Source organism: Lissotriton vulgaris, chromosome 11, assembly GCF_964263255.1.
Source record: "Lissotriton vulgaris chromosome 11, aLisVul1.2, whole genome shotgun sequence".
In the NCBI taxonomy this organism is placed as follows: Eukaryota; Metazoa; Chordata; class Amphibia; order Caudata; family Salamandridae; genus Lissotriton; species Lissotriton vulgaris.
The window spans coordinates 885,939,411-886,011,499 of record NC_141699.1 but is presented as its reverse complement, the minus strand read 5'-3'; positions in this window follow the sequence as shown (position 1 = coordinate 886,011,499).

Below are 72,089 nucleotides of genomic sequence, written 5' to 3'. Positions count from 1 at the left end.
AGGCAGGTATTCTGGATCAAGCGTCTAGATACACAAGATCCGAAAGGGATCAATGACAGAGTGGATTTAGCATGTTACCTGTGACTACTGTCCCACAGTTGTATGCATGAAGACATGAACAGTGTTTATTCGTATCTTTGAATAATGAATAAGGTTACATTCAGGCTCTATGGTAACAGGTTTATTATTGCATAATGACCGTTATATACATTCATTGAAAAGCTCCCATCCATTTTATTTGTCATTTTAGTTTTCAACAGAACGCACTTGGACGCGGACGTGTTTTCTATCGGCATGCATACGTTCCAATATGGCGCTCATACATTGTTGTCGTTGAGTTCGTTTTTTTGATCACCACACTAATTTTCATATACGCATGCGCATCTTCGTGTTTGTTGAGCACATTGGGCGTAACATCGTACCAAGAGCTATGGCGTGCGGCTGCTCCTTGCACCGCTGGCGATTTTGTTTGTAAGGTATGGCGGACTATTATGATTGTGTTGATTAGCACACCGTCAAAACGTGTTGTATTATTCTTAAACTCATGGGTTGCAATGTTGTTAAATTTTCAGAAACACTTTTGAAAATTAAAGTTGTTTCTAAGATACGGGGAGGAAGGCGGTATTGGACAGAGGCCACGAGTCTACTTGCATGGTAAAGGATATCACGAAAGGTCAGTTTGTAGAATTTGATCAGTGAGAGCCTTTTTTTGATTACTGGTTTGCACCTCCAAGGGGTTCACAAAGTTTATGTACTTTACAGGCAATCGACGAGACGTGGTACTTTCATTGATTACACATACGCCATTTTTTACTCAGGTTAGTGCCGAGATCTTTCCGACCCACTGAAGTTGGTTTATGCGACGTGCAGTATAGTCAGTCATTCTTTTCTTGTTTACAGAAAATTGCCACGCTACGGTGTGATCATTCCGGTACATACTAGGACCCCCATCCATTTTTCTCTACCACAACGACTAGCGTCTATTTAACATAAGCAAGTGAGTAGATTACTTCAGATAATGAACAAATTATGAAATACATAATAGGAAGATAGAACTTCTTGGAGCTTATGTGTTTTTTTACATCATTTAACAGAGATAATGTGTATCTTTGGAATATGTGAAATGTATATATACAGGTTGACATTATGTTTCTTACAAGCTAATGTGGTTAAGCACTGTAACCTATGACGTTGAAGATCTTTCAATATTGTGAATGTATACATCTTTTTATGTTTTGCAGGTACAGCCCCTGATGAAGGGCCGTGTGGCCCGAAATGCATTGGGCATGGGCATATTTTGAAAGAGAAAAGGAATGTAACAAAAGCATTGTATTATATAATGTTTATTGAATGTTATGAAGCATAATATTGTTCTGATGGACTAAACATTACAGTAAAAAAGTTTTTGAATCAATTCAATAGTTGACGATTTTATATGAGATCATTGAGTACAGTTGATGAAATTTGTTTATGATTTCCAATAAGGATTGCAACAGTGCACAGAGGGCAAGCGGTTTCGCTTGGTTATATTATTCTATATCAGCAGGCGCAATTTGGACATTGCTCTAACCTCAGTGGCACGCTTTGAATAGTTAGTACTATATATTGATTTAGATTGGATCCAATCTAGGTGTGCCTCTCCCACTAACAATTTTTGAACTAGGACGATGCCACAACCATGTTGGATTTTAAGTTGTCCCAAGGTTATTTGTGAGAACTCGTCTTGCACTGTTGAGTGATTGTACGATTGGAGTGATTGTACGAGTGGAGTGATTGTACGATTGTAGACAATGGATAAGCGGCTAGGCTATTCGAGGGCCCGAGATGTAATACATCCCCTCCGTAAAGGAGAGACTGGACACCCTCCATACTGTATGCTGGAAAAAAAGCTGGAAATACATTTGATCTCTTAGCTTCAACTGTTTTGACAAATAAGGACAAAAATAAAATTAAAAAATAATGTAAATAAATACAATTCTGCCTAATGCCAATTTAGGCACCCTTGCACCAAGGTGTCCCTTCCTGCACATAAACAATCCATAATGGCGATTTGTACCTACTGTGTGTGCTGAAGAATGCAGCACACATAGAAGTAGAAAATATCCAATATTATTATTTTTTTCTATAGAAAAAAGCAACAATGCAGAGAAATTAAAGTATTTCTCCTCGTATTGCCATTGCAGCACCTGCTCGTGCATGATGTTAGTTTTTGGCGCTGCACGTCCTTGTAAATCTGGCGCAGCATCAGTGCATGCTTAACGCCACTTTGTAAATATTGAGCAGGGCATTGCACCACAGGAACATTGTTAAAAGTGACATTTCTGTGGCGCAATGCCCTTGTAAATATTCCCCACAATATCTCAAGTTAGGACAAATCTGAAGGAATACCACTCAAAACATGGTGTAGCACATACATTCTTGGTTACACTTATAGTTAATTTGTGGAAGAATTAACCTTCCTTTCATAACACACTAGAATGTATGGAATACTCTAACAAAATTGGCATAGGATTTTCATGGCATATTTATAAGCGAGACACATATTTGAAATGAATTTGAATATCACATCAAGAAATATTGCTTTGTGTATGTTGTGTGGTATTTGTGCGATTGTAATTGTATTTACATTGTTTGTCCATGTGTTCCTGAATCTTTCTGTTGCTTTGTCTGAACAATGGTTAAATTACACCTTGTGATGTTGATGTTTAATTTTAACATAAGGTATGGTGGTATATGATTTACAAATGTACCCATACTGTTAGTATTTTTAATTACTTTAACTTGAAAAAAAAAAGTTTCATACAGCCATAAAACAAAATGCTTTTTTTAGGAAGATTAGCTTTTTATTGTTTTATTGTTGACAACAAAAACGTATTTAGATGTCAGCAGATCATTTAACATTCTTGGGTGATCAAAAACACAACGCAAGGACAAATCAAAAATGACATTGCTCTGATGATTTTGCACTCATGTAGTCACAGACTTATGAGTTCATTTAAATATGTTTTTTAGATTTCCTGTACACTTTAGAGACAACCACAGCCACATGGGGATTGCAGTACTGATGTTTCTGTTATTGTCTGATTATGTTAGATTGATTCAACCTCAAAAGAACATCTGATCATACTTTATAATAATAATTACCAACTATTCCATTCCTTCTAATATGCCCTTCCTGTGAATAGATTTCGACCAACAACCATATTTGACATGGTGGATAGATTGTCAACAGTACATGGTTCTTCTAGAATATCAATTGTACCTCTAATCGCAATGTTGTGCAAGATGCAACATATCTCAATCATGTTCCACGCTGTTGTTGTCCTAATCAAAATGTTCACCAGAAAGACTTTAACATCAGAACCTTGGGGCATATTACCAAGCAATAGCGATAATTATCGCTATTGCTTGGTTAGAGACAAAATGTTACCGCTGAGCTGCGGCGATTTCTACCGCTAATAACCCTTGGTATTACCAAGGTTTATCGCAAATGCGATAAAAATCGCCGCAATGCATGAATATCGCTGAAAAGTCAGCGATATTCATGCATTACCGAGCTAATGCTCTTAGCCATGTTATCCACCTCCCATTGGATAACATGGCTAAGAACTGCTCAGGGCAGGTGTTAGCTTTTGGAGACGTTCGCGCTTAGCGCAAATATCTCTAAAAGTTGGTAATAGGAGATAGCGATGTTAGCGACTGTTTTCAGTCGCTAACATCTTGGCACGCCCACTTTGCATGTCATTAGTGATAAATATCACTGACATGCAAAGTGGGGCCCAAGATGGTCGCTATCTCCTACTAGCTGTCGCTAACTGGTGTTAGCGAGAGCTAGGTAATAGGGAGATAATTTTATCTCCCCTTTCTTGGCTTTTAAAGCCAAAAAAGCGAAGATAAACCCCTTGATAATATGCCCCCTTGACTTTAATATACCAAAGCTATGCTCAATTATTGGTCTGGTCCTACAGTGGGCATTGTTATGTGCTTTCTCTGCAGACTTTCTTGGATAAGAAAATGCCCCTAGAGTATATATACCTCTGAAAACAAAAAGTATTAAAACATTGTAAACTGTTTACTGTTCTGATAAGAAAGCATAAACACTTAAAAACAAATTCAGCTTTATTGAGACCATAGTTATGACATAGTGCAATAAGTATAGCTACTTTTCCTACAGCAAAACAGAGTAAATGTGTTCCACTTTATTACATATATAACACATAAACACCAAATTCAAATCACAGACTGTAGCATGCTAAAACTAAAAGTAAACATTTATGGAACATCGTTGTAAATACACAACACTCGATAGTAATTTAACTATGCATTTATGCATTTAAACATAGGTGACAGAATCCACATGGATGGAATAAAGAAAATCTTTTTTTTTCCTTTCAACAACTTTATCCCTAACTTAAGACACACATATCCACCAAGCAGTATGCCTTGCCCATACATTCCACTTCAAAGTGTTAATTGGTTTTGGAGTGGCGAAAAATGAAGGCGTCATGTGCTACATTAGTAAAACAGTAATGGTCATCACAAATGACCTGTACGCTGGTAGAGTATGCAGGGAGGACATTGGAGGTGGTGGACTCTTTTTGTTCCTCAGGGATATTTTTTGATTCCAAAAACAGATGGAAAAAAATGGTGGCCAATACGGGGTTATCGATAAAAAGAAGAATAGGGGACTTATTTAGATTCAAAAAAAGGCTTGGGTCGAAGCCAATTGACGCAATAAAAAAGATTTATGAAGCAAAAACATCTGGTGCTACCTATGGGGGTGCTACTTGGGGAACCACGAGCATAACTGCTTCACAACAAACTGAAGATTGCTTTTGGAAGTGCTTGTTAAGCCTTTCTAAAACCTGTTCCTCCTAAAATTGTCACCTTGAACTGGACGTTTCTTTTATCTCGGACCAGATCAGTACCGCGCCACCCTTTTTGTGGCTTTCAGTGAGGAGAAGGGGTGACCTGAAGCTCACACAAATAATTCTGTGAGATTCCTTAAACCTTGATGGCTTATCTAAGATAAAGTGGCTCCCATTTGTTAAGAATATTTTTTATACAATTGGTCACGCTAAACTATTTGACGATCCATCCTCGTGTAGGTCCATCTCAAGGTCTGAACTGAAAGAACTACTGCTGGCAAAGGAGAGGAGAGTGAGATGAGAGTCAAATTGTACAAAGTTTAGGGTTAAACTATATCTTTTAGCACCGACAATAAACTTTATTGACCACACGTACCTTTATTGACTAATTCTAAACCAGATATTTACTAGCAAGGTTTCGGTTGAATTACCCCTTATTCTGGGTTATCCTTCTAATACATATTCCATGGAGGCCCTTACTGTTTGTCCATGTGATTCCTGTTCTTCCCAATGCGACTTACGCCCCCTATTTTTTGTAGCTTGCACAGGGAGTAAAGGAAGATGTATATTTCTTCTCTAATGCATACAGAATCTGTACTGTGGGCCAATATGAGCAAGATTTAAAAAAAATGTTATACGTCTCATCACTTGATTTTAAAAGTATGTGCATCTCATTATGAAATTCAAACTGGCACCATTTTATTTACAACTATACCTTTATGTAATCTTATGATAGGTATTCTTAATCTGTAGTTATACAGCATACTTTTTATGCTGAGTTTTTTTTAATTTTCAAAATAAAGTGATTATGACTGAATGACTGAGAAAGTAAAATCTAGTAAAGATGGGCCGTTGTCTCACTCACACACTCGCCTAAAAATGTGTTTCTTTCTTATTTTTTGTCCATTTCATGCAGCGCGAACTGGACCCGAAGGTATTGAAGAGCTTTACATTACACAAGATCACATATTTTTCTTTAGGCGCAGGGAGATTAAGTGGTTTGTGAATGAGCGGACACCAAGATTCGCATCTTTGGGCATATTTACACGGGCACTGGCCCACTGGAGTGTCACTTTTATGTTGCTTTGGTCGGGCAATGCCCTTCTCCATATTTATAAGGCAGTGCTATGACACTTTGCATTACTTAACGCCGCCTTGTAAATATCATTCCCTTTGACGCAGTTTTCTGTGTGAAAGGGTGTGTGATGGATGTTGCTGTGGGTGTTCCCAAGCAACACCCATTGCTTTTTGACACTGCCCTAGATTTACAAGAAATGGTAAATCTGACGCAGCGCCAAAAACGAACGCCATTGAAATGATGGCGTTAGAATGGTGCAACAAGGATAAATACTTATTTTTCCCTTCTGTGCCCCTTTATGCAGAGAAAGAATCATCCCTGAATGACAAACAGACACCCTTGCACCATGGTGCAAGGGTGTCTGCGCTGGCGCTAAGCAGCTTTTTCAGCCCCAGAGCAAGGGGCCACACAGGGGTGCATCATATTTTTGTAAATGCAGCACATCCCTGCATTTTTTAAATGACACAGTGCAGCGAAGCTGAATTTCTTGCAGCGCTGCACTGTGTCATTTCTTTTTTAAATATGCCCTCTGGTTCCTCAGTTTTAGAGTTGGCAGCTCTTGCCCTAATGCCACATCTTTTCCGCTTTCACTCCCATATTCATTTCTTAGTTTGTTCCATTTGCATTTTGTTTCCACTCTCCTTTGCCTTGTTCAGAATCTGACCCTGTCGTCAATAAGGAGGTGCTTGGTAAGGCGGTCAGCAGTTTATCTGTGCATATACATTTGGCAAAATCAGATTACTAAATGTTTACCCTTTCTTAAGGCAAATGTCTAAAAAATATTCCCCAAATACACGTGGTTAAAAATAGCTCCTCTCTGTGTGGAACAATAATTACATAGCTGCGGTCAACAGAAGGAGCAAGGGATGTTTGTAATTAGTGCCTCCATTTAAAACATTATAAAACTTAAAAGAACACAATTAGCAGCTTATCGTTTCCCTTACACACTTGGGGGCTATTATGTCAACAAATATCTCAATATGGAACGCATTAGACCCATTAGGAATGTTTAGAAATTAAGAAAATTCGCCTCTTAGAATTCAAGGAGGCACATTTTCTTTCCTGCCAGGGCCTCAGTGCTGCATAATGTTTCTGTTGAATTGCTGAACGGTATTGAGCTGTTTTGGATCATGTTAATAACTAAAAAAGCCCCAAAAATTAACTAATCCGAAAAACACCACACCATCCGGTGACAAACAATATGCTAAAATGCTTTGTTGGCTTCTATGAGTCCTGATGTTCCAACAAAACACTTCTTTGATTGGTGGGATTTGTAACTCAATAATGAATTGGTCTCCGAGTACCAGATTAACAAGGGATGACTGACCCCCAGTGCCACTGTGTGTATTTGAACGGGGTTTGCTTACTAATGACAAAAAATGTGTGCCTCATTTGTTTAGAAAAATCTTCTTGTCTTACTTTATAAGTAAAGGCGCCAGTTAACACTAACGCAGAACAGGGTGCAACAGGAAAAGCACAGAGTGATAATTCACTGCTACCACTTTTTAAGCAGTGACCTCTCAATACTTTAGAGGGGTCCTACTGGCTTTAAGGTTTATATTCACCCTGCACCCACCTTCATTTAAATCTACAAGGGGACTGGGGCCAGATGTACGACCATTCCATTTTCCAGGTCGCAAATTGAGATTTTTTGCGACTCGCAAAACTGAATGTACTACTGTATCTCAGACACATTTAGCGATTCCCAATGAGGTCGCCAATGACCTACCTCATCAATATTCATGTAACATGCCGCAATTTGCAACCCATTGGGAATGGCCAGCACTCACAGGAAAGGTGGCCAGACTACCATGGCTTTGACTGCTTTTTAAATAAAGTAGTTTTTTTTTTCTTTTAAATGCAGCCCGTTTTCCATAAAAAAGGAAAACAAGATACATTTCAAAAAAGAAAAATGAAACGTCTCTGTTTTATTTTTTGAGAGTAGGTAGTGGTTCGTGGGACCACTGCCTGGTCTTAAAAAACTAATTTCCCTGCCTAACAAAGGTGAAGGGGTCCCCTGGAAAACCCATCCTGTTTGCGACTGGATTACTGCCTACTTGGAGTAGGTGGTAAATGCGATTGTTTTGCAACCGCAATGCGGGCTCAAAACCATTGCACATACCAGTGCGACTTGCTATTAGGAAAGGACGACCTTGGCACACCCCTTCCTAATAACCACTCACAAACCATATTTTGTGAGTTGGTAATAGATCACCGAATCGCAAAATAGAGTCTTTACATACCACAACCCATTTGAGTGGTCGCAAACGTGCCGATTTTCCTTTACCGACTACTAAAATTAGTCGTACATCTGGCCCTTGGTACTGTGTGCCCTTACACAGATAGTATAGTATAAAAGGAGAGGGTTAACCCAATAAAGCCACTGGGACCTGGGTGTATAGCGTTAAGAGGAAGGGGTCCCAGTAGGAATTGCTATTAGTTAAGAACAATTTAAACAAACTCAATAGAAACACAAATTACCAACTATAATGTTTAATTCACATTATAGGGAAAAGTTATCAATAACACAAATTACAGTTGTAACAGTGCCCCTGGGGGTAAGGGGGACGTGCAGTCGTGAGGGTAGTGCAGGAAGGGATAGTGACAGTAAAAACGCGTATTATTCACACATGTATATGAGATTCACATGTCTAGAGATAGACAATAAAGAGAAAATAAATCGACTCAAAGTTCAAGGTACACATGCCCCACAGTTCATACAATGGAAGAATATAGGTAGATGGGAGCTGTGTATTGGCGTGGGGTAGTCGACGTTTCGACCCAGGGGAGCAGGAATTAGTGAAGTCCTTGCATGTGGGTCTTCATCAGGACGAAAATGGGGTAAAAGGGGCGGACAACCTAAATTAAATAAATATAATATAATCAGTCAGAGTGTCATATTCAGAGCTGACCGAATCAAGATCCGTATAAGGGTATAGTGTACTTTATAGAAACATACCTGAGATAGATCAGTATTGTATAATGCTCGTATCAATAGTAAAGGTATTGTAAATTCTGTGGGAAAATCAATGAGAAGTCTATCAAAATAAGAATGTTAAACTAATTAACATGTCACGAGATAAGGGACAAAAGAATTGGACTTACTTGAAAAATAATATCCCCAATGGGGGTATGGTGAAACGATCCGGGTGCTGGACTGGGGGGGACCACTCTGTGATTACGAATAAAGGGAACATTAGGATGGAATTAGGCAGAGATGCAGATAAATAAGGGAAACTCGACACAGCAATGTTGGATAAAGCTTACCGGTTGATCGGTAAAATGTATCTAGTCCCCAGTCACAGGAGAAGACTACAGTCCGTGTTATTCAAGATCCGTGTCCTGTTAAGGAAGAGGACACGAGAGGGCGTCATGATCGGCTCGTGGTCCGATAAAAGGATTGGAAAATCGTTGATGTCAAGGGGCTGCAAATGCGGGGCGGTGAGGCTTACCGGTAAACTGCACACTTAATGCGTACTCGGCGTCTCTCTCGGCATCCTCGAGGAGAACGCCGGGCTTACACAGATAGTGGCAATGTGATCCCTGCCATTGTCTGTTTATGGTCACCTTCAGCCTAATTTTTGATGGAGGTCAAGAAGCGTCCGGTTCCTAGACATTCTTGACCCCTCCCAGAGCCACTCTTGAGCTCCAACTTCCACTTTTAATGCAGACATTTACTGAGGGGAAATAGTCTCAATGATATCAAACTTCAATGGGACAAATTATTACTTTATATTAAAAGTTAACACTCCCATGGAACTCGGGCAGCAACAAATTGTCAACACAAAAGCTAAAATTTTACATGCATGCAATAACTATTAGAGAAAGACCTGTGGGACCTTTAGTACAACAAAATTGTGTTGCGACACAAAAGCATTCACAAATTCAGTTTTCTGCTCGGCAGCCAATTTTGGCAGTATGGTTTCAGGTCTGCTGGAGTGGTCAAGGAACTGTTTCAGTGAAACGACAAAGAGCGGATTTACATTCAAACTTTTAATCTGAAATGTGCCTGCATAACCCACCAGGCAACAATTTTGAGGAGACAAGCTTGACCAGAAAATGACTGCTACTTAGGATGTGTTTCATTATCACCTCTCGTTTGGTTTTTTGAAATGTGTACCTCACTTCTTTTCCTGAAACTTATGGGATTTCTGGATGATGTCCTCATACTACACATGTGTAATCCAATCACATTCTGCCCCATACATAAAATATTGAAAGTGCCTTCATGCTGGTGCCCACACAACTCAGAGGTCCAATGTCATCTAGCTGCTCTATGATGCTACAACAAAAAGTTCCAGATTGCAACAGAAGTCATTGACTTTTTTGGAAATCGCATGTGTTGTAGTATCACCCAGAACAATGCTCTGGGTCATACTGGTACAACTTTGTTCCCAGTACATGCAATGGGAATGCAAGTCCATATGTGGAAATTGGTGCAGTCACATCAAATATCCTGTTGGAAAATGGCATTCGCTGAAGGGTCACCCCGAACGTTTTGTCTACCACCTCCTTTTTCTCAGACCTTCTTTTTGTTGACATTAGGGCTCTGAGCACTTTACCACTGCTGACCAGTGCTAAAGTGCATATGCTTCTCCCCTAAACATGACACCATTTGTGAATACACAATTGGCATATTTAATTCACTTGTAAGTCCCTTGTATGGTGTTGCTGGGAGTGAGCTCAAGGAGAGGGGAATGAATGTGGTCAGGAAAGCTTCCAAAGTAGGCCTACAGATAGCCCTCAGAGTCTATCAGAAAGTGAGAAGATTGCAAGCAACAACAGAGGAGGGTATCCCTGAACTGAGGGAGGACCCTCCCTCCCATGGGGCAGGGTGCAGTGTATCTACCAAGGGCCTTCACATATAGAGTTGGATATCAATGTCCAGCATGAAATTGTGCAGAGAAAGTGGACTGAAAATCCCTGACGGTGATCCCAAGTTTGAGTATCGGTTTGCCCATAAAGCCAGAGAGGAAATCCCTAGAAGGAAATCTGCACCACAAGATGAGAGTGAGGAGTATGACTTCACTACTCTAGAAAATGCAGCAACCTGGTTATACCTGATATCAGCATGGGGGCCCCCAGAGGACACTGTCCACGAGAAGAAGGAAAAGGAGCAGAAAAATGACTGCTACACTCTATGCAGGAAGCAGTGTCTCCTCCCAAACCCTATCTCCTGAGAATGTAAGACGGACAGGCTGAGCGGGACCGGGAGCTACAGCAGGTCCAAATGAATACGAGGAGAGAAAGGCTGAGAGATCCTTGTAGGAGAAAAATATCTTGTGGAGTCATGAACTAAGTCTCAATGAGCTAGACAAAAAGGCCAAACAGGTGGCAAAGTCTAGCAGAAATGGTGGTAGCAAAACTACTCTGTCCAGTGTGTAAGAAAAAGTCCACATACCCAGAGACGTGGTGCCTGACTTCAAGGACGGGAGCGACATAGGTGGTTTCAGGCATTTGAGGTAGCTCCAGAGGTGCGCAGGATCCCCGAGGAGGATTGGGGTGGTGGTATATGCAGTCACATTCCTGGTGAAGGGAGGGATGGTCTAATGGCTGAAGAAATGGAATAACCCACTTACTGGGTCTCGTCAGCGGGGGAATCGCCCAAGTCTTCCATACCCTTCGTACGTAGTAAAAGGAGACACAGGAGCCTTCGTCTGCAGGAGGAACCCATTTTTATTCAAATAGCCCGGGCTATGGAACAGAGCCCCAAGCTCGTCAGAAACAAGACAGAGGAGGCTGCTGCTTTACTCCGCAGCTTACAAGCCTTTTATACTTTTTCATTACAGTCTTTTGGCTGTTAGTTCATTGTTCAATTAGGGCAGTGTTTGCAGTTGATAGCTAGATCCAGACGACTTTTGTAGATGGTGACCTGGTCAAGGCTTGGAACACAAATCATTGTTTACTCTGCTTGATCAAGGCTCAGTCTTTCAGGTCATTGTTTAATCACCTTGATCAAAGCCCGGTCTTTCAGGTCATTGTTTAATCAACCTGATCATGGCCCAGCAGTCAGACCATTGTCCATATAACCTGATCACGGTGTCAAGGATGTTTACCAGGCTGGGAGCAGGAGATGGAAAACAAATCATTTACACAGGGTGCGAGTGTCTCGTGGCTTTCTGGTAAACTGCAAAGAACAGGGGGGGTTGGGTGTGTGACAGTTCCTGGGCAGAAGTGCAGGCTGCAAGATGGTTTTTGTTGTGTCAGTTAGAATTTCCTCAGGCATCAGTAGAAACAACCAGGTGGGTCGTGAGGAAGTGTTTGACATGAGATGGCAATGAAAAAGCAATGGAGTCGCGGTACAAATGATGCCGATCAGAAGAACACTTTTCCTCAGACCCTCCTTTTGCCATTGAGTGGCAAATACTTTAAGAAATGTAGACTAAGATATTGTTTCTGGATTTGGGTGTTTGGACGGCAGCCATTGTGCTAAGCCAGGGACCTCAAGTGGCTGTCTGTGATTGGTGGTTGCTTCACTGGGCGCAGGTGCCAAGGAGCCCTATGGTGTACTTTAGTCTGACACACCAGCACTACTCTCAGCCAGGAAGATCACAGCCCTACAGCCTATAGGCACTTGGCGAAGTCAAGGGCAAGCCTTCCCTCTGGGGCGCAAGTAGTATCAGTCGGAAGTAGGGACAGTATGGTCGGGAAACAATTGTTCTTGGTGTTGAGCAGAGTTAAGGGAGGGTTCCACCCTTCCTTTCAGTATGCTGACACTCTCTGCTTCCGTAGATGTAGAATGCAGTCTGGCATCGCTGAATGGGACAAACGTCGGGACTGTTTCTGTTTCTGAGTCTCCTTGTCCTTCCCTCACCCACTGATCATAGATCATAGGGGAGTGGCATAAGCACACGCCTGCAGTGCGACAAATGCACCCAATTCTTCCAACCTTCTACTTTCACTGCAGTGCGGGTGGCCAGCGACACCTGACAGGGCTGTGTCCAGCGGGGCTCGAGGTTCTTAGTCCATTGAAAGTTCCAGATCAGGACCCAGTCACCAGGTTGGATAACGTGTCCTGGGCCCTCGCTTTTGTCAGGTATGGCCTCATGCACCTGGTGATAAAGAGTACGAAAGGTATTAGACAGACTGTATAGATAATCAGTTAATACAGGGTATTCAACATCAGACAGTTTCTTAGGCCGCAGGACACCCCATACATTGGCAGGCCTTCCGAAGACAATTTCATGGGGGGATAGCCCTATTCTGGTGTGGGTCTTTGTTCTTGTGGACAGTAGGGCTAAGGGCAGAGCATCAACCCAAGTGACACCTGTCTCGGCTACTATTTTGGCCATTTTAGTATTTAGGATGCCATTGTACACCTCCACTAGAGCTGCTGACTGGGGGTGGTTAGCTGCATGAAATTTTTGTTTCATGCCAATGTTGTACAGACATATTCCATAATTTGAGACGTAAAGTGTGTCCCGTTGTCAATCCAGACCAAGCGAGGCAAAACGAATCGTGGGAGGTACTCTTTTAATAGCACTTTGGCGGTAGTGATAGGGGTGCAGTCTTTGACAGGGTAGGCCTCCACCCATCGGCTGAAGGTACAGACCACCACTAGGACATATTTCAAATTGTTACATCGGTCCATCTGGATGTAATCCATTTGGAGGACTTCAAAAGGGAATGTTGGATGAGAGAATCCTCCCTTAGGAGTAACTGTGCCTTTTCCTGGGTTATACATTAGGCAAGTCATGCATGTTTTAACCAGCTTGTCAGCATATGCTGGTATCTTAGAGTTGTACCATGTAGGTTCCAACAGTTTACATATCCCTTTTGCACTGATGTGAGCAGGACCATCGGCCATCGTAACTACTGTTAGCACGTGACTGTCAGGTAACATCCATTGTCTTTCCATAGTCGTACAGACTCAACAACCATCAATTCCCTCCTTTGCTAATTGCTCCTTCCACACCCTTAGTTCCTCAGGAGTAGCATGGTACTAAATATCAATCACACTCTGTACTGTGTTTTGAACCATGCCCTCGTCTGCCACCCACCTAGCGGGACCTCCTACATACACTCCTGTCCTTTTCCTAAGAGCTGTTTGTCTAGCCGTCTGGTCAGCCAGTGCATTGCCTTTACCAACATTATCTGTCACTTTCCTATGGGCCTTACATTTTATAATGGTCACCTTTCTGGGGAGTGTCTGGGAGTCTAACAATCGGTGAATTAGGGGGCCATGTTGAATCTTGGTCCCATGGGAAGTAAGGAATTCCTTTCTTTCCATAACCTCCCGAAGTTGTGGGCCACCCCGAAGGAATATTGGCTGTCAGTATAAATATTTACCGTCATCCCTTAGCTTAACACACAGAGTCTACTGAGGGCTACTAATTCTGCTGCTTGAGCAGAGCACTGCAAAATCTGAGCTGTTTCTACTATTCGCCCTAATGTCGTGAGGTTGTAGGCGGCTGAGGTGTTACCATCTGACCTTCTGAGACATGATCCGTCCACATACAGTGTACCTTCTGGTTCTTCTATCGGGGTGTCCTGTAAGTCAACCCATCCCTTCATCTCCTCCTCTGTCCTTAATATGCAGTCATGTGGGTCTAAGCGGGCATCCTGACTATCCAGTGGGAGTAATATGGCGGGGTTTAGTACAGTGCATTTGTTTATGTTAATGTGGCTGGCAAAGAGTGTCAGTTCATATCCTGTGAGTCGTGCACTAGTGAGGTACTGTGTCTTGGTGTTATTAAGGAGGGAATCTACAGAATGGGGGACCATCAGAGTCAGGGGGGAGTTCATGACGATCCCCGCACTCTGACGGACCATGAGGGCGGCTGCAGGGGTCGCCCGTAGGCATCCTGGGAGAGCCCTTGCAACAAAATTTAAGGTTGCTGAAAAATAGGCACATGGCCGATGGTGACCTCAGAACATCTTGGTCAAGACAGCGCATGATCTCAACAAGAAACCATTACAAGAAGGTCCAAGGGATTCAAAGTTTTAGAGACCCACACCTGGTTATTATCCCCAGCTCCTTCTACATATATAACACAGAAACACAGGGGGTCTAACAGCTTATTTCATTAACTGAGCTGTCAATCCGACTTACCAGAAACTCAGAGTGTTTGAATCACATGGAAAACAGCCTATTATGAACAAAGGTGGAAACTATGATAATGGAAGACACAGTTACTTTGAAGATCATTCAGAGATGGTTTTAATAATCCAAAACATTATAGCAATGGGTTTCCATCAAATTGACTTGATGATCAGTCCTATCATCTGGCCAAACCCAGGTGTGAGTAAGGCTAGTCCCCTGATCATTGGGACTTTATGAGCCACACCATTTGTTGCTGGTTAAGGATTTGGTCCACCAACACAAACGAACCGTCAATGATGGCTGATCTTTGATGGTAAAGTGAATAATAGTGCAACAAAAAACAAATTGGTGAATTTAAAATAGGATGATGTGTACTCCTATTACAAATTTTATTCTACGGACGAACAACACCTCCTAATTAAAAAACCTAGAACAGTGCAAAAGAGACAGTCAACAAATATCTGTCTAGTAATGGGCCAACATGTTTCTGCCTACCGGGCTTATCGTCCCATGGCTTTCATCAGGGTCTCTGTTCTTACAATAGTTGCACTTGGTGATTGTACACTCAAAAGACACCATCAACACCAAAGTGAGAAAATATATTAAGAAAAATATTCAAAAAACAACACGGTTGAATACGATACAACCTGTATCAACCGGAAACATTAGCCCTCCATGTCAAATGAGAAGTAAGATTTCTATGGAAGGAAATGTACAATGATTAATTATCAACTAACTGTGTCCTATTCCTCAAACATGTATTCCACCAAAAACTTTTGTATGAGAAATGATAATTTGCTCATGCTCACCCTTTATGGTAGGGGACTAGACCCCACCTCACCTGGACCTTGCTCAGGTTCTAGGAGGCCCCGCACTAAAAAGATATAAGAGGTAAAACAGACAAGGGAGACATCATGAAGCTTGATTAACAGCCTTCTAAAAATGCCCCAATCATGTACCTGTTTCGCAACTCTGCTATATCTATAGTTACACATGTGTAGAGGCTCTGGCACACCGACTATGTAGACCCAGTCTCAAAGAACCTCAGATATCTCAAATTTCTCCAACAAGTATCTCATAGTGAATACCTACTCAACATGAGTGTCTAAATCTGCTAACTTCACCCCAAATGGGTGACATACTCTGTGTGGTGGTAGTATCAAACCTACACACTCTCCCATGTACATAGCTACATAGACTGCCACTGTTGTGAAATGTTCCTTTTCTATGCAGCATTACTCAAGAAGATGTAAGACAAAAAGTCTCCTCAGGCTTACCTCTCTGTCGGTACCTCAAGCTCCCATCTGAGTCTTGGGGGGGGTACCGAACGAGAGAGGAGCCAACAATTTTACACAGTCTCGGAAGGGCACTGGTATCGTACCCCTCTGCCTCTCTTGTTTCATCAGTGACATAGGCAAGTTTATGATACACCCTTATGTCTCCATACCTCATTGCAGCTGTAGAGCGCCAATAATCCATGCCTAAAACTCCACTTCTCCCTAGATTCAGAACGCACTACTTTGCGTTCGAAATCCCGCGTGAGCTCTCGTGAGAGGGACTAGGGGATGACATCATCCCGCCCATGATTGTAGTTCCTAGTTCGAAAATAACATCATTCATCCACATGATGCAGCGTTTACAGTGAATCCACAAGCTCTTTGAACCCTGCACTCTTTTTTGTTGGTATTGAATGTTACTAATGTTCTATGTTTCACTCGTTGGTACACCACTGCACCCATCGGCAGAAGCGGTCACGTCCACCACTGACCTCGTCCACCACTGACCTCGTCAGAAGCGGTCGCTCCCCCGGCCCCTGGTGTGTTGTGGTTTACTCTGTGCTCCTCCGCTGCCTAACCTACGCTGTGCTGCTCTGTTGACTACTCTGCTGCCTTGGGTATTGTAGCGCTGCTCTGCTGTTATATTGCACTGTGCCTGCTTGCATTGTCTGACAATATTACCCCACATGTAGAATTTGCCCGCTTTGCCAAATTGCCAGACTAGCGCTCACATTGCCAAACTGTATAACTTAATTTGCGCTCCATTTCGCTAGTGCCTCCCTGCCCACAGCGCTATCTACTTTAAATCCCCAACCGGTTTCCGGTTTCGCTTCTGCCGCCATTTTTGTTGTTGTTGTGCCTCGGAGCCCGCCCTATCCGCCGCGCACCCGCCTCCCAGCTGCTCCTCCCTCCCACGGAGTGGTAAGGCTCTCCCTGCCGACTGAAGCGCTGTGACCGTCCTGACCTCGTCAGAAGCGGTGCTCCCCACAGCTCCTGGTGTGTTGTGGTTTACTCTGTGCTCCTCCGCTGCCTAACCTACGCTGTGCTGCTCTGTTGACTACTCTGCTGCCTTGGGTATCGTAGCGCTGCTCTGCTGTTATATTGCACTGTGCCTGCTTGCATTGTCTGACGATATTAGCCCGCATGTAGAATTTGCCCACTTTGCCAAATTGCTAGACTAGCGCTCACATTGCCAAAATGTATAACTTAATTTGCGCTCCATTTCGCTAGTGCCTCCCTGCCCACAGCGCTATCTACTTTAAATCCCCAACCGGTTTCCGGTATCGCTTCTGCCGCCATTTTTGTTGTTGTTGTGCCGCGGAGCCCGCCCTCTCCGCCGCGCACCCGCCTTCCAGCTGCTCCTCCCTCGCCCCTCCACTTTCCACATATGACAAATGCCTTTACGTGCAGCGTTCACGCGCAGCGGGCGCGCCCCATGCGCGCCAAAGGTGCGCCAAATGTAAGCCAGTCTACGCCCATCCGCGCCTGGACCGCGCCCAGCGCCAGACCCCCTGGTCCTCGCAAAACCCACTCCACCCGCATAACATATGACGCCTCTACTCTCCTTGCCCTTAACCCCGGACGCACCCCACAATGCCGCGTAGCCACCCCAGGACACACCCACGGACCATTCACCTGCCACTCCTGCAAGTTCGCCTGCATCAGGACCCATGCCAAATCCTCCCATCCCAAACATCACTCCGAATCAAACCGCCTGAAGTGCATCCTGCTGAACACCCGCTCGGTCCACTGAACTCTGGGACCTTCTCGACACTGCATCGCCGGACGTCGCCTTCCTCACAGAAACCTGGATGAACGCCTCATCAGCGCCCGATATCGCCATAGCCATCCCGGACGCTTACAAGATCATCCCAAAAGACCGCACCAACCAAACAGGAGGAGGCATCGCCATCGTCCATAAGAACACCATCCGATTCACGACCAGCTCCGACGATAACCTAGCGACCGCAGAACACCTTCATTTCCAGATCCACACCGACCCCAGGACCACACTTAGAGGCACCCTCATCTACAGACCACCAGGAACCCGCACACAATTCAACAAAGACATCACCGACTTCATCAGCCCACATGCCCTCACTTCCGAGAACTACATTCTACTGGGAGACCTCAACTTCCACCTAGAAAAGACAAACGACAGCAACACCACCACCCTTCTTGACAACCTGGCCAATCTCGGACTCAAACAACTTGTTGACACCCCCACCCACCTTGCCGGTCACACGCTCGACCCTATCTTCACCTCCAGCAAAGACATCTCCTTCGATCACACCACAGCTCTCCATTGGACAGACCACAACTGCGTGCACTTCAGCTACAAAAAGACCACGACCCACAACCCCCCACAATCTATTCCTCGAAGGAACTGGAACAAAATCACCACCGACCAACTCCTCACATCGCTCAACCAAAACCCCCCTGCCATACCATCGGACCCAAACCAAGCCGCCACCAAACTCACACAATGGATCACCCACAGCGCTGACGTATTAGCACCCCTGAAACACCATCAGATCTAACAAGGTAGCAAAAAGGCCCCCTGGTTCAACGATGCTCTCAAGAAATCCAAGAAGTTACGTTGTACCCTCGAGAAAACCTGGAGAAAAAACCCAACCTCTGACAACCTGACCACCTTCAAGGACGCCACCCGCAAACACCACCAATTGATCCGTTCCACCAAGAAATCAGCATTCAAGGATTGACTCGACAACAACGCCCACAACAGCAAGGAACTATTCAACATCGTCAAAGAATTTACCAACCCCACCGCCGGCACCAACGACATCACTCCCTCCCAGGACCTCTGCGACTCTTTATCCTCTTTCTTCCACAACAAAATCGCCGACATACATAACAGCTTTAAAAACCAGTCCGATGAACAGCCCACCCAACTCACCTCCAAACCTAAACAGCTCCCTCACAACCTTTTCGCCTGGAACCCAATCACCACTGAAGACACCATCCGCCTGATGAACTCCATTCACTCAGGATCGCCAACCGACCCATGTCCCCACCACATCTTCAACAAAGCAGACTCCATCATTGCACCCCATCTCCGAGACGTCATCAACTGTTCCTTCAACTCCGCCACCTTCCCGGAAAGCTGGAAACATGCCGAACTCAGCGCCCTTCTGAAGAAACCCACAGCAGACCCCTCTGAACTTAAGAACTACCGACCCATCTCATCCTAGACTCCTCCCTCTCGATGACCAGACAAGTCAACGCCGTCTGATCTTCATGCTTCAACATCCTACGCATACTCAAAAAAATATTCTGCTGGATCCCCACTGAAACCAGAAAGACAGTCACCCACGCATTGGTCACCAGCCGACTGGATTATTGAAATACCCTTTACGCCGGGACCACAGCCAAACTACAGAAGAAACTCCAACGCATCCAAAACGCCTCAGCTAGAATCATACTGGACATTCCCCGTCATGCTCACATTTCCGACCACCTGAAGGATCTCCACTGGCTCCCCGTCAACAAGAGAATAACGTTCCGTCTCCTCACCCATGCACACAAGGCCCTCTACGACCTAGGACCCGAATGCCTCAACACACGACTGTCCTTCTACACACCCACCCGACAACTACGATCATCCAATCTAGCCCTCGCCGCAATTCCGCGCATCCAAAGATCCGCCATGGGAGGACGATCCTTCTCCTACTTAGCGGCCAAAACCTGGAATTCTCTCCCCACTCACCTTCGACTTACACAGAACCACCTCTCCTTCCGAAAGCAACTTAAAACCTGGTTATTCGATAAGTAATGCACCACCCTCCCTCAAGCGCCTTAAGACCCTCTGGGTGAGTAGTGCGCTATACAAATTTCGGAACTTGAACTTGAACTTGAACATCGGCTAACAAAGTGAAGATGAACTACAGGATGATGTCATATCATCCATATTTGTAGTTCCATCAGCCGAGGCAGTGTACTTATTAGTGTTGGCACCTGCTGGGCCAAATCATGCGATAAAAGTGCCCTCATAGGACCTTGGCTATATTAGAGGGGTCACAAATTCAATTAAATCTCCTTAAAAAATTAATTTGTGGGCTAAGCTGATGTTAGGCATTATCATACCCATTAATTCTTAGGATGACCGCGGGAACAATCGCAGGATAAAATGTAGCAACCCGCCTCTATTCCGAATAGGTGGCTCATATTGTACACATCCCTATATTGCCTAAACCCATATTAGTTCAATACCTGTTTAATAAGGTTATCGACGAGTTGGCAACAGTTGCTCACTCTCTGTTCTATAAGGCTATCAGTAGGTTGGCTCACTCCCACATGTGGTGTATTATATTGTGCTGTGCTATGTGGTAGTTATTAAGTGCCCTATATGTGATAGAGTATGTGAGGTGATGGACAATGGATTGGGTTGTCTATATTGGAGGGTAGTCAATAGCTTAAACTGATTCCTTTCAGGGTCCTCCATTCCAATGAGCGCCAGGTTACACAGTCCCTCAACCTGGGTTTCTATAACAGGGTCCAGGGAATGTCATCGTTCAATCCCTCTGTGTCTGACCGAAGCTTGTAAATCCATTTCTGTTCTTTCAGAAAAAGATACTTGGATATGTCACTTTTATGTCAAGGTATGAAAGGTTTTTCCAAAACAGTCTATTGGAAGTCAGTTTCATGGTGCTGTTTCTCCAAGAAATGTTTAGTGAGTTTGGTCACGGACGTTTTGCAGCGAAAAGAGCTCTTATGCTCTAACATTCTTGTGCGGACCTTACGGGTAGTCATTCCCACATATCGAATGGAGCAAGTGCATGTCAGCATGTAAATAAGATTGTTGCTATTGCAGTTGATGAAATTACACTGTACCTATGGTCTATTTGTACCTATATCTATTTCCCTAGAATTGCTGCCGGCCAGTAGTATATTGTTTTGTAGGATTTCGTTTTGATAGCATTTCTTATCTGTGACAGGCCTGTGAAACGCTCCGATTCACAGTGCACTGCTGATGCACTTAAGAGTGCGCGTTCAGTAGTGTGTGAACTCGCGTTTCCCTACTTTATTTTTCCTTGCAATATTATATAGCGCGAACTCGACAACATGGCATGAGCACAATTTCCATTACAGAAGAACACATTCATTTGTAGTAGGCACGGGGACACAAAGCGATTTGGCCGGAATCACAGGATGTTGAGCTGATGCCGAGATTCGAACGCAGCTCCCCAGCTCTAAAGTTCGCAATTCTAGAAATTGTGGCGGGAGGTGTGTCTAAAAGTGTATGTCGGTGCTGGCCATCAATGAGAGAGACCTGTGCATTTTTCAAATGGGTGCTGAAAAAATATGAGTATGTTGCTGGAGATGTGGGCCGCCGTGCCACCAATGTACTTACCGGGGGAGGGTAAACACCCATTATTCCGCAACTTTCTTTCCGCATACCATCACTCCGCATACTTTCATTACGAAAGTACCAAGACTCCGCAATGCCATTATAACGTATGGCATTACATTTTATATGCTTTTACCACGCATACATTTACAACGAAATTCGTTGTAAATGCATGAATCGTAAAAGCATGTTTTTTTTAATGTTTGGATAAGGTAAGTTTGGGTATAGGGGTATATGTTTTGGGGTACTGAGGTATATGTTTTGGGGTGTTTGGTATTTTAAGGGTTCAGATATAATTTTGGGTTATGGGGTACAGGGGTAGTTTTAGGGTTTAGGGATAGGTATGGGTTTTGGGGTATAGGGGTATTTTTAGGGTTCAGGGATAGGTTTGGGTTTTGGGATAGAGGGGTATTTTAAGGGTTCAGGGCTAGGTTTGGGTTTTGGGGTACAGGGGTATTTATAGGGTTCAGGGCTAAGTTTGGGATTTGGAGTACAGGGGTATTTTTAGGGTTTAGGGATAGGTTTGGGTTTTGGGTTACAGGGTATATTTATAGGGTTAAGATGGGTTAGTGTTTAAGGGTGCTGGGTTATTTTAAGGAGTAAGGGTGGGTTATGATTAGGGGGTGTAGGGGTATTTAAAGGGAGCAGGGTGGGATTAGCACACGATATGAGACATAGCATGAAGGGCAAAACGTACCACATGCCCCCAGCGTTTGTCACGCCCCCAGCACACTTCCACAGCACAACGCAGACACACCCACAAGGGACTACTTTGCTGGCACGGTTCTTTTACCTTTTAAATGTATATGGTGGGCACCTGCAAAGCCTATGTCCTTCTGCTGCAAATGCCCTTTCCAACGCTGTATTGGGTGTTGTGATTGGTGCTGTATTTCCTGAGATTACCCGCCTCAAAGGTTTTTGCTCTCTCTTCATTATATTAGTATGGATTAATGGGGCGGTGTTTTGCATGGTGTTATTTAAATGTGTGATGACCTTGCGGGGTGAAGCGGTCTTACTAATGTGTTCAAGGGCTGGCAGTGCAGGCGAGGGGGTTGGGAAGGATTCATGTATTTGCCTGCATGTTTCCCAGAGTTTCTAATATCAAAAGAGTTCAGAGAAGGCCTTTGTGTTCTCAGCTGCCATTTCTGGACGGGTCTGAAATTGCCATCGGGATACAGGTCCGTAACATGTTCAAGCCTAAATTTCTTGCTATTGACCTGCTTGCGCCATCAGCTATTGCAGAGATCATAGGGTTATATGCTAGTGGAATAGAGGTGGCGTAAATCGTCTTCAGGTGAGCCCTATCCCGAAGTTTGTCCTACACCCACCTTAAGGTTTCCACCATGTCAATTCCATTTCGGGGTCACCTATAGGGCTGGTATAGCGCCACCTGAAGGGGAACCGGCGCCACCACATCTGTCTCAACCACCGTGTGAGGCTGAATGGAACAGGGTGCAGCCAGTTCTGCAGGTGCTGGGCCTGTACACAGTTGCCATAAAGTTGGATATTCGGGCCCCCAGTCCTCCCTGCGTTAATGGAAGCATCCGTATCTCCCAGGAGACACGTGGCTGTCGGCCTTCCCATACCATGGATATTAATAAACAGCGCATTGTTTTGAAGAAGGCTTGAGTAAGGGGGATTAGAATATTGACAAACAGATATAGGAATTTGGGCAGGATAACAATCTTGGCTATCGCGATTCTCCCAGCCAAGGAGAGGGGGAGCTTGGCCCACACGCTTACCTTCCCCTTTAGCCATGAAATGGCTTCACTGAAATTCATGCTCCACAATTCATGGTCATCACGGCTGAACCAGATGCCTAAGTTTTTGACGGACCATCTGCTGGAACTAAATTGTTAATCCTGTTCCGGATCTGTTTGCTTCAACTTCTTGCCACCTGTGTCTGGAAACCATGTCAAATTACTTATGTTGTTACCCGATTCTGAAGAGAAATATCTGCTGACGGGTTCCTCCTGTTCACAGCAGGTTGCATATGTTAGCCAATAGTGCAGTGGTGGTCAGAGAAAGGTTCAGGAGGCCAGGACAGGGTAGGCTTAGGCTGAATGGAGCTTATATGTTTCCCTCTTCATGCTGTGGGGGACAGGCAAGGGCTGGACTGTAGTCCTGCCTAAAGCCTCCCGCAACAGCCATACCACCAGATATAGATCTGCAATCAGGTAAACTGACAGTTATGAATCTAAACCTAGGAACACATTTATCATTGAGTTGCGTCTCTCTAGCACCATGCAAGGTGGCGTAAGGGGTGATGCAACTACTTTGTCAGATTTCTCAAAACACGGAAGGCCACCTTGGACGGCTCTGCATGGCTTGAAAAATCTAGGAGAATGCAAGGCAGCTCAAATTGCTCCTTTACATTACTCCGCACCAGGGAGGAGTTCCATGGGTGGAGTGTGGGTGTTCTCATGCATCCACCTATGGATTTTGATGCATCCCCAGATTTACTATTACTAGCAGACCTGGGAATGTGTCAAAATGCTACGCCTCTCCAGGTGAGGCATAACAAGGCGAAGCATCTTTATTTCTGCTTGTTTTTTCCTCTGTGTGCACAGATAGAAAGCAGAAAATGCCTCAGAGGTTTGTTTTTGTGAAGGAAGGTATAGCTTCCTGCACAAAAACAACTCTGTTTGCAATGCAGGCACCATTGCAACACGGTGAAAGGGTGTCTGCATTGGCACTAGGCAGCACATTGTGCATCAGCACAAGGAAAGGATAGGAATGCTCTGCTTGTTGGTAAATACAGTGCCCTCCTACCTTTTTTCATGCAGCACAGCAAGGTTGCTTTCTGCATCGCGTGAAATCATGACAAATCTGCCCCCTAGAGTTATTGGGTCTGGGGTGACCAGGCTACTTGTAATGACCCAGGGCAGCATTTCAACAGGCGGCAATGCAAAGATAGCAAATACTTAATGAGGGCTTTAGAACGTCTTTTGTCAATGAGATTGCAACTTTTACTGTCCATGAAGGTGTCTCAATGGTTGTTTGAGATACTCCTGCACATTAAATGTCATGCGTTATTACAAATCAACACTTTAGAAAGGTATTGTTGCTGCAGCACTCACTCCCAGCACCAAATTATGCCCCATATACAAAGCAGTGAACACAAAGAACATAACACATAGCATGTAGACTGTAAGAAATGCCTGAGAAATGTAACTGAGAAACAGGGGGTTCAGTAAAAAATGTTTTGATGCTCAGTGCCTAGATGCAACCTTGAGGGCGTCCTTGCTTTAACAGAACTTGATTCTCTTACAGAAATGTCTGCGACGAAACTGAGAAAACATTTAAGGAGGAGATACTATCCACAATTTCGAAGCTATATATCTGAAAATTTACAGAAGAAACTGCAAAGAAAAATGCTCTGTTTTCATGATAGGATAGGATGCTGGCCATCTCAAAGAGTTTGTTTTACTTTTGAACTTTTATCATTATACGTTGAGAACATTAGAGTCAGTCACTGTAACTAAAAAAGGTAACATGTGATTGAGTAACGGAGTCAGATAAGTCATAGTCATCCCACATTTTACATTCTTCTTTGATGAATGTCATGGTATGGTATAAGTATTTATATAACGTACTACCCCTAAGGAGTCACTGAGGTGCTTTTAAAGAAAGGTTGCACACTACTCAATTGGCACCAAGTGTAAGTAATTGGTTCCTGCCAAAATGTTTGCAATTCGTCAAGATATTTACTAGGTAGTTGTCATGGAGATTGTTAGTCTTCTCGTTCAGGTTTAACATGCAATTCAATATAGAAGTCATGTATTTCATCATGCATAAAATGGTAGCAATTATTATGCTGTTGATTACCAAGGAGACATATCGTCGGCTGAAAGATTCTCTTTCTTTATCAACTGTGACAGGCATATTATCATTTAGTCGGTTGTTTATAGAGTGATGTAGACCTTCGTGGCTATGCCTGGCATGGACAAAGAAAGTAGAAAGAGTTATCAAGCTGTTGTTATGTGTATGAAATGCACTTATAGTACATTGGGTTCTGTAATCCCTGAATAAACAACAGTCTCTAATGTCTTTATATTCAGCGACTAGTGAGGCACCCAGCCGCTGGTTCTTAAGAAAAGACATCAGAACTAGTAAGGTACCCTGTCACTGGTTATAAAGAAAAGACATTCGAAATCGACTATTACAATTTATTACTGTTGAATTTTGACATCAAAATGCCTGCTGCCAGAGCCAGCAGCCCAGGTGAAAGGCAAGTCAGGTCACAGAGTGTAATTGCGGCAGATGTTTAAAGCGAGAATAACAGAACTTCCTTTTCTTTCTTCTTCTCTATTTTAATAACTTTAAAAGGCAAGCAGAGAGAATATTTTTCTTTTTTGCACTCCTCAGCTAGGGAAAAGCTAGAATCGTTCTGCATGTTTCTACATATTCTGAGCCAATGAAGCATTCTTCTTAAAAAAAAAACGACTTGCATTGAACAGTTTCAAACATATGTTTGCAACATATATTCAACAGGTATTGCATGTGCTTAGTTTTGCGCTTGAGGTATTATTTATATTCTTAATGTTTGAAAACATGCCCACCCTCTTATATGAAAGAGCATTACACAAAGGTTTTAAGTGGATTGTGGGAAAGGTGATGGTGTGACCATGTATTATATGGGATAAAGTATTCCCTGCCGTATATGATAAGGAAATTGCAAGTCACCTATGAGCCCCATAACATTAGAAAGAAACTCAGCCTTTGGCCTCATTACTCATATGGTACTCCTTGGTTATTAGAAATATCCTTAGAATGTACAGCAGGGGGTAATTTAACCCTTTTAAAATGCTGTTATAATCTTTTTATAAAACTGTTAAGATGCATAGTTGTCATGTTAATAATGAGCATGAATTAAAACATTAGTTCTGGAAGAGATATTCAGGCCAAAGGCCATGAACTGTGGGCGGGTTGTGCACTCAACCCCATGCCGCTCAAGGCAATGAACATCTACTTTAAATTAACAAATATTAAAATTCATTGAAAAATCAAAGGCCAAAGCAATGTTATAGTTAGGAATGGTAATAATATCTTACCTTACATTAACAAAAAACCTAGAAATTCACAAAAAAACAAAGGATTAAGGCAAATTATGGTTAGATGAACAAAATCACTGAAATTCAACAGTTATAGATATCTTAAGTAGTATAAGCCGTGACCTCATGTAACTGTAACTCACAACCTCACCATGCACTGCTAATTACTTCACTTATTACATCACTCATGACATGTTCTATTACATCATTGATAACATCACTACAACATCTGAAATGACATTGATGACAACACTATGCATGGCATTATATTTTATTAGTTCTATGCTGAAAATAAAAACTTAAAATTAATTTACATTTATATTGTACACTAAAATATTGTTAATTTGTTTAAAATAAATGATAAACATTAATAATGTTCCCATAGAGAGAGTTTCATCGTTGTGATAGAGGATACCACCTACCTGTGCACAGTTAGTAATAGTAGCTTTACACTCATAAATCCTGTTCTAGGAGGCTTCACCCACGAGTTTAAAGAATGGAGACACCAAGGTGTAAATCTACACTCAGAAATGGGGAGTATCAAAAATGTGCAGATAACACATGACATGAAGAGTTATAAAATTAGAATAAAGTTGGTTTCCCCCTCTTGCCAGCACCGTCTCACCGATTGTGAAGTTGTGTTGGAGAGAGGGACTGCACCTCATGAACAAGTCAGTGTTCAGCCACCTAACTTGTTTCCATGTGTGCTGCTTGATGCAGCACAAATGTACGTGTAAGTAGGGCTGTTCCAGGATAGCTCCTGTGCAGGAAGGGTAACTTTCATACACATAAATAGGCCTCCCATGCACACAGACACCCTTGCACTCTTGCCTGTGTTGGAGCTGAGTTGATGAACTTCACGCCGTCTCTGGCAGATACCCAGGGCTGCACCTGATTATAGTCCCTTTAATGCAGCAGTGTGTTACAGAAGAGGATGAGTGAGGCACTACACCTAGAGGGCCAATGCCTCACTCATCAAATTTTTTGTACACGTCACCCTCAGACAGGGTATGTCACAACACAATTATTTTTGTGACTCTGGCCCACAGTTCTGCTGCACGAAGGAGGGGGAATGTAGCATTGCTCCCTGTAGTGCCAGTGTCATAGCCACTTCTCCCAGATGCTACTATTGGCAGTGGCTCATAGTGATGCCACCCTTGAAATGGAGGTACAGTGTCTGACTCAATGCTAATTGCGGTGCACTACACATCCCTAGACACATCGCCCCATCTGCTCACAGTGGTCAAAGCATGAGAGGGTTCCTTATTGGCAATAAGGCAGTGTTAGGCCACAGGAAGGGGCTGACTGAGGACTTGCAATTTGGGAGAAGTCCAAATGGCCAACACCACTTCACTGAAGCAGACATTGTGGTTCCAATAGCGGCTGGTAGGCATATGCCCTAACGATTTTTTATCTATTGTGAATATGGTCTACTCCATATTGGAATGTGACATGCAATGAGCCCCATCACAACAAGCTTTGTCCACCCCATAGAGTGTGAGTAGATATGCAAAGTGAGACTTTGTAGCAATGGTAAAGGGAGACACTACTTGTGGCATGCGACTGACTGGGACATATTTGCACACATGCCTATTTCCATCATGTACGTAGGGTGAAGTTGGAATCTTGCTAGTATGTTGTATTTGAGCAATGACAGAACGGCTAGTTCACACACACACGGTCATCTCACTGCCTATCTGGGACACAGTTAAACATGGACATTTCTCATATTTCCCTTGGTGTATGTTTTGCAGGATTCACTGAGACACTACTTGTACAGACGTCTATGCTTGAATGGTCATAGACAACACATACATGTGTAACTGAAATATTTTATTATTATTTAATGCTCATAGTCTCTTATGGAGACTAGCCCAGTATTTGGCTCCAACAAGACCCACATTCCAGAGATGTCCAGTGGAGGGCCTGACAGAGTACTTCAGGGGTGATATGTCCAGCGAAAGAGGTTGAGTTCAGTCAGTAGTCTGATTGTAGCGTCATTGGGAACCACACAAATCATGGCAGTCCATACTGAGGTCCAAGGTGAGTGTTGAAGAGTGGATCTGGGGACAGTGGAAGCTGATGTTCCAGGGCATTATGGTAAGCACTGATCCAAGGCAAAACAGTCAATTTGGGACAGATGGATGCTACCTCTTTCTTCTTCGTAATAATGCCAAATCATCCACATCTTTGTCCTCTGATGTGTCATGTACCTCACATGTGTGTGGTGAAAGATTGGCGGCAGCACTGTGAGGCACTGACACATCAGGGTTGGAGTTGTGGATGTAAAATCAGCAGCAGCATTCATCTGTACCAAATCCTGGCTGACATCACTGGAACCACTCTGACTGGATAGTTTTTCTTGTCTCTAAGTCATGACTCCAGCGATGTCAGCCATGGAATGTCGAAGAGAATGGAGCGGACTGTGGGTGTCTGTGATGTTCTGTAGGTGGTCCCGAATGGCACTCAGACAACCACATATGGCATCAAGTTTGGCCACCAGGCAGTCAAACCCTACCCGCACCTGATCAGCTATCTCCTGCTGGACCTCTACCACACGGCATTCAAATTCCAGAAGTGGGTCCTCATGGTCCTGGGAGACAGCTGTGGTGGTAGGTGCTTGCTGGTGGGTGGTTTGTGCAGGGGATGGAGTTTCCAAGATGCAGCTGGATGGCCCTGCTTCTGGGGATGGGGTGATAAATGAGTCTAGCAACTGTTGGAGGGTGTCCTGGTTGATGATGGTGAATTTCTCATCTTCATCAGTGAAGAGTGGGACAGGCTGCTGTCCAGGAGTTGAGGTTTCTCCCTCTACAATGTAAAGGGGAGAAGCAGTTAAATGTGTGTTTCAAGTATGATCATGCATTTGATGAGTTTACAAGCAGGCTGCATGACAATGTCCATTCTGACTGTTTAGGGGGAGATGCCTATTAGATACCGGATAGTGATTATTTGTACATCACGGATGTGATGTTGTAGTTGTACATTATCATCTCAGAGTTTACAGCTAAGTCAAATGTAAATGTCTAATTACTCTGCACAAGCGGCACCAGGTGTGTCCTCTATTCAGTAGTGAAAGTGATGCAATGTGTACCACATTGTAGTCAATGTTGATTAGCTCAGATTTATGTGTCTGTACACTGCATTGTGGGAGAGTCACCCCTGCAGCGTTGGTTTTACTGCCCATTGTTTCTTTCAGCCAGTGAGCCTTTCACTTATGCGCATTTGCAATGTGGAGATGTTGCGAACTGGAGTAAATATGGGTCTTGGACAGAGTTGGGACACTTGTGCATTGTTTGGCAGCAGATGTCTTCTTTACATCAGGGGTTGTATGTACACGAGGAAGTGTCAGACTGTGAACGCTCCTTGAAGGATGAACTCCAGACTTAGCCTCTTCAGTGACCGTGGCCTGCACCATGTTAAAATGTTTAGGGAGCAGGCATGCAATTCATCATGCATTGTCACTTGACTTGTCAGTGTGGCTCACAGTCACCTTTGCTGGGTAGTGCACATGCGCATGGGTTTGGTGCGAGAATGGTTATGTGTGAGGAGGCACCCCTTTAGGCAGATTGGCAATGATGGGATAATTGCTGTTTCTATGTGTGCTGCACAATGCAGTACACATGTACATCCAGGTAGCTTTGGCTCTTGTGATTTCTCTTGTGTGCATGTCAGTCATGTTTTTCTTTGCATGCATTGCTTACCGCCTTCCTGTTGGCGTACCCATTGTTAGTGTGGTGCAGCGTGAGTTTCTATTGGTTTTGCAGGCTGAACATACAGTGACAACACCCATTACCCTCAATGTTGGACCTACAAGTGGTGTGTACATGGGCCTAGATTTGATGGATGTGGATTTCAAAAGGAGTATTAGTGGTGCTCAGGCCCTATCAGCCCCCACCCCTCCCATGAGATGCAAATTGCAGGCTGATGTGTGTCTGTGAATTTGCCATGGAGATGCCCACATGAATGATACATGATGTCCTCGTTCAGAATATTGAATGTTGAGGTTTTTGTGTGGATGATGACAGACATGACTGCATATTTTTTCACTAAAACTGTACACTTAACAAACAGACAGGTTTAAATGTATATCATGGTGTAATGGGCAACTCACACCAGGACTGATGTGGAATACTGTTTTCCGTATGACAGATGTGCTCACTTATGATTGGAGGAGTGGATTTTGACCTAAGGGGTGATGGTGCCATTTAGCTACTTATCATTATTTGGTGCTACTTTGCTATTCTTGCTTGTTGTCATACTTAGGATGTCATCCTTCTTCACAGGGACATTGTAGTTCTTTGAGTATGGCACACAGACCAGTCATGTAGTACATATTTGGGTGACACATTCCTGATATGCATGGTCCAAGCACTGTAGTGTTGTAGGCATATCCCCCCTGCTCATAGTATGACATCACATTTGGACTCAAGTCTGCTGAATGGGTGCATTGTGGGATATGCACCTTTTAGACAGATGACTACACGATCACTTTGTTGTGGCAATGCATGTGTTTATGGTATGCAGACTCACTAGATGGTTTCTCACTTGGTGGACACAGGACTGCATTTCATGAACAAGCAAGGGGGCACATTGACTGGCGATTCGGCAGGGTGTCAAAAGGGCCCCCTTGCCTCAACACCACACACATACATGTGCCGTGTGTCTGAGTTGTGTGCAAGATTTTGTATGATCAGTATGGTCCCCCTTGATGCACATGCACATTCATGCATATAACTCAGACACACAGGCACATGCATATACGTGGTGTTGAGGCAAGTGGGCCATTTTGCCACTCTGCTGCATCTACGGTCAATGTGCCCATTTGTGATTTGATAGTACACTTTTTTGCGGTCTCATGTTAATTGTGAGCTGTTAGACGGGGACCCGGAGGGTCGGCCGAGCAAGGGGGAGAGGCCTCCTGGTGAGGGCCCTCTCCTTAGATCGTACGGACGAGCAACTACGCCCCCACAGATGGACGCCACACAAAGATAAGTTCTGTACACTTTTATCGGTATTCTTAGGCAGGTTAAACTTGACGATACAGCAGGACAAGGATACGATGATCCCTTCAATTCTAGTCTCTGGGGGTAAGGGGGTAGCGGGACAGTCTCAGTACCGGTCTGGTACAGGGGTAGCTGGTGTATAGCTCTCAATCCTCGAGCTGGAGGGTCCGCAAGGAGGGGCCGCGGCGGCGCCAGCGGGCCTTCAAGGATGGTTTACGAAGATGAGCCGCGGCAGCGCCAGCAGGCCGTCGAAGATGGTTCATGAGGATGAGCCGCGGCAGCGCCAGCAGGCTTTCAAAGATGGTTCACGAAGAGGAGCCGCGGCAGCGCCAGCAGGCCTTCAAAGATGGTTCATGAGGATGAGCCGCGGCAGTGCCAGCAGGCCTTCAAAGATAGTTCACGAGGATGAGCCGCGGCAGCGCCAGCAGGCCTTCAAAGATAGTTCACGAGGATGAGCCGCGGCAGCGCCAGCAGGCCTTCAAGGATAGTTCACGAGGATGAGCCACGGCAGCGCCAGCAGGCCTTCAAAGATGGTTCACGAAGAGGAGCCGCGGCAGCGCCAGCAGGCCTCCAAGGATGAGTTTGTCTCTGTGTCTCTCGACTCCAGGATACAACTGCCTTCCTGCTCTGGAGCTACCCCAGTTATAGGTCTGGCACCCTTTGATGTCCGGACCCTCGCACTTGGAGGTCGGGGGGTCCGGGATGAAGGAGTCCAGACACCCAGCAGGGGTGTGGAGCCAGCACCCAGGGAGGCTGGGGGTGATCGAAACCAGGCGGAGGGGAGCCATCGACACTCCTTCTTCCATTGACTCGCCAAGTGGTCTCTTTACAACCCTGGGTGGATGGTGGTGCCTCGATGTCGGGGCTTGGCTGGGCCTGAGGCTGAGGTCAACCCAAGGCCACGAGGCCTGGTCGTGGCGGGTCCAAGATGGCGGCTGGGCCAGGGACGGTGGTTCGGGAAGGGGCCCGGACCAGCCGAGAATTTTGTGGTTACGAGTCTGGGTTCCGTCGGGGAAGAGCTGGGGGTTGACCCGGAGGGCTGCAGGTGTGGTTCTTGTCCGGGGAACAGGGGTAGCAGTAGTTCGAGACCTGCCATGCGGGGAGCGGTCGGGCATGCCACGAGGCCTGTCCAACATGCGTCCCCCCCAGCTGAAGGCAGGGAGAGTCACCCATCCTCTTGGGTAATCTCCTCGCCGAGGCGGAAGAAGCAGGACAGGCCGTCTGCGTTGGCGTGGTCTTGGCCTGGGCGATGCTCCACAGTGAAGTCCATCCCTTGCAGGGAGATGGACCAACGCAACAGCTTCGGATTCTCTCCCCGCATCTGCATCAGCCACTGCAGAGGTCGGTGGTCTGTTTGCACCCGGAAGTGGGTACCGAAGAGATAGGGCCGGAGCTATTTGAGGGCCCACACCACGGCGAAGGCCTCTCGCTCTATGGTGCTCCAGTGCTGTTCTCGGGCCAGCAGGCGTCGGTTGATGAAGGCCACTGGCTGGTCAACTCCCTCTGTGTTTATTTGGGAGAGGACGTCCCCAACACCGTGATCGGAGGCATCTGTCTGTATTCTAAATTCCCGGCTGTAGTCGGGGGCTTGGAGCACTGGGGCGGTGCACATTGCGGACTTGAGGTTCTCAAAGGCGGCTTGACACTCAGGAGTCCAGTGTACTTTCGTGGGGTTCTTCTTGGACGTGAGTTCTGTGAGGGGCCCCACAATGCTGCCATAGTCCTTCACGAAGCGCCGGTAGTATCCGGTGAGCCCCAGGAAGGCTCGGACCTCTGTTTGGGTGACCGGAGGCTCCCAAGCCCGAATGGCTGCGATCTTGAGTTGGAGAGGGGCCACCTGACCACTTCCTACCTGGTGCCCCAGGTAGGTCACGGACCCTTGGCCGATTTGGCACTTGCTGGCCTTGATTGTTAGTCCTGCCCGCCGGAGGGCGGTCAGGACCTCCCGGAGGTGTTGGAGGTGTTCTGCCCAGTGTAGACTGTACACGGCAATATCGTCCAGATAGGCGGCGCTGAACTCCCCTAGCTCCGCCAATACTTTGTTCACGAGTCTCTGGATGGTGGCGGGGGCGTTTTTCATTCTGCAGGGCATCACTTTGAAGTGGTAGTGGCCATCCGGGGTGGAGAAGGCGGATCGCTCCTGGGCGCCTGGGGTGAGGCCGATCTGCCAATAGCCCGCGGTCAAGTCAAAGATGCTCAGGTAGCGGGCGGCCCCCAGACGGTCGATCAACTCATCAGCTCGGGGATGGGGTGAGCGTCTGTTCGGGTGACGGCGTTCAAGCCCCGGTAGTCCACACAAAATCTGAGTTCTGGGGCGATGCCAGGGGCAGCGGCCTTGGGGACCAGCACGACCGGACTGGCCCAGGGACTGTCGGAGGGTTCGATTACTCCTAGGGCCAGCATCTTGGAGACCTCTGATTGGATGCAGGCGCGTACCCGATCAGGAACTCGGTAGGCCCTGTGCCGGATAGGGAGACTATCCCCGGTGTCGACATCGTGGAGGCACCAGGGGGTAACCCCGGGCGTGAGGGAGAATAGATCGGCAAATTGTTGCAACAAGTCTTGGCAGCTGTGGCGTTGTGCTGGGGTCAGGGTAGAAGAGAGGTTGACCCCTTCCACGGAGACGTTTTGGGCTAGAGTTTTCAGGAGGTCGGGGAGGGGCTCGGAGTCCTCTTCAGCCCCTCTGTCGGTAGCCATCAGGAGGCTAAGTTCTGATCGAACAAAGTGCGGCTTAAGTCTGTTGGCATGGAGGACCCGGAGGGGGTTCCTGGGGGACTCCAGGTCCACCAGGTAGGTGACGGGGCCCTTGCGTTCCACCACCTTGAAGGGTCCGGTCCATTTGTCCTGGAGGGCGCAAGGGTCGACCGGGGACATGACCCAGACCTGTTGTCCCGGCTCGAACTCAATGGACGAGGCGTTTTGATCATACCAGCGTTTCATGTCCTCTTGGCTGGCTTCGAGGTTGGCCTTGGCGAGCTCTCGGAACCTTTGGGTCTGATTCCGGAGGGTCAAGAGGTACCTGTACACATCGGGGGGAGCCTTTTGGGGGGTCACCTCCCACCCTTCCTTGACCAGGCTGAGGGGACCCCGGACGGGGTGCCCATACAGGAGCTCGAAGGGGCTGAATCCTAGGGACTTCTGTGGGACCTCTCGGTAGGCAAACAGGAGGCAGGGTAGCAGCACGTCCCATTGGCGGCATAGGGGCTCTTCCAGGCCCATTATCATACCCTTGAGGGTGCGATTGAATCGTTCCACTAGTCCGTTTCCTTGCGGGTGGTAGGGGGTCGTAAATTTGTAGGTGACCCCACACTGTTGCCATAGGGACTTCATGTATCTGGAGATGAAGTTCGTGCCCCGATCACTGACGACCTCTCGGGGGAAGCCCACCCGGGAGAAGATCCCCATCAGGCCTCGGCCCACCACGGGCGCTATCACGGTCCGGAGAGGTATGGCCTCGGGATAGCGGGTGGCATGGTCCACCAGGACGAGTATGAACCGGTGACCTTGCACTGTCCGGGGCTCCAGGGGCCCCACAATGTCGATCCCCACCCGCTCAAAGGGAGTGGTGACGATGGGAAAGGGTTGCAGGGGGACTTTTAGTTTCCGTCCGCTCTTCCCGCTGGCCTGGCAGGTGGGGCAGGCCCGGCAGTGGTTTATCACATCGTTCCGCATCTTAGGCCAGTAGAAATGGGTCACCAGGCGGCTGTATGTCTTGTCCTGCCCCAGGTGCCCAGCGAGAGGCACATCGTGTGCCAGGTTCAAGAGGAAGTCTCTGAATCGGAGGGGGACCACCAGCACCCGGCTGGCCCCCAGTTCGGCAATCTTTTGCTCACTGTAGAGGAGCTCATTGTCCAATAGACCCAGTGGGCCCCCGAGGCATCCCCTGCGCTCTGGGCTATGGCTTGCTGTCGGAGCCCCTCGAGGGAGGGACATGCTCTTTGTTCCTGGCGGAACTGTTCCTGAGTGGGGCCACCTTCTTGGTGCCACTGGGCCAGCTCCGGGAGGTCTCGGAGTGGGTCAGGTTCTTTGTTGTCGGGCCCCGGTGGACCAGGTTCCGGGGTGGTCTCTTCCGTGACGACAGGCGGTGGAGGTTCGGGCCACTCGGGTTCTTCAGTGGATGGGATGGCTCGGGCGGCCATGGATCGGGTCGTCGCACAGACCCATTCAGGAAGACCAAGCATCCCCAGGTGCTCTCTTCGTTCAATGGCTGCCCAGGGGGAGCTCTCGAGATCGTTCCCCAGGAGGCAGTCCACGGGGGCATCGTCTCGGACGGTCACTTTCAGCATGCCCGACACTCTCCCCCACTCGAAGGGGACGCGGGCCATCTGGCACAGGCTTTCGGAGTTGTCCGCAGACCGTACTGGACAAAGTACGTTGGGCAAAATTTGATCGGGGGTCACCAGATGGCAACGGACTGCGGTCACACTGGCCCCCGTGTCGCGGAGGGCTTCGGCCCGGTGTCCATTAATGGTGACCCACTGGCTGTATTTCTGCGTGTTGGCTGGGATGGGGGCCTGCGGGACCATGTCCCTTTCTCCTAGACATACCAGGGACATGGCTGCAGGTTCCCACTCTGTCTGGTATTGTTCGCACTCTTCGGCTTCTTCTTCACCTTGCTCTTCTCCGAGGGCGACGGCGGTGATCTGGTGGTTCATTGGACCCGGGGCCTGGACTGACTGGTTTCTCGGACAGTTGGGATCATTGGCGTAATGGCCGGGCCACTGGCATTTGTGGCAGACAATGTTGGAGCGGAATCCCGGTCGCGTCGGAGGGCTTCCTCTTCCGGCCGGAGACGGGGGGTTGCTAGTGGGGGGCACCATGGCAGTGTCCCTGCCCCGACCCTGGCCTCCTCCTCCCCCTCGCGGACGGTGGGAACCCTGGGAGGCTCTGTTTTGTTCGTCCGGCCAATTCCGGGGGACCCGGGTGCTCTCCCATCGATCCGCTTTGATGGCGAGTTTCCGGGGTTCGGTCAGCTTGCTGTCGAGGAGATGCTGCCTTAGTTCAATGAAACAATTATTGAATAGGTGCTCCCACACAATGAGATCGAATAATTGTTCGTAGGTGGTGACCTGGCTGCCTTTGATCCACCCCTCTAAGGCTCAGCTAAAAAAGTTCACATATTCCACCCAGGTGGTACCGGGGATTCTTTTACAGTCTCGGAATCGCTGCCGGTACATCTCAGGGGTGAGCCCATAGCGAGTGAGAAGGGCGGCTTTCATGTGCTCGTATGAGGTCATCTCTGCGTTGGGGAGTTGTAGCAGGGCATCTCTTCCTTCGTTGACGAATCTCCCCCACAACCCGGCTCCCCAGTCTTTTCGCGGAATACGGTGGGAGATCATGGCTACCTCGTAGGCCTTGAACCATTGCTGGATATCGTCGTTCCGGTAGTACTCTCGGACCACGTCTTTGGGAATGTGGACCTTGGTGTCCTTAGGGGGAGCGGAGCTCTGGTTCTCGGGGACGCCGAGGTCCCTATTTTGCTTTCTTATTTCTAGTTCTTTTAACCCGCGCTCGTGTTCGTACGCTAGTTTCTTCTCTTCCCAGCTCCCTCTGGCTTTTTTTTTCTTCTCGTTCTTCCCGTAGCCGTAAGTGTTCGAGGGCTATCTTTTTTTCCGCTAGTTTTAGTTCCCCATCCAAGCGGAGTCGAGCCAGTTCCAACTCGTGGAGCCGGCTCCTCTCCCGTTCTCGGGCCTCCTCGGAAGAGAGGCCCGCTCTTCTTTCTTCTTCGGGTGTTGCAGTTGTTTCCGTGGTCTCGATGCTTTCGTCTTGGGGTGGGGACGCTCCCGTCTCCACCCAAGCCTCCAAGGCGTGCTTGAGGTCGTCTTTGGTGCTCAGCCCCGTGGTAGCGATGCCCAAGTCTATGCAGAATTGTTTCAATTCCTTGTGGCTGTATTCTTCCAGCCGTTCCATCTGGAATTTTGGGGTTGTTCCGGTCTCTTTCGTCGACATGGTTGCTGTGCGCCGTGGGGCGAGTTACTCTCCGTACGATTATGCGTCGGCTCGGATCGCGCCGCTGGCCACCAATGTTAGACGGGGACCCGGAGGGTGGGCCGAGCAAGGGGGAGAGGCCTCCTGGCGAGGGCCCTCTCCTTAGATCGTACCGACGAGCAACTACCCCCCCACAGATGGATGCCACACAAAGATAAGTTCTGTACACTTTTATCGGTATTCTTAGGCAGGTTAAACTTGACGATACAGCAGGACAAGGATACGATGATCCCTTCAATTCTAGTCTCTGGGGGTAAGGGGGTAGCGGGACAGTCTCAGTACCGGTCTGGTACAGGGGTAGCTGGTGTATAGCTCTCAATCCTCGAGCTGGAGGGTTCGCAAGGAGGGGCCACGGCGGCGCCAGCGGGCCTTCAAGGATGGTTTACGAAGATGAGCTGCGGCAGCGCCAGCAGGCTGTCGAAGATGGTTCACGAGGATGAGCCGCGGCAGCGCCAGCAGGCTTTCAAAGATGGTTCACGAAGAGGAGCCGCGGCAGCGCCAACAGGCCTTCAAAGATGGTTCACGAGGATGAGCCGCGGCAGCGCCAGCAGGCCTTCAAAGATAGTTCACGAGGATGAGCCGCGGCAGCGCCAGCAGGCCTTCAAAGATAGTTCACGAGGATGAGCCGCGGCAGCGCCAGCAGGCCTTCAAGGATAGTTCACGAGGATGAGCCGCGGCAGCGCCAGCAGGCCTTCAAAGATGGTTCATGAAGAGGAGCCGCGGCAGCGCCAGCAGGCCTCCAAGGATGAGTTCGTCTCGGTGTCTCTCGACTCCAGGATACAACTGCCTTCCTGCTCTGGAGCTACCCCAGTTATAGGTCTGGCGCCCTTTGATGTCCGGACCCTCGCACTTGGAGGTCGGGGGGTCCGGGATGAAGGAGTCCAGACACCCAGCAGGGGGGTGGAGCCAGCGCCCAGGGAGGCTGAGGGCGATCGAAACCAGGCGGAGGGGAGCCATCGACACTCCTTCTTCCATTGACTCGCCAAGTGGTCTCTTTACCCCCTGGGTGGATGGTGGTGCCTCGATGTCGGGGCTTGGCTGGGCCTGAGGCTGAGGTCGACCCGAGGCCTGGTCCTGGTGGGTCCAAGATGGCGGCTGGGCCGGGGACGATGGTTCGGGAAGGGGCCCTGGCCAGCCGAGAATGTTGTGGTGACGAGTCTGGGTTCCAACGGGGAAGAGCTGGGGGTTGACCCGGAGGGCTGCAGGTGTGGTTCTTGTCCGGGGAACAGGGGTAGCAGTAGTTCGAGACCTGCCATGCGGGGAGGGGTCGGGCATGCCACGAGGCCTGTCCAACAAGAGACCACCAATATGTGTCTTGCAATGTATTGGTTGAGTAGGGTGATATGTATCTATGCCACTAGGGAGAAGGGTATCCATGAGATGATCCGCAGTCATTGTGGGTGTGCACTGAGAGTTGTTTAATTGAGCATGAGTGCCATTGGGACCATCCACCACGTCTCCCCAGACCCTGGTTGTTACTCACCCTGTTGCTGATGTGTCTGGTCCTGTTCAGCAGTATCCTGTCCCGGAACTCCAACCACCGTCTCCTTGCTGATGACAGCGGACACCTGTTCCTCCAACGCATTCAGCTCCTCCTGTTGCGCTGGACTCCACCTCCAGTCTGCATTACTGCTTTGAAATTGACTGCAAGTTTCGCCTTGGTCTTGCGCTTAGCATCATGCCAGAGCTTCTTGCAGTAATCCACTGTCTTGCTCGCCTCTCCGACGGCATTCACCTTGGCTGCTATAGCTGCCATAATGCATTTTTTGTTGCCAATGACACTGTGGAGCTGACATAAATCTGTTGTTGTTTTTCTATCACCTCCGCGATCAGGACCTGGTTTTCCTGCTGACTGAACCAGCTCTACCTCTTCCTCTTCTCCTTGCCCTTCCCCGGGTCTCTGCCTGGTCCTCCTGGGTGTTTGGGGGGTTGTTGTTTGCTTTGGTACTGGGTCCAGCTTCCTCCATGGTTCTTTAGATCTTCTTTTTTTTATGTGTTTGGGCTACATTGCAGGCGTTTTCTAGTGGTTTTGTGGCCCAAACGTGAAAAAAGTGGTGTCACGCTGATTAGCGTGCAGTTTCTGGCCACAAATTGGCCTTTCACCGCTTTTTTCACATTAGCATCAGGATTTTGATCACCCTGCCGCTGTTCGTTATGCGGGAAAGTTCACATGGTACGATAAACTATCACCAATTTGCGGCGTGTTGGAAATACGCCACTAACACGGCGATAGTTAACCGCGGTACACGGCGATAAGAAAACTAGCGCTAACTTGCGTTAGCGATAGTTATCGCCAAATCTTGTGCATATGCACCTGTAGGTCTGGAAATCCTGAAGGGGCTGGTAACTCAGTAAATTGAGCTGATCTCTTTAAATATACTCAAAATGTACAGTTATACCACTAATCAAAAAGAGAATAGCTCTCTATCCCAAGATATATGTTTTAGTCAGATTTCTATTAGCATTATAATTCTGAGTCACTTTTAATTTCCTTTTCCTTATATAAAGAAAAAATGACGTTAACTGTTACTAATAGTGTCAATGTTAGCACTGTGCAGATGTGATGACAATGATAATTGTGATGATGATGGGAGCACAGGAATACACCCAAAAATTATACATCGTATTTGTTTAATCCAAAATGAGCATGATATGATACTAGTGGGCGGTGGAGCAGTATTTCTATGATTTGGGCATAATATATGTATCCCTGATTATGGGCCATACCTACAGGTCCTTGATTAGCGCACTGTGATCCTCAGATGTCATGGAATCACACATGCCTCCCAGCTAAGAGCGTCCGGCACTGCAAAGAACACTGCATGCCTCCTCTCTCCATATTGACATATATCTATGAGACAGCATGGTGTTCAGCAGACTCTTTTGTTTTCTAATTCTTAGTAAATCATTGTTGTCGGTCACCTGCAGTGCTTACGCACTAAACCAGGAATGGACTCGACTAAAGCATTCAGGGGCATATTTGTGAAATAGTAACGCAGTGCAGTTAGTCCCCTTGCTGTGGTGCGCTGCGTTACAGGGAAAGGGCAGAAATGTGCTGTATTTATCACAATACTGAGTAGTTCAGCCTTTTGCCAGGCCTGGCACACAATGGACTGCCTGGAGCCAACTCAGGGACTCATGGTGCAAGGGTGCCTGCATTGCATGCAAACAATACCCTGATGTATTTTCCTCTTTCTATGTGTGCTGCAGAATGCACAACACATAGAAAGAGGAAGTAACAAGGAGAAATAAAGTTATTTCTCCTCGTTATGCCTCACCTGGGAAGACGTAGCCTTTTGGTGCATTCCCAGATCTAACAGTAATGGTAAATCTGAGAATACATCAAAATCCATTGATGTTGTGTGGGAAGAAAAGTTATGCAACACCAACATATATAAGGCCCTCAGTGTCTGAAAGGGCTGATGTTCAGTTGCCCCAAGTCCTTGTTCACACTGACAACTAGAACGCTGACTCTGTTTAGATTAGCTGCTTAATCTACGTTTTGTGTAAGTAAATCAACTATGTTTGTAAGTGCTATGTATACTTTTTTTAAACAGTAAATTGGAGATTAACATGTTTTAGCGTGCAGACGACTCTGATTACATCATTGTTCATTATGCTGGAGACAGACGCTAAGGGCTATAACATAGTGTTTTGCAATAAAAATATTATGACCTGTGATACTTTCAGATGCAGCCAGGTGAAGCGAGCACTATCAGCCCAATCTCCGTCCCTGCCAGAAACTGTCTTATTTCTTTGTTCTTTGTAAGTTCTAAGAAAAGCAAATAAGCGATCCAGGTGATAAGAGTCAGTTCTCTACTTTACAACATAGCTTTACACATTTGTCTGCACAAGCATTCGCCGCTTCTGAATTGCTTGTTTTGGATTCCTGCCCCATCACTAAAAACAAGGAGGTAAAAGAACAGTCCAAACTACTTCATTAAAATACTGGAGATCCTCAGCCAGGTGTGCCAACTTCTGTTTTCTTCCAGACGGCTTCAGTTCAGCTGTAAACCTGTGCATTTGCTAAGTCAGAAACAACAATGACGTTGTATCTTTGTGTGTAAGTGTATTATATAGTTCACATGTAGGTCTAAAGCACTTCAGTATTGTACACAATGGGGGTTTTATAGTTAATAACTCATAGGAAGGTGGCAGTGAACTGCCATGATAGAAATAATTCCCTTGAAAAGAATACAGAAAAAGCTAAAACATAGCCTCAAGGTGAACTATAGAGTCAAAACTAGTGCAATCACAAAAGTAAAATACAAGAAATGTATTGTGAAGTTAAGAATAAAAACAATTCATTTCATACCTATACATAACATGGTTATCTAAACAAAATAGTTAAAAAATTAAACATACACTTAATAACACAATCTATTGTGGCCTGCACAATGCAAAAGACAGACAAAAAAGTGTAAAACATAAAACTTGTTAAATACAATTGGTACATTCAAAGCTGTCTAATAATCGCTCCTATGTATCACCGCAATCAATTTCAATGTAAACATGGGAGGAGGAGGCTTAAATTGTACAAAGAACTGGCGTCAATTCTTTGTACAATTTAAGCCTCCTCCACACTCTTTAATCTCTTGACCACTGATTCCCCTGACTTTTTATTTCTGACCGAAACTTGGTTTTCTGCCGACTCTCTCCCTGACACCTACTACGCCCTCCGAGCTGATCGCTCGGATGGTAGGGCCGGTGGAGGGGTGGCGATGATCATCCGGTCGGCACTCAAATTTCAACTTCTCCCTCACTCCCCCATACCCAACGTGGAGTACCTCGTGGCCCGTTCCCTTAATCTTCCCTCTCCTCTTACTGTTGTTCTTGTCTACCGTCCCCCCCCATCGATGCCTTCTTTTGTAGCCTCCATCCAGGACCTCTTGGCCACCTTGGTGGTTAACAATTCCTCCGTTCTACTTCTCGGAGATTTCAATTTCTGGCCGGGAGATCCCAAGGAAGATCTCCCTTCCAAAGATTTTTCTGCCACTCTTCACTGCTTGAATCTCACTCCCTATGTCACAGCCCCTACCCACGCTCAAGGTCACATCCTTGATCAAATCTGGTCTTCTTGCCCCCTCCCCTCACTTCCCTCTATTTCCCCTTGTGTTTGGTCGGATCACCATATAATTTCCTTTTCTATTCACTTGGGTGTGGTCGACAAGCCCTCTTTTCCCAAAAATCTCCTGGTCCGCAATTGGAATCAGACCGACCTTGACTCTCTTTCACTTTCTCTGGCTTCTTCTGCTCCTGATCTTACCAACCTCTCTATTGAGTCTCAGGTTAATGCTATCAGTACATGGCTCTCCTCTTCGTGTGATCGAGTGGCCCCGCTAAAAAAGATCAAGGCGGTTCGCCCTTACGATGCGCACAGATGGTTTTCTCCAGAGCTCAAAGCTTTAAAACTCGACCTCAGGCGGTCGGAACGTCTCTGGAGACGGCAGTACTCTCCCTCTCTGCCCGCTAAATACAAACTACTCCTCACCGATTACAAAAAAGCTATCCTTGCGGCCAAAACCTCCTATTTCACTGAGAGAGTAGCTCTCTCTGCAAACAAATCTCGTGAAATCTTTTCCCTAGTTCACAATCTTGCCACTTCCGATCGCTCTTCCCCCTGTCTGGTCGCCTCTCAGTCCCTCTGCTTGTCACTTAATGACTTTTTTATAGACAAGATTGTGAAGATTAAAGCTAACATTCCGACGGTGCCCCAACCCATTCCCACCTGCCCTGTTACTCCCTCTCCTTCCTCCTTCGTCATTTTTCCCCCTATTTCTCCTGACCTATTTCACAACTACCTGCTCAAGGTTAAATCTGGCTCCCCTATGGACTGTGCTCCGGCGCGCATTCTCAAAACTCTTTTCACTAACTCTCCTGCTCCACCGCTCACTTTGCTTAATTCTTCTTTGGCCTCTGGTTTAAATCCGCTGTTGTTCTCCCTATTCTCAAAAAACCCGGTCTGGATCCTTCCCTCCCTGCTCATTTCCGTCCCATCTCCCTTCTCCCCTATTTAGCTAAAATCCTCGAGACCCATGTCACTTCTTGCCTCTCCTCGTATATCGAGGACAACGGCCTTCTAGCCTCCCACCAAGCGGGCTTTCGCCCAGGCCATTGAACGGAGGCAGTGGTTCTCGCGGTTCTGGATGAACTCAAGTGGAAGGCAGATTCCAACCTCCCCCAAGCCCTGGTCCTCCTCGATCTGTCCGCTGCGTTTGACACGGTTGACCATTCCATTCTCCTCGACCGTGTCAGCGCAGCGGGCATTCGGGCGCGGCCTTCTCCTGGCTAGCGTCCTTTCTTCGGGATAGGTACCAGGCGGTTCATCTCTCCGGCTTCTCTGCCCCCCCCCCGTCCGGTCACCCGTGGTGTTCCCCAGGGTTCCTCTCTCTCCCCTCTTCTCTTTAATCTTTACATCCGTCCCCTTGTCACTTCTCTTCTTGAGCTGGGGGTCTCGGTGTATAACTACGCAGATGACCTCCAGCTCGTCTTTGATCTTTCTTCCTCTCCTGATTCTCTCCCCAAGTTCAGTTCCACCTTAATTTTCATTTCCGAGTGGATGAGCGCTAACCACCTTAAGCTCAACCCCGATAAGACGGAACTTGTCCTCAGGGGTGGCCCATCTAACCCTTGGTCCCCAGCACACTGGCCCCTTTCTTTTGGTCCCCTCCCACACCTTCCTCCTCTGAACGCACCCTCGGCATCAAAGTTAGTTCTGACTTAACAATGCACAGTCAGATTAGCTCTGTTGTGTCTTCCTGCTTCTTATCCCTCCGTCTCATCAGGAAAATCTCGCGTTTTTTCACCACTGATGCACTCAAACCATAGTCCTGGCCTTAGTCATCTCTCGACTTGACTATGGGAATGGCCTGTACGTGGGCATCCCAGCCTATGAGTCCCGACGTCTACAGGCCATTCAAAATCAAGCTGCTCGCCTCATTTTCTCCCTCCCCAAATCCTCTCACATTACTCCTGTTCTTAAATCCCTTCACTGGCTCCCTATCCGCTTCAGATCTCTCTTCAAGTTAGCCTGCTTTGCCTTTCGAGCTCATTCCCGCTCTGCTCCTGTCTACATCTCCTCCCTAATCTCATCCCACGCCCACAGTCGTATCCTTCGCTCTTCTTCTCTCTCCCTTCTGCACATCCCCCGCTTCCGCAAATCCAGAACTGGTGGCACTCACCTCTCTGTTTTGGCCCCCCAGTTCTGGAACAGCCTTCCACTTCACATTTGCTCCATCCCCATCTACACCCACTTCCGAAAGGCCCTTAAAACCTTTCTTTTTACCCAGGCTTTTCCTTCTTAGGTCCCCTAGATTCCCTCTGTGAGCCCTGACCAGGTCCCCAGCGCCAGGAAGCCGCTTGGCCGCAGTGCGCTTTATTAAATATCTTTTTCATTCATTCATTCATTCATTCATTCATTCACTAAGGGGTTCCTTTCTTTTTCAAACAGTGAACTGCCATGAGCCTTTACAGAGAGGTTTGACAAAGTCAAGAAGGGAGGCAGAATTAATTCCAGGTGATGGGATGTGGTGAAACTGCCGTAGTGGGGTAGTCTGGAATTCAAGTAAATACCCTTTGATGCGGTCAGTGGCGTAGCTAGGGGGGTGCAGGGTGCGCCCCGTGCGGCACGAGTTTTGGGGGCGGCAGCCTTCTCCTGCTCCTACCGGCTGTCTCAGGGGTGGCCCCCAATTTCGCCACCGTCCTCCCCCACCCACCCCTTCCCTACTCCTCCAAGTGGTCGCCTCGGGAAGGTAAAAACAGGGACCACTACGGGCGGCCATAAGGCTAGCGAAGCCACTGGAAACGGTTTGGGCGTTCAGACCGTTGTGGAACTGAAACATGGCTGCAGTCTGATGGATTCGAACTAAGCTGGCCATCCAGTTCCGCAAAGCACAGTAGGAGAAAGCCTGGTGGCTCGTGTTCTCTTGCCTGCATTTCTGTTTTTTAATTGGGCGGCACTGCTACTATGAGGTGTATGTGCTCTACCACAGGACTTAATCTCAGTTGGATGGTACAGAAGGCCGAGATGGAGATACTTGTTGATGGTCCCGGAGGTCCCCCAAGATTTGTAACTGTCTATTCACCATTGGATCCTCTTCAAAGAGTTGCACCAAAACTGGGGCGGAAAGTACAAGCTTATGCACCCCTGATTAAATCTTCAACTAAATATAACATTCTTTAAAAATAACACGTCTTTAGAAGAAAGCTAGAGTTATGACTTTTTGAATCATATGATCTTCTTAATCTGATTATTCAGTGCACTGTCCCCTTAATAGGATTTCTTTGCTACATGAATATGATTGTTTGATGAGGTGTCCTTTTTCCGTTTCTGGAGTTATGTTATTCCTCCTGTCACTGACACCTGTTCGACTCAAGGTTTTTGCTCCCCCATTTCCAGTTCAGATCATGTGCCCATCCATGCACTGTGAACCTTTCCCTTGCTGTCAAGCTGAACTTTGTCCTTGTTCTCTGTTGCTTGTGCAAATTATCACAATGACAGCTCTTCGTCTTTTTATAGTGGATGTTCAGTCAATCCCTCTTCTCTCCAAGCATGGGACTTGACTGCAATCTGGGTGCCACTTGGTAGTTAGTCAGTGCAAGTGCCTTTATTGTGTTTGATGTACTGGGCATGTATTGAATTTAAATATTTGGAAATGTGGGCGTGTATGTATTGTGATACACATTTTGATCCATGACCTATGTGGGTAGCCTAGTTGACTGCTTCGTGTATGAGGGTTGTATGTGTAATATTTTGTAGTAATACATTACAACTTGAAAGATTCTCTGCACTTTGGCATAGTTTTACATGTATGCAGGAGCTGCCTATTGCATCTGTGTAGGGGCCTACTGTGAATTCATGCAATAAGCAGAAGCCCAATGTAATACTTTTCTAAGTGGTATGTACCATACAAACTGCATTACATTATATTACATTGCTTCAGATCTATAACACACTGCTTCCTGACACTGAAGGGCTGTTTGACTATGTAATTTAGGTTCACCACTCATCAGCTATAGACTGGTGTATTTCCATACAAGCTGTCATAAAGCCTTCATTGACCTCGCAGAGTCAATGTTAGGTTAGACTTAGATGCGCACAGACAAAGGTATAACATCAAAAGATTATTTTTTAATCAAACCATAAAGGGCTCATAGCTGGGAAAATGTGCAGGTGCAAAATGTGGGAGATAAACAGGCTGCAGTGGCTGCTCGCTCAAAACTTGTCACCCTGCAGAAGCAAAGATGTAACTATTCTCATGTAGGATAATGTATCTTACCAGGACCAGTATACTGGCACTGTTGGACTCGTGGACTGAGTTACTTTAGATACTGGAACCCCAAGCTGGACCGCCTAGAAAGTTTCCACCAAGGAATTTGTGAAGTGGGAGAAGCAGGTGGAGCTGCACATCATATGGCCTGCTTGTAATCTCACCAGTGATGGAACAGCCAGGCCCACATGTATTATGGGATTCCAGCCACCAGGAAATAGTTCCTTACACCAGAATTATGGTTTGGCCAAGCATGCAGAGTCATGAAACACCAAAGACTGGAAATGGCATCCTGCTATACCTCATAGTTGAAACCCGGCTTGTAGCCCATTCGTTTTGGGCCCCCTTTACTGACGTTGTTATCAGCGTCAAGCACCACCTGTGTTCTGTCACATTGTACAATGCTTTCTGTGTGGTAAGCAGGGCAAAGGTTTCCTGAACCTTAAGTAGACAGAATTTAGACATCTTGAATTGACCTAGGTAATACTGGGGTTCACTTACATTTCTGGGAATTATTAGGGATTAGTGCCCTATACTTGTCTTCATATTCAAGTGATGGTCACAAGAGACACTCAATTGTCACCAAGCCCTTGTCCAGGTTTCAAGAAAGACAAAAGCACCTAAGGTACGCCCTGAACTATCAAGCATGTACGCATAACAGACTGCAAGGCATAAAGAAGCATTGGGGAAAGCACCCCAATCACTGTTGAAATTGAGACTCAGGGGAGCAGAAGGCAATGCCTACTAACTCAAGGTAGCTGCCCTGTGCAGATAAAAAACAAAAGGGAGAACACTCTGCTTCTTACTCGGGCACAAGTTAAAGTAACATTTGAAAAGAAGAGAAACTGTAGCAAACATTTCATATATTACATGCCATTTCCTATAGAGTGAATCTTAATGCAGTAGCAAATACATCATAATAAAAAATCAATGATTGGCAAATGTTATAAAAATAGAGACATTTTATTTATATTTTCTATTTTTTCTTTTTCATATATATTTTTTCATATCTTTTTATACAGTCAATTCGAGGTGAATAAATATATCATATTTTTAGGCAACATTTAGTGAAACACAAACATACAAAAACATCAAATGACTAGATGGTCAAGGGACAAGTTAAAGTAACAAACAGCGGTGAAAGAAGGAATTCAGGTCAGGTATAAGCGAGACACCAAAAGAAATGGTAGCATCCCAAAATATGTATTCCTTCCTACTCCCTATAGAACAGCTCAACAGGGGCAGCACGGGGCAGACCCACAGACGAAACATTATAGTGCCTATGCTTTCAGATCCTCAAGGTTTCGATATTCACTTTCACTGAGGTAATAGGTTTTGCCTCTATATCTCGTTCACCTATTTGGGCGAACTTTCTCTTGAAAAGATAAGTGGTTCCCTTTGACTGAGCTAGTGGACTTACGGTAGATGTCTTTAAGTTTGGTGCATCTGGGTACATTATCAGCTTACTTAAAAACAATTACTTCTTCACCTCAACAAGTTTTACTTCACGCAGGTGAAGAGATCATAGGGGGCAAAGGAAAAGTCTACTGCCTGAAATGTCACATAATTGAGACATGCTTCCTTCTAGTTCAGACCGATGACAGCTTTGGTGTGTGTGTGTTTTGTAAGCATGGGCGGAAAATCCGTTTCGCTCGCGGATTTTGCGGATTTTCGGTAAATTCGCAATCCGCGAGATTTGCGAATCTCCCGCAAAATCCGCAAATCCGCGAGCAGCGGATTTTGCTCGCACTGTTCGCACTGTTCGCGTGAGTTCGCGCCCCGCGAATAAGTGCAAAATTGCAGAAATACGATCTTAGCAAAACTGAAACTACTTACCAGGTTCAAAAGTTCAGGCTCATCATTAGTAGCCATTTCCTGTAGTGCTTCCTGAGGGGCCCCTCCAGAGTTCAGTTGCCAGTTGCAACTATTATGTGACCCTGCTCTGAACCTCAGAATAGTTACACATATGCCACAAAGGTCCTGAATTACAGCTAAGGGAGACAAGCAGGAGCCAGGCTGGAAGTTCAAATCCATTAATCAGCCCCTAATTCATTATTGTCAGTTGGGGCAGGGCAGGTGTTGTAACTAATTTTGCAACAATGAAAGCACTTAGCAAGTGCAAAAGATCACTAATCAGGAAGCACTAAGGAAGCAGGTGCCAGCTAAAAAAATATTCTGTGACACATTAATCAGCCCCAAATTAATTCAGGTCACTTGAGGCAGGGAAGGTGTGCTTGCGTTGCCATAATAATGTACACTGACTGGACAACCAGAGGGTGCTGTGATGAAACAGAGGGTGGCATTGGTGGGCCAGAGGGTGGCATGAGTAGTCAGAGAGTGGCAGTGGTGACAGAGAGTGGCAGTGATGAAGAAGAGTGTCCCAAACAGGCTGGACACGTAGAAACAACAAGTTCGCGAAACTTGCGACCCGACAGGTAAGTTCGCAATTTGCGACATTGTACAAAACCCTCGCGAACTGGCAGAAACCCGCGCAAACACAAAAAAAAAATCCGCAAATTCGCGAGAATTCGCGGATTTTGCGGATTGCGAGTTCGCAAATCCGCAAAATTCGCGAACGCGACATTCGCAAAATTCGCCAATGCTTAGTGTTTTGTAACTGGCTAAGAATCATGTGGCTGAGGAGGCACACTACACTACCTCTTACACATATTCTGGACTTGCCAGTTTCATATTTTGAGAATGCCTGCACTTTTTTTGGTTGCATTGTTACAGGCGCGTGCTCACATTTTTCTCCATGCCTATTTTGTGGCCTCGCGGTGCGGACATCGTTTGTGTACATGTACAAAAAATGCAGTGCATGCACTTGTGCTTGTTTTGATATGAACGCCGAGTTTGTTTCTCTTTCGAACTTCAAAATTAAGGATCCAAGTGCATGAATGTGTCTAGCCATCTGCACCAGGGCGGTTGTACTCTGAATACTGAGTACAGGACTAGCGTGATACTGTGACATTGTACTTTTAAAACAGATCTACATTCAGGGTAGAATTAGTCCCCTAATTTTTTCATCATTCCTTCTGGGGACACTAATAAAATACATTTGTCCTTCAGGGAGTAGTCTAACCTGCTTCCTTCTGTATATTCATCACAAGAAGATACACCTCTTCCCATCCTCCACACCAGTCACTGCAGACCTCTGACCACTTTGTGGCTTTTTGTTTTTCAAATGAAATAGCTCCCCTGTTCTTCAGGGTAATAGCCAGATTGGTATTATTATATGCCAATGTGAGAAGAGGGCTTATAATGAATCATTCCACCTTTAAATGAGGGAGGGCTTTCATCATTAAAGGATAACACCCCTGAAGTGCACACTCCACTTTCTTCATGCACCTTTATTTCCCTATTCCCCGGGCACCTTATTGTACTCACAATTTATGAATAGTAGAAGGCCCCCAGGTAGTTAGCTTCCCTTCTTCCCCCTCATTGTTTATAAGATACTGTGGTAACTGAGTCTAGATATGTAGATGATCTTCAGATGTTTATTTCTAGATAGTTACAAGTCATGCAGTTAAGTCCAATACAAAACCCCACCAGGAGCAGCCAGCATGCTGCTCAGCCCTTCTCAACTGACATCTCTGACTCCCAACATTCTGTAATGCATCATCCATGGAACATTCCACTGGCAGAGTATAAGATGGCATGAAAACATTAAAGACAGGATACTACAGACACTTTGCTGTTTACAGGACACTTTGCTGACTTAACACCTTGGGGCATATGTCGAAGCCCCTACGGCCACCACAACGTCACTTTTATCAACATTGTGGTGGCGATAGGGGCTGAGCCTATTTTACAAGGGTGTTAAGCCACTTAACCTGGCTTAACACTGCCTTGTAAATAGGGCCCCCTTTCACGCTATGGTTAGCGTGAAACAGGTGGGCAGTGGGTGTTGCGGTGGGCGTTCCACCGCAACAACCATTGATTCTGATAATGTCCCCTATGTACAAGGGCAGCGTCAAAATTAAGAGCAGGTTAAACCTGGTCTTAAGTTGTTGAAACTAGGTGAAATGCATTATTCCTCCTCCTTTTTCCTTTTTCCAAGTGTGCTGCCTTGTGCAGCACAAACGGAAACGCCAAAATTCCTTGGATTTGTTATGTACACGAAGGCTCCCCTTTAAGCATGGGCGAATTTTGCGTATCTGGCGTTCGCGAATTTGCGTATTTGCGAACTCGGAATCCACAAAATCCGTGAATTCTCGCGAATTTGCGGATTCTTTTTTTTTGTGTTCGCAAGGGTTTCTGCCAGTTCGCGAGGGTTTTGTACCAGTTCGCAATTGCGAACTTACTTGTCGGCTCGCAACGGTCGCGACTTTGTTGTTTCTACGTCTGGCTCATCATCACAGGTTCACAGCGCCCTCTGTTTCACCACTGCCACCCTCTGATTCACCCATGCCACCCTCTGGTACATCACTGCCACCCTCTGATTCATCACTGTAGATTATGGGGGGGGGAAAGCAAGTACACCTGCCCTGCTTCAACTGACATGAATTAATTTGGGGTTGATTAATTTGTCACTGAATTTAAACTTCCTGTCTGGCACCTGCTTCCTTATCTGTAATTTGCTTTCTGTTGCAGTGCATTTTTTCCCCAGGACCTTTGTGGCCTACTTGTAGCTATTCTATGAGCCTGCTGTGAGGGTCAGAGCAGGGTCATAGAATAGTTGCAAGTAGGCAACTGAACTCTGGAGGAGCCCCTCAGGAAGCACTACAGGGAATGGTTACTATTGATGACTTTAAACTTTTGCACCTGCTGAGTGCTTTCAGTTTTGCAAACCTCGTTTTTCTGCTATTTCGCGGGATTCGCGGGGCGCGAATTTGCGCGAGATCGAATTCGGAAGCCGCGAATTCGTGCAAATACGCTATTTGTTTTTTTGCGGCGTGTTAGTTCACAAGGTTTTGTGCGTTTTAGCAAGCCGCTTGTAGCGCAACGGCGCGAAGTTACCCTCACGGTCGTTCACGGGCACGGCCATCTTGTTTGCATGACGTATTTCCGTTTCCGGGCGCGATGTGTAATCTTGCAAAGTGTGCGGCTCTCTAGTACAAGTTTGCGTGTGATCGCAAGGAAAATCTCGCGCGAACTTACCCACACGGTCGTGAACGGGCGCGGCCATCTTGTTTCTCATTCATTGCTATGGTTCTGGGCATGCTTTCTGTATCCTCTCTGAATCTCTGCCATCCTTTGCTTGTTTGAAGTTTTTTTGATCTCTTTTACTTATTATCTATCCCTCTATTTATCTAGCTCTATATTTTTGTGTTTTCTGCTACTTTTGGTTAATTTTAAACTACTTTTTTAAACTCTTTTCTTTTCTTCTTCCCTATTCTATTTCTTCTTTATTATTTAACTTCCTTTCTGCCCAGACCATGGTAAAGGGAGCTGGGAAGCACCCTGAGAAGGGGAAGGGTCCAGCACCCCGTGCCCAGCTCCCGTGCGGGCGTTTGAGGAGAGAGCAGGTCACAGCCCGGGAGATCTTCAGCCCGGAGGAGGTGGCCGCACTAGTTTTTTATATTCAGCGCCGCCTCCCCAGGACCATCATGGCAGGCGGCAAGATCGCTAGCGGGTACGGGATCCGGGAGCGTCGGAAGCGGTGGGAGAAGGTGTGCCGGGCCATGTACCAACACTCTCGGGTCCGGCGCACCTACAACCAGGCCACCCACCGCTGGACGGATGTCCTGGACCGGGAACGCGATCTGCTCGACCTGCTCGGCCTTGAGATCCCCGGGCTTGGTGAGTAGAAGTAGCTACTTCTTTACTACTCTGTTTTCTCCTGCTCTGTGTGTTATTATATTGCAAATTTTTGTTTTTTACCAAGAGCAATAATGCTGCTGATTACATTGTAGGTAAATTATATTTCAAAATCTTCTGTGCATTTCAGGTGCTCTGCTCTCCTTCTCAGTAGTGTTGCTACTATGCTTATTTGTTTTCGATTTTGTGTTCATTTCATTGGCCTGTGAAATTATGTATGAGTGTAGTTTAAAGAACTGCGTAATGCTAGACACTAAGGGTCAGATTTTTAATTACCGGCACATCCCGGCAAAGTAGCAGGGATGCGCCAGTAATTGTGCGCCACACCACCACCACCCATGGTGCGCCGTATTTATAATGCGGCGCACCATGGGCCCAAAACGTCACCAAAGCGTTATGCATCTGTGCCGTAAAGGCGGCGCATTGCTGGAGTTGTGTCGCAACGATGGCGCAGCTCCATCAATGCTCTGGGGTGCCCTATCTCCCCAATGCTGCGTCAAGCCGTACGTCTGCTTCAAGCAGGCGCAGGGTTTGAGCCACGCATCATTGTCCTCAAAGTGACTGATTGAAATCTTGTAGATTTCCCTCAGCCACTTTTAGGATGCGTTCCTGTGCAGGAACGCCCTCCCTTGCGCCGGAACCCCCCTGATGGCGCAGGGCTTTACAACGTGATGCAACTCCCATATGCGTCACGTTGTTAATATACGCCGCACCATGGGGCCTCTTTTGTTCTGCCGCTGCGTCACAAAAGTCACGCAGCAATGGAGCAAAAGAGCAGCAAGGGGCTTCTAAATCAGCCCCAACAGACTCAAGTCCAGTCCTTCCTTTGTACACATGGCGATAAGAAGAAATAGTGGTGGTGGATTGATAGTTTGAGTATTTTAATGACTGGTTAATGTAGTAGGAAACTTTTTAGTGTTGTCGCTGATCTGCAATCACGATGGACATTGTCTGTCACTTCGCGTGCTGCGGACTGCTACCTGCCAGTCCTAGGCGAACCTTTTTAGTAGTTAATTTAGTGAGTTACATAAGAACTTTCCAAGTCGACGGTCCGCAAATCAAGCAATACTAATAACGTAGTAGACCACATGAGATCGGTCAATATATCCCGTGGAATAGTTGTCTATTTGCTATTTCGCCAAAATATTTTGTTATTGTTCTTTTGAAATGTTTGATTTGGTTGACAAATATCATCCATGTTTTCTGGTCTTTCTTTCTTTCATGTTGTACATCAGCTCCCCCCAGGGGCAAGAGGGCATTGGAGGAGGCTGCTGCTGCTGCTGCTGCTGCTGCACAGGATCGGTCAGGCGAGGGCTCCTCTGCTGGCCCCGGTAAGTTTTAATTTTAATATAGAGTACCTATTTTTTCCTAGCGTTCCTCATTCGATTTTTTCTGAATCATCTTTGATCTTCTTGTAGACTGTATCTAAATTCTTATCCTGCCTCGACTATGACTCCCTGTGGTATTACTAGATTATTCTTATTAGTCTGTCTGTGTAGCTAACTAAGATTGCACATTTGGCAATTCCATTGGACTCCCATTCTAGTCAGCAATAGCTCTATGCACTGAGTGCAGTCCTCTGGGATTGTCCATAATGTCTTTTCAAGTCTTCTAAATGTTCATGCTTTGACAATTGCCAACAATAAAAAGGTGAATGACCACCAAGAAAGAATAAGATACTACTTTACTTTTGGTTTGGATAGGAGGACAATCCATTCTACTACTGCTGCAGGGACAAATCTGCACAAACAGAACTATGGGCACTAAATAATGCATTGCTTAGCTTATTAATTATAATAGGCGCTGTTAGACTTTCCACATACCTCAGTGATAACAGACTTTGTAGTTGAACCCCCAATCTCCTTACTGACTAGATAGTGTGGCTGAGTCATTTAGCTCTCACAGTCACCGATGATTGATCCCCAATGATGATTATCCAACGCAGGACAAGAGTACGGAGTCAGAGTCAAGAAGTGTCAGAGGCACGGACTCATGCTTGCAAAAATTGCAAAACATTTAGCTCAGCCACTCTAGTCTGGAGGACCAAAAACCACAGAGTCTATTTAAGTTTAAAGGTTTATTAAAAGTAAACACATTTATTAATATCAAGTTTGTCATAAAACTAAACGTTTAACTGAAAATGGAAAAGTGCTTAGTGCTGACGATTAATTGAACACATTTCTAGTGGTCGAGCCAAGCTCTCACCTGGTTTGAACTTGATCTTGATTTTGTTCTTAGAAGTCAAGCTTCTGTCTGTTAGGAGAAAAAGTGGTGCGTGTTAAAAATAAAAAGCAAGCATTCATCAGTTGTGCCAAAAAGTGCAGCAAGACAACAGCCTTCCCTGGAAAAAGGGACATTTTTACTTTAGAGTAGACAGTCACAAATTATTACATTGTTTTCTGTTTTTTTTTACATTTCTTTATTCCCAGACCAAATATTATATAGTAGTGAGTGGTGTATTCTAACATTCTTAAATGTACTTTGTAGGTGGAACATCTGGTGGCGGGGCCAGCGCGGAGGTGGTGGTGATGGACGAGGAGAACACTTCTGGGGAGGAGGCGGCGCAAGTGCTGGACGACACCAATGTGCCTGTGAGGGTTCACACGGTGGTGGCGGGCAGAGGTAAGCTATATATTCCGTACTTATTGAGATTGAAGACTGCAGAGTGTGCTTTCTGCACGGGTGTATTATAAATCAACCAGGTAGTAGCCTCCTCTAAATGTACTTCGACTTAGCTGTGAAGTTTTTGGCGAGAAGAATCCCAATCAGATCTGAGATGAACTTGATGGATGGGATGAACGAAATGCGAAAGAAGGGTATAAGTAAGTGTGGAAGGACAAGAAATTTAATGATGACTGGAGGAGGAGGACACGCAGTCTACTGGTACATCCACTGGGACAGCTGCATCCTCCTCCGCGCCCCCACGGGCTGCCAGCCAGTGCAGTGCTCCAGCGGTACGGAGCCGGGCTACCAAAGCCAACCGCCACCGCCGAGCAGCAAAGACAGCATCTGCCCCCCACAGGAGTTGCAAGGCACGCCAGCGCCGCTTATGCCTCAGAGTGTTCTACCTGGAGCAGGAGGTCCTAACATATAAGACCTTGGTGGAGGGCCTCTGCTCCGACCATGCCACCCTCCGCAAGGAGTATGATGTCCTGGCCGCTAAAGTGAACAGCATCCTACAGTAGTGTCCCTTGCCCCTTTTTTAGAGACTTTTGGGGGTGGGAATTGGGAGTTGGGTTGTTTTTGGGACTTTTGAAGGACAATCTTTGGGGTTAGGGAGGGTCTTGGGGGAGATTATTTTGTTAGGGCTACACAAATATACTTTTTGAAACTTTATCTGAGCATACCTTTTTTTTACTGCTTTTGAGTCTGGTGGGTGGGGGTTTAACAGTTAGTTTGTTTTCCTGAAACTTAAGTCTGTGTCATTTTCTTCCTTTAAGTGTAAATGGCTAAATGTTTTCAACACTAAGTGCCTCTCACAGAGTAAGTGAATTCAAGAGTCTTAGGACTTTAGTAGTACTACCGTCAATCTCTCGTCTCTCCTAATACTCCATTATACTACCTCCCACCAAACGCTTATCTTACCTGTAATTTGTGTTTGAAAGTAGGGCTAGGCCCAGGGCTGGCTCCACGGGAAATGGCGATTAAGGTTGGCAATCCTGGGCGGATGAAATGTCCTCATTGCGGTGGTACTAGTGGTGTGACACAGTGGCAGTTGCATGCCTATGGAAAAAAAGAAAATGAAACCTGCTTTGTCCTTACTGGAGCATTACAACGGTACGATAGAGAATATAGCAGGTGACAGTACACTAGAACAGTGCCACAATGTAGCCTGTATGTATGTATGTATTGGCATTTATATAGCGCACTACTTACCCGTAGGGTCCCAAGGCGCTTCGACCGCTGCGAAACCCTTCCTGGCTTCCCTGAGAGATGGTCCCTTAATGGGTATCTCCAGGGTGAGACCAGGCATCCCCGGCGGTCTGGTGGGGCCGTTAGTGAAGATGAGGCAAGCTAATGCCCAGAGTTGCCGAGTGTGATCGCTGATCAGAGTGGGCACCGAGGCGAGAGAATTATCGAGTCCGCTGACCCTGGTCCAGAAACCTGCCGCGCCGGGAATCGAACCCTGGTCCCAGGCCGTCCTCTGCTCTCGGGTCTGCCGCCTCTAACCAGTGAGCCACACTACTTCAAATGGTAAAGTATTGAAAGTATAACTAGTACTTGCGTTGAATTTCTTTGACATTGGCGACTACTACAAGAAATAGTACTGAAGCTGAGTAAGTCTAGAATATATCCTCGGATTCCTTCACCAGCCTGTTGCTATGACCTTATCCTCCCCAGCAAGTGTGTGGAATTATTGCTGTCATTTAGTCACACATCAATCAAAACCACACAGCCCGGGGGAAGAGGGTTAGGGTTTGGAAAATAGATGGGAATAGGGGTTTCTTTTTGGGTAAGTTTTGTTGAGAGAAGAAAAAAAAGCACAGCATGGACAAACAATAATTGAAGATAAAGAAATATTTGGGTACAGAGCTAACCATAAATCTTTTAAGTGACATAAAGGAAGTGCATGCACTACTGCATGCATGGTTCCTGAAAAGTAAGTAGTACTTTCGACAACTGTGAATGAGGGAATGCGACAGTACAGGGCTGTAGCGTTTTCACTTGCCTATCTCTGCACTCAGGGAAACACTTCTTACATTAAATTAGGTTTAAAAAATAGCCGAAGTAAAACCTATAGAATGGCTGTAAATATCAATTTAGAAGCAGAGAGAGATCCAAGAAATGCAGAGTCACACTCATAGAAGTTCACAGCAATAACATTACTTAAAAAATAATTTGAAAAGAATGGATACTGTATCTGTATGTTGTTGTAGTTGTCCTGTTGAATTTGGTAAGTAAGTTGCACGCATCAAACCATTCCTCTTATTAGCAGCACTCCTCCATTTCAGCTGACGCTTCGTCCATCAATGTTGGTGACCAGAAGACACCCTGTCCACTGCCTGCCTGGCGGATGCTGAATTGCGGCTCGCTAATGTGAAGCCTGACTTCATCCTTTTTTTCCCATTGCACAGACTGAAACCCGGCCTGTAATTATTGATGGAAAAACAGGAAGTGATATTAGAATACCACTGATAAATAAATATAAGGTATGTACGCTGTGTAGTGCAAAAAGTCACACTTTGAGTTTCCTAATAGACAGTACAATATTTTTGAAAGTGCGTACTCTGTCTGAGTCTCCTTTTGAAGGATAACTAAGTATAGGCAAATTAATTAAGCGGATCTTTCCCCTCAAGCTAGGTGTACTGTAAACTGTGTTTTAGAACAAAATTAGACCTTCCCAGCAGTGCTCCCACCCAGACCCTTACTAAAGCCAGTCGCAAAAATGTAGAAGACCCCCAATCAGATCTTAAAAAACGAGGCCTAGTAGAAAACTGGTGACAAAACGTACTTTGAAAGTAAAAGTAGGCCCAAATCCTCCCTTACCCACCGTGGATTGTATTCAAACCACTTGCAAGCAAGCAAAAGTATCCATACCCAGCATCGCTCCAAGACTCACAAACCCCCCACAAACAGCCCCCCACCCAAACACATGCAATACAAATACTGCTAACCCTAACGAGCCCTAAGTTAAGAATAGTGGCAAACGCTTTCTTTAACTATGCCAAATCCCCCCTTTCCCACCATGGATTTTCTTCAAATCCCTTGCAACCAAAATTACACATTCCCACGAGTGCTCTAAGACCCCAGAACTCAGTTGCAAAAATCTAGAACACCCCGAAACACATGCAATCCTGCTGCTAGGGCTAACCCTAACAAACCCTAAGTTACAAAAAGTGCCAAAAGGCTTTTCCGCATGGATTTTCTCCAAACCAGTTTTATCCGGTATTAGACCTTCCCAGGAATGCCCCAAGACCCGCCAACCCACCCGCAAAAAAGCACAACACCCCCAAACAGCCTAAAAGGAAAATCTCATACTTACAATATTTATCGGCCTTCGGTCCAAACGCGCTGTGCAGCTAGGTCATAACTCCCGTTTTCCGCCACGGATTTCCTGAAAAGCAAATGCTGTCCCAGCAGTGCTCCCAGACCCCAAAACCCACCCACAAACACCCAGAACCCCCCCAAAGAGCACCTCAAAGGCAAGCAAGTCAGCAAAAACACACAAAAAAATTCGCCTCCGATTTGGTCCAAACCACTTTTATCCGGTATTAGAGCTTCCCAGCAATGGCCCCAGAGCCGTCAACCCAGGCGAAAACTAGTAGAAGACCCCTAAACAGCCAAAAAGCAAAAGTACAAAAATGGGGACTTAGTCATTTTCATTGCAATTTCCAAAATTACTCCGCGCGCGCTCTGCAGCTAGGCCCTAACTTCCCTCTGCCACCATGGATTTGCTTCAAAACTCTTGAAATCAAAAGTATCAATAGCCAGCAGTGCTCCCAGACCCCAAAACCCACCCACAAACACCCGGAACCCCCCCAAAGAGCACCTCAAAGGCAAGCAAGTCAGCAAAAATGCAAATAAAATTTAGCCTCCGATTTGGTCCAAACCACTTTTATCCGGTATTAGACCTTCCCAGCAATGCCCCAAGACCCGCCAACCCACCCGCAAAAAAGCACAACACCCCCAAACAGCCAAAAAGGAAAATCTCATACTTACAATATTTATCGGCCTTCGGTCCAAACGCGCTGTGCAGCTAGGTCATAACTCCCGTTTTCCAACACGGATTTCCTGAAAAGCAAATGCAATCAAAATGAGACTGTCCCAGCAGTGCTCCCAGACCCCAAAACCCACCCACAAACACCAGGAACCCCCCCAAAGAGTACCTCAAAGGTAAGCAAGTCAGCAAAAACGCAAAAAAAATTTCACCTCCTATTTGGTCCAAACCACTTTTATCCGGTATTAGAGCTTCCCAGCAATGCCCCAAGACCCGCCAACTCACCCGCAAAGAAGTAGAACACCCCCACAAGTGCAGAGTCTTTCTTCAGTGGCGTAATCTAGCCCTCTGCTTTGAGAGAAATAGGAGTCTGGAGGAGGAGGATAGAGGAGCATGTTCTTGTGAACTTGTGAACCTGAGGAATGCAGACTGTGGCACCTTCAAATCAATAAGCAAACAAGTAAAGACAGTTCTGCTGATGGGCTTGTTTTTGTGAATAGGTGATTAAAGTTTTAATTATATTAACTGTGCAAAACAAAGAAAGACAGACACACAGGAATAAAAGGGAATAAGCACAAAAAAGAAAGTTATTGATTCATTGGCTCATTTTCAGGGCTCGGTGTCAGGGAATAAGAATAGGAGTTCGTCCTCATACTCTGCGAATTCAGGCAGGAGTAGGTCAGTGTCACCTAACAGAGAAGAAATTCCCTCATCTAAGTTGCTGTCCTCCTCGTCTTCATCCGGCATGTGTTCTGGTACTTTGTAATCTGGTGGAATGAGGTGCTGATTCATCTTGATCATTGTTAACCTCTCCACATTTTTGGGCAAAAGGCGGGTCCGTTTGGAAGTTACAATGCCACCAGCAGCACTGAAAACACGTTCAGAAGACACACTTGCGAGTGGGCAAGACAAGTAGTTTATAGCCAGGTTGGAGATCTGTGCCCACAATTCTTTTTTCCCATGCCAATACGCCAATGGGTCAGCATTAAGATAGACCTCTGTTGAGTCATTCAGATAGTCCTGCACCATCGACTGAAGGTTCTCCAAGGTTCCTCCACTTTGCTTACTTTTTGCTGGGACCTTTTGAGAACCAAACCCAAGCTGATTTAGCCAATCCTCTTCTTCACCCAATGTTACTGTTGTGTCTGGTGTAGATGATCCGGTTGCCGGTGTCTTTAATGGCTGAGAGGTCACTTGTGCCACAGCCACAGGTGCAGAAGTGGATTCTTTTGACTGGGGATGGCCTGCTGATGCTGATATACTGCCTTTTCCTTCAATTTGCTGCCGTTCTCTTTCAAACCTCATGGCTGACAAGGCTAGCCAACGTTTGTACTTTGTAACATCTTCATCATCAAAAGGAAAGAATGCTCGGCCTGCCAGCGCCTTTTTGTAGCGTGGATCCAGAATAGTAGCACAAATGTAATGCTGTTCTGAGTGGATCATTTTAAGACGTTCATCGCCAAGTAGGCGCTCTAATAATTTCTCAGCCAAAACAAAAGCGTCTTGCTTTTTTAAATCTTTTTGAAACATAGAAGGCACCGCCTTCAGTTGGTGCTCCAGCATGCGCAACAATGGGATAGCTTTTCCCAAATTACAGTCCTCCTTGCTGACTGCACACGTGAAGACCTCAAAAGGACGAAGCATGTCTGTCAGGCTTTTAACTAGGTTCCATTGCGCCACATCTAGCCTCAGGTCCTTCTGAGCTGTACCCAGTGTTAAGAAATAGTGATCGAGTACCGTATACTGCTCATACAGACGCTCAAGCATGTAGAAGGTTGAGTTCCAACATGTTGGCACCTTTTGGATGAGTGCTTTCACTGGCATTCGGCGTTCATGTAGCAGGCTCCTCACACGCTTCCGGGCCTTAAAAGAATGGCTGAAATGGTTGCACATTCTTCGGCAGGTGGCCACTAACTCGCACGCTGGACTGTCGTCATCACTCAAGAATTTTTTAACAACCCGGTTTATACAGTGCGCCAAACACGGCACTCTGAAATAGTGACCCAGATCCATGGCCTTAACTACATTGGCGCCATTATCCGTGGGAACATAACCAATCTGGCGTTTTTTTAGGGACAACCAGTGAAAGACCTTTGTGTTAAACTCATTCAAAATGTTTTGTGCTGTATGACGTTTCTCCAAGCCAAACATGGCTAGTGTTGCATGTTTCCGAGCAGCTTTAAAAACTTGGTCCGGGTCAACACCTGCGTTTAGCTTTGCTTTAACCCCTGAAAAAGAGACCCAGTGTGCAGTGATGCACATGTAATCATGACCTGTGCCACTGGTCCACATGTCTGTTGTCAGATGTATAGTGTGAACAGCACTCTTCTGCAAAGCTGCCCCAATCACCTCCAGCACATCTTCATGTAGTGCTGGAACGGCAACTCTGGCAAAATAAAACTGGCTAGGAACCTTCCATTTAGGGCTGAGCGCTGCCACTAATTCTAAAAAACCAACCCCTTCTACAAAAGAAAAAGGGATAAGGTCCAGAGCTAGCATTTTAGCCAGCTTAGTGTTATACAGACGCGTCAGTAGGTGGTTGCGGTCATATGGCGCTTCTGAAAACAACACGGTTCTAATGTTGGCCTGGACCATTTTACGGGATGATGATGATGACTTCTTCGACCCAGTTACGCTCGCTGATGAACTTTTTCGCATTGATGTCTCACTCTCTCCCACACTCTTAGTGTGGCTCACAGGGGGTGTGCTGCTGACAGGGGTACTGGGTATAAGTGAAGTGTTTGACACTTCTTCCTCCTCGTCATCATCAGATGAAACATCAGCGTTTTCTTGACTTGCAATTCGGGCTTCCTTGATCTCCTTTAGGTACGCAAACCACTGGACAGTGTGCTGTCTCTTAAGATGACCTCTCTGGCCTCCGGTACCATAGTTGGTACCAAACTTACCACGACTAACTGCATGCTTACAAATGCTACAAATGGCGAAGTTTTCCTTTTTTTTGCAAACACTAAAGAAGTCCCAAACTGCGGACTTTAAATGTCTGTGGGGGCCGGAGGAGGCGATACTGGTGGTGGTCATGCTGCTAATGCCAGATGAAGTGGAGGATGTGTATTGCCGAACTTTACTACGTTGTGCACTTTCACCACCACTAATTGAGGTCGAGGTGGATGGAGGTCCCTTCTGGCGAGGAAGAAATATGGAAGGGGTAGGTGTTGGTGTACTAGTTAACTCCAATGATTGTGGTGTTTCCATTGCCTCCTCGTCGACAACATCATCACGCTCAGCAGCTTCTCGGGCTAGGGTCAAAATGTCTGTTTGCTGCATGCCCGCTGGGGCTGCAGTGACCTTTATGATGACTGCGTCGTCGTCATGAGAGTCTTCATCAGCAGGAGTATCCGCCACTTCTTGTTGAGCCTCATCACACTCCATAACTATGAGACTTTCGACGACCTTCCTTTTACGCTGAACTACCTTTGTCAGATCATGGTGTGCCTCACTCTCAGACGGCAGTGATGGTTCCCAATTTAGATCCGTATCATCAGAAGGAGGTGGGCCTGAAGAAGATGTAGACACCACCCTTGATCTTTACATTGATAGGGATGTGGAAGACAATGAATGATCATCAGGAGGAGTGGCTTCCTCAAATGATACCTCGGCTTGATTGTCGATTTCCTGATGTGCCCCTACTTCGGGAGGAACAACTATTGTGGGCACTTGTGACCCTCCATGCACCTCTGCTTGCGCATCTCCTTGCGCTGCCTCTCCTTCCACATGTACTTGGGCTTGTACTTGCACATGTGGTTGTTGTTGCGGCTGTGGTTGTTTAATACTCGTCAGATGAGTTACAACAACCTGTGTTGATTGAGGGACATTGCTGCTACTTTCTAGCGATGAGCCAACATCACTGGTCGATGGTGATTGAACAACTAGACTAAGTGCCTCTGCAGCACTCAAGGGCTTGGACTTAAGTTGGCGTGGTGGTGGTGGCACTGAGCCCAATGGTGCGGGCGTGCTTCTCCCAGCTTGGTCCCCAGCAGATCCCGCTGCTGCTCCAGGCGTACTTTTTTTTTTACTCCCAAAAAATGTGGCGGGCGGCACACCAGTCTCCTTGGTAACTTGCTTCTTCTGCTCCTTACTGGCAACTTTCTTGCTAGAGGAGCTACGGGGAACTTTTTTGGGGCCATCTTCTTCAGAGGTCAGAACAGCAGGCCGCAGTTGCACGAGTTGCAGAGTTGTCTGTGGCCAGACGTGGCCAGACGTGACGTCGCGTGACATTATGCTGCACACACACACCACTGCAGGACTTCTTCCTGGCACTGGTGGTTTTCTTGAGTCTTGTGCACCTAAAAGCAATGGAAGACAGAGGAACATCAGTTCAGTTATACACCCCAAAAACTTGAAAACCACATAAACATCAGCACCATCCCACGCCATCCAAGCCCTCCATGATGTTTACATTCAAGACACCCCACAGAAAGACTAAGCCCATGCACCACTCTCTACCCCTGGGCCTAATGTATGAAAGCTAGGCAAAATGGGTGCAGGCCTGAGGACACTGCCTGCATTCAAAATGGCCCCTTGCCTCCCAGCACATGGCCAGGGCCTGCCTGTACCAGCACTCAAAATGGCCCCCACCCACATGGCCAGTCCCCATGAACACCCCAAAAAATCAAAAACCACATAAAAATCAGCACAATCCCATGCCATCCATGCCCTCCATGATGTTTAAATTCAAGACACCCCACAGAAAGACTAGGCCCATGCACCACTCACTACCCCTGGTCAAAAGGCCCCAACAACAGCCCAAAAACCGAAAAACACTGAAAAATCAGCACAATCCCATGCCATCCATGCCCTCCATGATGTTTAAATTCAAGACACCCCACAGAAAGACTAGGCCCATGCACCACTCACTACCCCTGGGCCTAATGTATGAAAGCTAGGCAAAATGGGTGCAGGCCTGAGAACACTGCCTGCATTCAAAATGGCCCCTTGCCTCCCAGCACATGGCCAGGGCCTGCCTGTACCAGCACTCAAAATGGCCCCCACCCACATGGCCAGTCCCCATGAACACCCCAAAAAATCGAAAAACACTGAAAAATCAGAACAATCCCATGCCATCCATGCCCTCCATGATGTTTAAATTCAAGACACCCCACAGAAAGACTAGGCCCATGCACCACTCACTACCCCTGGTCAAAAAGCTCCAACAACAGCCCAAAAAATCGAAAAACACTGAAAAATCAGCACAATCCCATGCCATCCATGCCCTCCATGATGTTTAAATTCAAGACACCCCACAGAAAGACTAGGCCCATGTACCATTCACTACCCCTGGCCAAAAGGCCCCAACAACAGCCCAAAAAATCGAAAAACACTGACAAATCAGCACAATCCCATGCCATCCATGCCCTCCATGATGTTTAAATTCAAGACACCCCACAGAAAGACTAGGCCCATGCACCACTCACTACCCCTGGTCAAAAGGCCCCAACAACAGCCCAAAAAATCGAAAAACACTGAAAAATCAGCACAATCCCATGCCATCCATGCCCTCCATGCTGTTTAAATTCAAGACACCCACCAGAAAGACTAGGCTCATGCACCACTCACTAACCCTGGGCATAATGGTTGAAAGCTAGGCAAAATGGGTGCAGGCCTGAGAACACTGCCTGCATTCAAAATGGCCCCTTGCCTCCCAGCACATGGCCAGGAGCTGCCTGTAGCAGCACTCAAAATGGCCCCCACCCACATGGCCTGTCCCCATGAACACCCCAAAAAATCGAAAAACACAGAAAAATCAGCACAATCCCATGCCATCCATGCCCTCCATGATGTTTAAATTCAAGACACCCCACAGACAGACTAGGCCCATGCACCACTCACTAGCCCTGGTCAAAAGGCACCAACAACAGCCCAAAAATCCAAAATTCCAAAATTGTAGTTGCAGCAACTGTAATGCCCCAAACAAACTTACTTGTGAAATTTCTAATCCAAAAGTGATCCAAAGAAAGTCAAAAAGGCCTCAAATCCAAATATCCAGCAGCATCCACAAAAAGTAATCCTTCCAGGTCAAGATCCGAATGAAAGTGACCCGCACATGAAGAAAGCACTAGGAGGAGCCTGCTGGACAGGAACAGGAAATTGGAGACTGTGGGGCACTTCCTTCCTCCCACCCCCCCTCCCCAAAATGGACTCCTTGCAAAAAAAAGTGCAGGCAAATGTCAACCTGAGGAGTTATTCTGATAAAAATCATCATTTTCAGAAGGTTTATGCTGCTTGCTGGTGAATTTCTTGTGCAGAATTGCAAATTCTGTAATTTGGCGAGTGCAAGATTGTTGCTGCCCGCCGCATCTACGTGTTCGCAATTGCGAACTCTCGCGATGCGTGCTGTGCAAGGTGGCAAGCCGCGAGTACGTAATCGCGGTCGCCAAACTCCCGCGGGATCCCGCAGCAAGATCCAAAATGGCGCAGCACTCGCAAAATATCGAGAAAAACAACTCGGCAAACACTGAATGATGGTAAGTGATCGCCGCAATATTGTATCACCAAGCAAAAAAATCCGCCGTGTGCGAATTTGCGGATTTTCGGTAAATTTGCGAGAGTTCGCGGATTGCGAATTTACCAAAAATCCGCAAAATCCGCGAGCGGTGTACATAAACGATCTGTAGAACAAAAATGCCATTTCGTGACTTTCATGTATGCTGCATTAAGCCGCACACATGAAAGTGACAAAAATGGCATTTCAGGATTGTTTATGTGCAGGAAGGGACACCTTCCTTCACATAAACAATCCTTCCCTGCACGCAGACACCCTTGCACTATGGTGCAAAGGTGCCTGCATTGGAGCTACACTGTTAAGATGAGCACCATCACAGGGGGAAATGCAAGGCTGCACCATATTGTTGTAAATATGGTGCAGCCTTGCATTTCAGAAGTGGTGGAATGAGGCGTTAAGACATGACAGCTAACGCCTCACTCTGCCACTTCCTAGTACATATAACCCTTTGTGTGTTGATTTGGCCTCCAGAAGGGTGTGTGTGCTGAACTGTTCTAGCCTATGCAAATGAAACCCTATAATGAGACGCCTTCTACCATAGTCATCAACAGGCCTCACAACTGCACACTCCTGACTACCTGGAGCCACACTGAGCTGGGAAGACGCTGCATCAGAAATGCACCAGTGTACAAACCTGTTTTATGTTAGATTGACAGCATTATAAACAGCAGACAGGGGTGATGATAACGTTTTAAATAACAGGCAATCCCACCAAGTTACAGGTGGTGCAAGGAGGTATTTTTTAATTAATGTTTTAGTGAACATTAATTTTAAGTGTTAACTTCATTTTTCCAGTATGCGAATAAAAACAAATGTAACAAAGCAGTAAAGATGAATAGCAGCACATTTTACACTTGGTATTCAATTTCCCACTTCATAAAAAAAACACAGATATTACCTGTACTCCTTTTCGTTTATAATAACACCATAAAGTAGTTGAGTTATGGGCGTTCCAATTCTTGGAAGGGTTTGACCTTATCAAATTTCCTGGGTGATAATTTTAAACTGAACTTCAAACAAGGCCAAATCTATCATTTGTTAATCTCAATACTTGAATTGAAGGGTTTGCTCTGGACAGTACTGAAGAGGGTACAATTGATTAACTAAGATATGCCTTAGATCCTGTCAGCAAATGAACAACTCAGGGCCCGATTATGATGCTGATGGAGTGAGATGTTGAATAAAATTTTGTTCAAACTCGCAAAGTTAAACTTCCATAATAATTGTAACCATACTAATAGCATGTGTTGAAATAATTAACCAACCTAGATTAAAATTGCATACATTACACGTGGGACTAATGTGCTTTCATGTTGCATTTGCAAGTACGTGAAAAATAATAAACTAACCTTGTCTAATGTTATTGTCGCTATAAAATGCGGCTGTTTTATTAATGGCATGTGCTATATTCGTGTGCATATGTTTTTTTTAAAATACATTTTTTATTGAGTAGAAAGAGGTTAAAATACAATTCATGAACGAGGAGTTTAAACAATGGAATTGAAAACAGGTTTAGAAAAAAATGCTTCTTCTTCAAGTTGAGACACGCAAAAATAAAACATGATTAAGGAGCGGATTAATAAAATGAGGTCGAAATTTAAAATACATAAAACACAAAGGCAGGCATTATTGTACTCCTTATTTCACAGCATATTGATTAATTTTCAAATACAATCAATGTGCAGCGATCGCCAACTTTGATCATAAAGTGCAAGTGCAGTACAGTACAATCCAACATAATAGAGTCAATGTGCAATATCCCCAAACTTAAGTGTAAAGTGCAAATGCAAAAATAGTGCAATCCAACCTGGATTAAAGTGCTTGAGCAGAGCAGTTTGCCTATTTAATTTAGTCTAACAACATTTCATGCCTGCTTTTAAAATCATTTTGATCTAGTTTTAGTATTCAATCTAATTTTTCATTTAACCCCCCTCTTATCGTTTCCAGATTCTCGAAGTATTTCCATTTTCTTTCAAAACTACTGACTGCTCCCACTCTACAAGCATAAGCTCTTTCAAAGTTCCGGGACCTCCTCATTTTGTTAAACCATTTTAGATGGGATGGGGTTCCTTAGATTTTCAATTTTGGAGTATTAGGGAACAAGCAACTGTACATGAGATAAACAGAAATTTTTTCTCGTTCTCATTGAGGGAACCTCTATCTTTGGATATACCAAAAAGGGCCAGTTCAGCTGAAGGTGTTAGTGTTTTCCCTATTGCCTCCTCGATGTCTATGATTATGGCCTCCCAAAAGGATTTCAATTGAGGAGAAGACAAAAAGGTATGGAGCCAACCCCCCTGGCCGGCGGCTAGGCATCTAAAGCATTTATTCTCAGCCTCTGGGAACCTTTTCTCGAGTGCTTCCGGAGTCCAGTACGCTAGCCAGCGGGACAAAAAGGCCATCCTTTTAAAATTAGCGGCGCGTAACGATTTATAGCCTAACAAACTTATAGTTTCCCAATCCTTGTGTGTTATATTACATTGGGTTTGGCTAAATATTTTCTCTAAATGTCTATCCACCGTGTCTAGATGACCACCACAATGGAGCTTTTTGTACCAATTTCCTATGCCGGTGATTTTGGCCTCATAAAGGAATTTAACCAGCTCACCCATTGTGGGAAGATGTCCACCAATAGTTTTTCTTAAAAAGTGAGCAATTTGTAGATATTCAAAGAAAATTGGTTGCATGGGAGTAGTTATTCTAGCCTGGACTTCTTGCCATAAAATTATTCTATTTTGGACGAAGAAGTGTCTTAATTCACGGAATCCCAAATTCTCCCAATTTAAAATTCGGCTACTACTAATTTGGAGGGCCAAACAGGAACACTCATATAAGCTTAAAAACTGGGAAGCTGAAGAGCTCTGATTTTTCTTAAAAAAGGACTGTAATCTAGATAGATGCTCTTTTATAGTCTTATATCTCGTCCTTTTGGGGAGTTTTGCGGTCTTTAAAAATACCTGGGTTTGAGAATCGGACTCTTGTAGCATTTTTACTAAGAAGAAGCTATTTCGTTTGTTTTTTGATCCTATCAGACCTGCCACCAAGTCTAGGAAGGCTGCCTCATAATATGTTTTTATGTGTGGAAGAGCCAGTCCCCCCTGATCAACTGGGAGTTGAATCACGGAAAGCTTTACTCTGGGGGTTTTTCCCCCCCAAATAAAGCTTCTGATCATAGATTTGATATCCTTAAAAAAAGTAGAATTCAACTTAATAGGGATATTACTAAATAAAAATATTAATAAGGGTAAAATCGACATCTTGATCAGAGATATCCTACCAATCAAGGATAGAGGAATGAAAAGCCATTGGGAAAGAAGATTCTTTATTTTATTCTTCATTCTCACATAGTTAAGGAGATAAAGCTGATGGTAATCACGGGTCACATAGATGCCTAAGTATCTAATTGGGTCTCTACTTACCGCCTGGACATGCAAACAGGATGGGAGATGGCTAAGACTGGTGTTTAAGGCGAGGACCTCTGTTTTTTTTGTATTGATTTTGTAACCTCCTATTTGTTCATATGCTTTGAATTCTTTTAATATACTTTTCATATTCTCCTTGTTTGGCTTTGCGTAGAGGATAATGTCATCGGCGAATAATTTGAGCTTAGCCATCCCAGTGATCGGGGGGAGGATATCGGGATTGTTTCTAATTTAAATAACCATGAGTTCAATAACTTTTTCTGAGTTTATTATAATCTGTGCAGAGGCGCCTTGATAGATGTTCTGGAGAATTTTAATCACCTGTTCTGGGAACCCGAATTTATTAAGAGAGTAGAACAGGGTTGCCCAATTAACTAGGTCGAACGCTTTTTCCGCGTCGACCATGAGGATACAGGCAGGGGTTGAATTCACATTAAAATAGTCTAATGCCTGAATTAAAAATTCAGTATTAGAAGCCATAATACGACCTGCTATGAATCCTGACTGATCACTATGTATGACTTCTTGTTCAAACTCGCAAAGTTAAACTTCCATAATAAATGTAACCATACTAATAGCATGTGTTGAAATAATTAACCAACCTAGATTAAAATTGCATACATTACACGTGGAACTAATGTGCTTTCATGTTACATTTGCAAGTACATGAAAAATAATAAACTAATCTTGTCTAATGTTATTGTCAGTATTAAATGCGGCTGTTTTATTAATGGCATGTGCTATATTCGTGTGCATATGTTTTGTCATGTCATTTCTGTGGCAAAAGCTGGTGGAGAATCCTGGTGGCCTGAAAGAAGAAGGTAATTATATATGCTGCTTTATGTGCTTTGCTAGGTAACATAAGTTAATATTTAGCAAAGGGGGTGGGTAACAGATTGGCTTTCAATTCTTTGATTAATTACTGTCTTGTGTTAGTTTAAATACTAGTTACCGTGAGAGGCCTTTTGGGCCTATAAAAGATGGCGCTTTTGAAACCTGTCCAGAGAGGAGCCTTGCACACTCGAGAAGTGGAAAGATTTACCACATTGCAGAAATTATTGCTGAATAAAGACATGCATAATATGCTCATGAAGTTTATCCAAGGACAGGAAGCGGCAGGATTGCCAAAGCAAGGAAGCTGAGAATTGTAACTCGAATGAACCTATTTTGAAACATTTTCGAGGAAGCAAATGACACGAACAATAGGGCTAAAGAAGAGCCTGTGCATAGTTTGAAAGCGGTGATGACATGGATGGTCTGACAGTCGCTCAAAAATTGTCTCGTTAGTTTATGGGCCTTGGTAGTGATTCATGATTAATGGTGAGTATTGTGGAGATGGGTAGCGTTCGTGCGACAGTTTTTCATTAGGAGCGCTGGATCAATTACTTGGTAGCAGAGGATGGTTACTATGGTAATTGACATGCTACATGTAGATACATAGGATACATGTCTAAAACATGTTAAGTTTGTTTAGTTGTTACATGTAGTCGAAAGGTCTTTTCCAGCAGTGTGAAAATTCCTAGTGTGCCGGCAAGAGTAGTGTGACAAGTGAGGTTACACAGTGCATTTGTTCTGTTTCAAAATAGTGGTATTGTCATATATCACTAGTGTTGTGGACGTAGAGCACAAGTTTAGGGATTTTAGGTATGATAGGCTGAATGTATAGTGAGGATTGTCTATGAAATTGTAGCTTTTGAGTATAGGGAGAACTGTCCTGTTTTAAAACTTACTGTGAAAAGAGTAGTAGAATTTATCCAAGCTTGAGTGAAGGGTAAGGAAGCGTTGTTTCCTACTGGCAAGTGAGGATTTTTGTTGGCGGGTTAAAGTCCTACCAAAAATTTCATGTATGAATGGTTAGGGATTCTTTCTGTATGATTGCATGTGTTAGAATGAATTTAAATATTCTGTGAAAATAGCGTCGTCTATTTCATGCGAAAGGATACTTGAATGATTGAAAAAGCTATCTCTTTATTTTAGCGAAACAGACAAATGGTTTGTTTATGTGAAGTTACTAACTAAAATCCATTGAAAGATTTGTAAAAATATGGCGCTGTGAAAATATTTCGTAAAGAAGCGGTCAGTTCAAGGAGTGGAACGGAAACAGTGAAACTGCAGCGGCAGCATACGTCACCAGGTTCGCGCTGTGATTGACTAGCATACGTCACAGTATTCGCTCACTGATTGGTTCATGTGACTTTGCAGGCTTGTACCTGATTGGCTCATTCTGAAATACAGTAATTCTATTGGCTGAATAGAATAGTGACGTGGCTTAACTTGATTGGCTTGTTGGTGAGTTTCGCGCACGGATTGGCTAGAGTAGCGGAACAACAAGAAAATATTTACGATCTTTTTGAAGCAAGCGGATTTGTGTAAATGTAAATGTAAATGTAAATGTATAGGCATTTATATAGCGCGCTACTTACCCGTAGGGTCCCAAGGCGCTTCGACCGCTGCGAAACCCTTCCTGGCTTCCCTGAGAGATGGTCCCTTTATGGGTATCTCCAGGGTGAGACCAGGCATCCCCGGCGGTCTGGTGGGGCCGTTAGTGAAGATGAGGCAAGCTGATGCCCAGAGTTGCCGAGTGTGATCGCTGATCAGAGTGGGCACCGAGGCGAGAGAATTATCGAGTCCGCTGACCCTGGTCTAGAAACCTGCCGCGCTGGGAATCGAACCCTGGTCCCGGGCCGTCCTCTGCTCTCGGGTCTGCCGCCTTTAACCGGTGAACCACACTACTCCACTCATGAGTTATTATTATATGTATGATGAAAAGAAGCCTTCATG